This window comes from Haliotis asinina, chromosome 9 (genome assembly GCF_037392515.1).
Source record: "Haliotis asinina isolate JCU_RB_2024 chromosome 9, JCU_Hal_asi_v2, whole genome shotgun sequence".
Taxonomy (NCBI): Eukaryota; Metazoa; Mollusca; class Gastropoda; order Lepetellida; family Haliotidae; genus Haliotis; species Haliotis asinina.
Window position 1 is genome coordinate 12017737 of NC_090288.1, and position 72089 is coordinate 12089825.

The following is a 72089-nucleotide window of genomic DNA, read 5'->3' on the forward strand; positions in this document are numbered from 1 at the left end:
CAGAGATGAGCTTCACACATTGTACTTACCTGGGAGAAGATACTGACTGAAAAGCCTCAAGTTGACTTTGTGCTTCCTTATATTTGAGACAAACTAGGATATTGGTTTGACCGTGTAATAATGACGACGATAATCCTAATAAGAACAACAATGGTGCACGTGTATAGCATTATTACTCTTATGTTGCCAATATAAGCAAGAATCGTGATGATCATCTCCCAGTTCCCTAGGGCAGAAACGTGCTTTTTCTGTATCCACTTTCTGAACTAGATGATATACGATAAATAGCACATGGTAAGTCAAATCTTTGTGTTCAACGCCGTCACATTTTGAAGTTATCGCTTTGGGATAAATGTACTCTCACTCACCCACTCAACCACACACACACACACACACACACACACACACACACACACACACACACACACACACACACACACACGCAAAAACAACAACAAAAAACCACACACTTTCACTCACTGATTTGAGAACTTAGACATGTATGTGTGTAGCAGTATTGTGGTTTCCGTGTCTAAACTTGCTAGCGGAGACTAGACCTGGTCGAACTGGCAGTACTTGTACGTCTGATTATGTTCGTATCTAAACACCACCTGACTTTCTTGATCAGGTATTGCAGCCTATATGTATCCTGGAAGTAAAGGGTACCAATCCTGTTCAAGTATCATCCAAGTCACTAATTATTATGTCTATTAATTGCCTGGATTGAAAATGAGCAGTCAACGAGGAACAAATCCCCTCTTCAGTCTCACAGCGTGTATAAACACCCACAGGACAAGGGGACGGTTAAACAGCTGACTGCACAATGGGAGACCACTCTCAGTTATTTACGTCGTGTGTAAGGTATAGTAAGTGAAGTGATCGTAAAATATCCAGTCTTCCGAAACCATTTTTGTAGTCATGACTACACGCGATTACAGACTGTGATTTCCATCATAGGAAACGTGTAAAACACTCGACTAGAAGACAGGAACACAGCGGGATAGAGCAAATGACCCCTCAACATCTTCCTTTGTAATTAGTTAACTCTTATAGTAACTTCCAGATGTCTCATAAATACATTTACTTCAGCCTCCTCTCCAGCTGTGTTGCTGTCTCCTAGCAAAGAACTGACCCAAAGAAGGAAGGAAAACAGACTCATGTGTATACCATTCAGTGTTATTTATTATTTACATAGAATCAGGAAATAGAATGGCAAGTGCTGAAAAGAAGTCTCCAAATCGAGGCCAAAAGGGAAGCTCAGTCGTCTTATTAGAAGTGAAATAATCTTAGAAATGTCAGCCAAAAGGTATGCCAAAACATGCAAGATCGAAACGGGTGTGTCCAAAACTAAATCACAAGGGTGTAGCCAAAAGAGACCCAAAATGGGAAATGGTATACTAGACGAGCACCACAACACATCATCTCACACAACACACTCACACCCGATCATACATGCAAAACACACCATCATAAACCATTCACACTCACACGAAATAGTACACGGAACAAATTCTTATCCCAGCCTCTCTTTCTTTCTCACTCTTTCCTTTTCACTCTCTCTCATTCTCTCTCTCTCTTTCTCTCTCTTTCTCTCTGTCAAACACACACACACTCGTACATACACGCATCAATAACACACACCGTAGCACATAAAACCACTGTCTGTCTCATCTGCATGCAAATACACTAACATGCACACCCACTCACACATCGTGTACTCTTGCACTTATACACACACACATCCAGTCACATATACACGTTCACCCTATGCACGCACACACACAGACACACATACACGCACGCACGCTGGATGAGGAATCTACGAGAATACTCTCCTAAAGAAGGCAGCCACTCTCTTCAGCGCCTTCCTCACGGGATGAATATCCTCCACGAAGCTGTCGTCGTCCTCGTCCTCGTACACCCAGTAGTCACTGTCGTCGTCACTTGGGACAGGGTAATAGTCGGCATAGGTGATGGTAACCGGGGCAGGGAGTGTCTCACCGTGGTCAGGGCGGGCCCAGAACGGGGTGAAAACACGCGGGGGGTCGGGAGAGGGACTCGGGGACGAAGCCAAGGGACGCTACATCGGTGAGTGGGGAGGGTGGGAGAAAGGAGGGTCATTGGGTGAGGTTGATAGGAGATTTTTAACGAAACAATATTAAGAAATGTCTGAGTGCATTGCCCCTGGTCATACATTCTATGAGGTACTATCCAATGGCAAACATGCTGATAGATTGTCAGAAAGAAATGCTAATGTGTGAATGGGAGAGGGGTAGCCGGGGACAGACTTTCAGCACACCATAACAGAGTAAGTAATATATAACGTCCCTGGTGTACATGAGCCAGCTTCGACAAGGACTAGAGGAGCCAACATTTCGCCCCAATCTGAAGGTCATGTAGATAAAATACATACACAGTCGGATTCCTCATCCTGCGACGGCCATAGACTAGCAGCAGGAGTGTCGTGATACCGGATCATGTCTTCCCGTGCTGAAAATAACACAAACAACGCATTTACTGACAGGCCAAATATACGTACAGTGGAACTAAGGTGTTTGGGGGGGCCGAGGAAACGATAGCGAGAAAACAGAGAGTGTTTTGGGGACACATATAGGCCACGGATACGCTTTAGAAGCATTAAAATGGGCATTATAATCAGTTTTCATATATAATCCATCTAGTAGTGTAGCGATTATGCTCCGCATATTGGAAAGGAATGCTTTAAGAAAAAATTGCACCTAATCCACGCCTTAGATCTACTAGAACGTCTATTATCATTTAACAACATCCACCATCGTATGTAAAAACAAAAAAGTCCCCATTTCACTGATAGAATAGACATTAAAAACATCAATATTTCTAAATTTCTCTCAAATTGCAAATGGCGGCTACTGGCAAACACCCCCCTACCGTCAAACTACGGCCGCTTGCAGTAATAATGTACGCTTTTAACACTTTAAAATACAACAAAGGCCTCCTCGAATACCTTGAATATGCAGCCGTGTAAACATCTTGTCAGTAGATGATCTCAAAACGATGCTGTACTCAACGAAATGCAGAGCGGTAGCGAGCAAGAGTCAAAGTGAATCTGTTGGAAACAGAGGGGACCGTTGGCAACGACAACGGTAACTACATGGATACCAAGTCAGAACGAGGCGTCATCGAATGTGTTCGGCAACGTCAAAGAGCCAGCAATAGTTGCATCTCATGGGGTCAAATATCTGGCGAGTTTAAGGTTTTAAATCAATGAGTATATGTTGAAATGCTACATGTACCATAGTTCACTGAAACGCCGTACGTGTTAGATGTTGAAAACACTCTATCAGCTCGGTGAAATTCATGTAAAGATTAGTATGAAGAAGGAAGGTAAAGTATTCGTTGTCAGTCAGAAAAATACAAGTCCTCCTATTCCCTTTTCGCTAATTCACATGTTTCTATCTCCGACAGAGAAGTTGAAGTCTGCACGCCTGTAGTGCCAGTAATAATATAGTAATGGTCACATGTACTTCACGATGAAAGACATCTGCGCAAAGGTGAAATACGGAGGACCTAATTTCTTGACTGGGACCATGTCTTGTCGTGGACACTGGATTTATTGACGGCTGAAGGCAAACGAAAGGAGAAAAGGAAGCAGATCCTGCTTTGAAGGCCGTTGTCATGGTTCCCGTCGGTGATAAAAAGAAGTGCATGTTGTGTTTATTGGGACCCCGAGTATTAACTGGCAAAGTGGTGAATGTCGGTAGTTGCTGACAATGTATAGTCATCTGACGTGGGGAGCGTCTTGTGGTGTGCAGTTCATGGTGTATGTTTCAACATGGTGGTAGCTGCACTAATTGCTGCGGAAAGACAAGCGCCGCACTTCGCCTCGGACATAGCTGGCCGATAAATGCGCGCTAATAAGGTGACAAGAGTGGTCTCCCTTTATGCATTGGCCGCAAGCAAGCTGGGTACGAGAGACTGGTCCACTCATACCTCCCAAAATACACAATAAATGAAATCAATGAACCTGCTTGTACGGTTACATAGTTTATTGAATACCCGATTCCATTAAGTAATGAACGCTACCTCTACAAAATATTTCCCCCAATATCCCCGTTCACGTGAAAGCCAAGGCAAGGTCCGTTCGTCTAATTGTAAGCCAAAGTGTTAGCTGCACTGCTCGTAAAGATGGAAATGTTCTGACAGTCACCACGGGTTGTCTGTGCATGTATTTGTTCAGTGAACCTGATCTGCTTTCTGGCCAAGGCCTGATGAAATCGCCATGGTCACCACACACGAAGACAATGAGTGAGTTAGTGAGTTTAGTTTTACGCCGCTTTTAGCACTATTCCAGTAATATCAAAGCGGGGGACTCCAGAGATGAGCTTCACACATTGTACTTACCTGGGAGAAGATACTGACTGAAAAGCCTCAAGTTGACTTTGTGCTTCCTTATATTTGAGACAAACTAGGATATTGGTTTGACCGTGTAATAATGACGACGATAATCCTAATAAGAACAACAATGGTGCACGTGTATAGCATTATTACTCTTATGTTGCCAATATAAGCAAGAATCGTGATGATCATCTCCCAGTTCCCTAGGGCAGAAACGTGCTTTTTCTGTATCCACTTTCTGAACTAGATGATATACGATAAATAGCACATGGTAAGTCAAATCTTTGTGTTCAACGCCGTCACATTTTGAAGTTATCGCTTTGGGATAAATGTACTCTCACTCACCCACTCAACACACACACACACACACACACACACACACACACACACACACACACACACACACACACACACACGCAAAAACAACAACAAAAAACCACACACTTTCACTCACTGATTTGAGAACTTAGACATGTATGTGTGTAGCAGTATTGTGGTTTCCGTGTCTAAACTTGCTAGCGGAGACTAGACCTGGTCGAACTGGCAGTACTTGTACGTCTGATTATGTTCGTATCTAAACACCACCTGACTTTCTTGATCAGGTATTGCAGCCTATATGTATCCTGGAAGTAAAGGGTACCAATCCTGTTCAAGTATCATCCAAGTCACTAATTATTATGTCTATTAATTGCCTGGATTGAAAATGAGCAGTCAACGAGGAACAAATCCCCTCTTCAGTCTCACAGCGTGTATAAACACCCACAGGACAAGGGGACGGTTAAACAGCTGACTGCACAATGGGAGACCACTCTCAGTTATTTACGTCGTGTGTAAGGTATAGTAAGTGAAGTGATCGTAAAATATCCAGTCTTCCGAAACCATTTTTGTAGTCATGACTACACGCGATTACAGACTGTGATTTCCATCATAGGAAACGTGTAAAACACTCGACTAGAAGACAGGAACACAGCGGGATAGAGCAAATGACCCCTCAACATCTTCCTTTGTAATTAGTTAACTCTTATAGTAACTTCCAGATGTCTCATAAATACATTTACTTCAGCCTCCTCTCCAGCTGTGTTGCTGTCTCCTAGCAAAGAACTGACCCAAAGAAGGAAGGAAAACAGACTCATGTGTATACCATTCAGTGTTATTTATTATTTACATAGAATCAGGAAATAGAATGGCAAGTGCTGAAAAGAAGTCTCCAAATCGAGGCCAAAAGGGAAGCTCAGTCGTCTTATTAGAAGTGAAATAATCTTAGAAATGTCAGCCAAAAGGTATGCCAAAACATGCAAGATCGAAACGGGTGTGTCCAAAACTAAATCACAAGGGTGTAGCCAAAAGAGACCCAAAATGGGAAATGGTATACTAGACGAGCACCACAACACATCATCTCACACAACACACTCACACCCGATCAAACATGCAAAACACACCATCATAAACCATTCACACTCACACGAAATAGTACACGGAACAAATTCTTATCCCAGCCTCTCTTTCTTTCTCCCTCTTTCCTTTTCACTCTCTCTCATTCTCTCTCTCTCTTTCTCTCTCTTTCTCTCTGTCAAACACACACACACTCGTACATACACGCATCAATAACACACACCGTAGCACATAAAACCACTGTCTGTCTCATCTGCATGCAAATACACTAACATGCACACCCACTCACACATCGTGTACTCTTGCACTTATACACACACACATCCAGTCACATATACACGTTCACCCTATGCACGCACACACACAGACACACATACACGCACGCACGCTGGATGAGGAATCTACGAGAATACTCTCCTAAAGAAGGCAGCCACTCTCTTCAGCGCCTTCCTCACGGGATGAATATCCTCCACGAAGCTGTCGTCGTCCTCGTCCTCGTACACCCAGTAGTCACTGTCGTCGTCACTTGGGACAGGGTAATAGTCGGCATAGGTGATGGTAACCGGGGCAGGGAGTGTCTCACCGTGGTCAGGGCGGGCCCAGAACGGGGTGAAAACACGCAGGGGGTCGGGAGAGGGACTCGGGGACGAAGCCAAGGGACGCTACATCGGTGAGTGGGCAAGGTGGGAGAAAGGAGGGTCATTGGGTGAGGTTGATAGGAGATTTTTAACGAAACAATATTAAGAAATGTCTGAGTGCATTGCCCCTGATCACACATTCTATGAGGTACTATCCAATGGCAAACATGCTGATAGATTGTCAGAAAGAAATGCTAATGTGTGAATGGGAGAGGGGTAGCCGGGGACAGACTTTCAGCACACCATAACAGAGTAAGTAATATATAACGTCCCGGGTGTGCATGAGACAGCTTCGACAAGGACTAGAGGAGCCAACGTTTCGCCCCAATCTGAAGGTCATGTAGATAAAATACATACACAGTCGAATTCCTCATCCAGCGACGGCCATAGACTAGCAGCAGGAGTGACGTGATACCGGATCATGTCTTCCCGTGCTGAAAATAACACAAACAACGCATTTACTGACAGGCCAAATATACGTACAGTGGAACTAAGGTGTTTGGGGGGGCCGAGGAAACGATAGCGAGAAAACAGAGAGTGTTTTGGGGACACATATAGGCCACGGATACGCTTTAGAAGCATTAAAATGGGCATTATAATCAGTTTTCATATATAATCCATCTAGTAGTGTAGCGATTATGCTCCGCATATTGGAAAGGAATGCTTTAAGAAAAAATTGCACCTAATCCACGCCTTAGATCTACTAGAACGTCTATTATCATTTAACAACATCCACCATCGTATGTAAAAACAAAAAAGTCCCCATTTCACTGATAGAATAGACATTAAAAACATCAATATTTCTAAATTTCTCCCAAATTGCAAATGGCGGCTACTGGCAAACACCCCCCTACCGTCAAACTACGGCCGCTTGCAGTAATAATGTACGCTTTTAACACTTTAAAATACAACAAAGGCCTCCTCAAATACCTTGAATATGCAGCCGTGTAAACATCTTGTCAGTAGATGATCTGAAAACGATGCTGTACTCAACGAAATGCAGAGCGGTAGCGAGCAAGAGTCAAAGTGAATCTGTTGGAAACAGAGGGGACCGTTGGCAACGACAACGGTAACTACATGGATACCAAGTCAGAACGAGGCGTCATCGAATGTGTTCGGCAACGTCAAAGAGCCAGCAATAGTTGCATCTCATGGGGTCAAATATCTGGCGAGTTTAAGGTTTTAAATCAATGAGTATATGTTGAAATGCTACATGTACCATAGTTCACTGAAACGCCGTACGTGTTAGATGTTGAAAACACTCTATCAGCTCGGTGAAATTCATGTAAAGATTAGTATGAAGAAGGAAGGTAAAGTATTCGTTGTCAGTCAGAAAAATACAAGTCCTCCTATTCCCTTTTCGCTAATTCACATGTTTCTATCTCCGACAGAGAAGTTGAAGTCTGCACGCCTGTAGTGCCAGTAATAATATAGTAATGGTCACATGTACTTCACGATGAAAGACATCTGCGCAAAGGTGAAATACGGAGGACCTAATTTCTTGACTGGGACCATGTCTTGTCGTGGACACTGGATTTATTGACGGCTGAAGGCAAACGAAAGGAGAAAAGGAAGCAGATCCTGCTTTGAAGGCCGTTGTCATGGTTCCCGTCGGTGATAAAAAGAAGTGCATGTTGTGTTTATTGGGACCCCGAGTATTAACTGGCAAAGTGGTGAATGTCGGTAGTTGCTGACAATGTATAGTCATCTGACGTGGGGAGCGTCTTGTGGTGTGCAGTTCATGGTGTATGTTTCAACATGGTGGTAGCTGCACTAATTGCTGCGGAAAGACAAGCGCCGCACTTCGCCTCGGACATAGCTGGCCGATAAATGCGCGCTAATAAGGTGACAAGAGTGGTCTCCCTTTATGCATTGGCCGCAAGCAAGCTGGGTACGAGAGACTGGTCCACTCATACCTCCCAAAATACACAATAAATGAAATCAATGAACCTGCTTGCACGGTTACATAGTTTATTGAATACCCGATTCCATTAAGTAATGAACGCTACCTCTACAAAATATTTCCCCCAATATCCCCGTTCACGTGAAAGCCAAGGCAAGGTCCGTTCGTCTAATTGTAAGCCAAAGTGTTAGCTGCACTGCTCGTAAAGATGGAAATGTTCTGACAGTCACCACGGGTTGTCTGTGCATGTATTTGTTCAGTGAACCTGATCTGCTTTCTGGCCAAGGCCTGATGAAATCGCCATGGTCACCACACACGAAGACAATGAGTGAGTTAGTGAGTTTAGTTTTACGCCGCTTTTAGCACTATTCCAGTAATATCAAAGCGGGGGACTCCAGAGATGAGCTTCACACATTGTACTTACCTGGGAGAAGATACTGACTGAAAAGCCTCAAGTTGACTTTGTGCTTCCTTATATTTGAGACAAACTAGGATATTGGTTTGACCGTGTAATAATGACGACGATAATCCTAATAAGAACAACAATGGTGCACGTGTATAGCATTATTACTCTTATGTTGCCAATATAAGCAAGAATCGTGATGATCATCTCCCAGTTCCCTAGGGCAGAAACGTGCTTTTTCTGTATCCACTTTCTGAACTAGATGATATACGATAAATAGCACATGGTAAGTCAAATCTTTGTGTTCAACGCCGTCATCGCTTTGGGATAAATGTACTCTCACTCACTCACTTAACCACACACACACACACACACACACACACACACACACACACACACACACACACACACACACACACACACACACACGAAAAAACAACAACAAAAAAACACACACTATCACTCACTGATTTGAGAACTTAGACATGTATGTGTGTAGCAGTATTGTGGTTTCCGTGTCTAAACTTGCTAGCGGAGACTAGACCTGGTCGAACTGGCAGTACTTGTACGTCTGATTATGTTCGTATCTAAACACCACCTGACTTTCTTGATCAGGTTTTGCAGCCTATATGTATCCTGGAAGTAAAGGGTACCAATCCTGTTCAAGTATCATCCAAGTCACTAATTATTATGTCTATTAATTGCCTGGATTGAAAATGAGCAGTCAACGAGGAACAAATCCCCTCTTCAGTCTCACAGCGTGTATAAACACCCACAGGACAAGGGGACGGTTAAACAGCTGACTGCACAATGGGAGACCACTCTCAGTTATTTACGTCGTGTGTAAGGTATAGTAAGTGAAGTGATCGTAAAATATCCAGTCTTCCGAAACCATTTTTGTAGTCATGACTACACGCGATTACAGACTGTGATTTCCATCATAGGAAACGTGTAAAACACTCCACTAGAAGACAGGAACACAGCGGGATAGAGCAAATGACCCCTCAACATCTTCCTTTGTAATTAGTTAACTCTTATAGTAACTTCCAGATGTCTCATAAATACATTTACTTCAGCCTCCTCTCCAGCTGTGTTGCTGTCTCCTAGCAAAGAATTGACCCAAAGAAGGAAGGAAAACAGACTCATGTGTATACCATTCAGTCTTATTTATTATTTCCATATAATCAGGAAATAGAATGGCAAGTGCTGAAAGGGAGTCTCCAAATCGAGGCCAAAAGGGAAGCTCAGTCGTCTTATTAGAAGTGAAATACTCTTAGAAATGTCAGCCAAAAGGTATGCCAAAACATACAAGATCGAAAGGGGTGTGTCCAAAACTAAATCACAAGGGTGTAGCCAAAAGAGACCCAAAATGGGAAATGGTATACTGGACGAGCATCACAACACATCATCTCACACAACACACTCACACCCGATCAAACATGCAAAACACACCATCATAAACCATTCACACTCACACGAAATAATACACGAAACAAATTCTTCTCCCAGCCTCTCTTTCTTTCTCACTCTTTCTTTTTCACTCTCTCTCTCTCTCTCTCATTCTCTCTCTCTCTCTCTGTCAAACACACACACACACAAACACACTCGTACATACACACATCAATAACACACACCGTAGCACATAAAACCACTGTCTGTCTCATCTGCATGCAAATACACTAACATGCACACCCACTCACACATCGTGTACTCTTGCACTTATACACACACACATCCAGTCACATATACACGTTCACCCTATGCACGCACACACACAGACACACATACACGCACGCACGCTGGATGAGGAATCTACGAGAATACTCTCCTAAAGAAGGCAGCCACTCTCTTCAGCGCCTTCCTCACGGGATGAATATCCTCCACGAAGCTGTCGTCGTCCTCGTCCTCGTACACCCAGTAGTCACTGTCGTCGTCACTTGGGACAGGGTAATAGTCGGCATAGGTGATGGTAACCGGGGCAGGGAGTGTCTCACCGTGGTCAGGGCGGGCCCAGAACGGGGTGAAAACACGCAGGGGGTCGGGAGAGGGACTCGGGGACGAAGCCAAGGGACGCTACATCGGTGAGTGGGCAAGGTGGGAGAAAGGAGGGTCATTGGGTGAGGTTGATAGGAGATTTTTAACGAAACAATATTAAGAAATGTCTGAGTGCATTGCCCCTGATCACACATTCTATGAGGTACTATCCAATGGCAAACATGCTGATAGATTGTCAGAAAGAAATGCTAATGTGTGAATGGGAGAGGGGTAGCCGGGGACAGACTTTCAGCACACCATAACAGAGTAAGTAATATATAACGTCCCGGGTGTGCATGAGACAGCTTCGACAAGGACTAGAGGAGCCAACGTTTCGCCCCAATCTGAAGGTCATGTAGATAAAATACATACACAGTCGAATTCCTCATCCAGCGACGGCCATAGACTAGCAGCAGGAGTGACGTGATACCGGATCATGTCTTCCCGTGCTGAAAATAACACAAACAACGCATTTACTGACAGGCCAAATATACGTACAGTGGAACTAAGGTGTTTGGGGGGGCCGAGGAAACGATAGCGAGAAAACAGAGAGTGTTTTGGGGACACATATAGGCCACGGATACGCTTTAGAAGCATTAAAATGGGCATTATAATCAGTTTTCATATATAATCCATCTAGTAGTGTAGCGATTATGCTCCGCATATTGGAAAGGAATGCTTTAAGAAAAAATTGCACCTAATCCACGCCTTAGATCTACTAGAACGTCTATTATCATTTAACAACATCCACCATCGTATGTAAAAACAAAAAAGTCCCCATTTCACTGATAGAATAGACATTAAAAACATCAATATTTCTAAATTTCTCCCAAATTGCAAATGGCGGCTACTGGCAAACACCCCCCTACCGTCAAACTACGGCCGCTTGCAGTAATAATGTACGCTTTTAACACTTTAAAATACAACAAAGGCCTCCTCAAATACCTTGAATATGCAGCCGTGTAAACATCTTGTCAGTAGATGATCTCAAAACGATGCTGTACTCAACGAAATGCAGAGCGGTAGCGAGCAAGAGTCAAAGTGAATCTGTTGGAAACAGAGGGGACCGTTGGCAACGACAACGGTAACTACATGGATACCAAGTCAGAACGAGGCGTCATCGAATGTGTTCGGCAACGTCAAAGAGCCAGCAATAGTTGCATCTCATGGGGTCAAATATCTGGCGAGTTTAAGGTTTTAAATCAATGAGTATATGTTGAAATGCTACATGTACCATAGTTCACTGAAACGCCGTACGTGTTAGATGTTGAAAACACTCTATCAGCTCGGTGAAATTCATGTAAAGATTAGTATGAAGAAGGAAGGTAAAGTATTCGTTGTCAGTCAGAAAAATACAAGTCCTCCTATTCCCTTTTCGCTAATTCACATGTTTCTATCTCCGACAGAGAAGTTGAAGTCTGCACGCCTGTAGTGCCAGTAATAATATAGTAATGGTCACATGTACTTCACGATGAAAGACATCTGCGCAAAGGTGAAATACGGAGGACCTAATTTCTTGACTGGGACCATGTCTTGTCGTGGACACTGGATTTATTGACGGCTGAAGGCAAACGAAAGGAGAAAAGGAAGCAGATCCTGCTTTGAAGGCCGTTGTCATGGTTCCCGTCGGTGATAAAAAGAAGTGCATGTTGTGTTTATTGGGACCCCGAGTATTAACTGGCAAAGTGGTGAATGTCGGTAGTTGCTGACAATGTATAGTCATCTGACGTGGGGAGCGTCTTGTGGTGTGCAGTTCATGGTGTATGTTTCAACATGGTGGTAGCTGCACTAATTGCTGCGGAAAGACAAGCGCCGCACTTCGCCTCGGACATAGCTGGCCGATAAATGCGCGCTAATAAGGTGACAAGAGTGGTCTCCCTTTATGCATTGGCCGCAAGCAAGCTGGGTACGAGAGACTGGTCCACTCATACCTCCCAAAATACACAATAAATGAAATCAATGAACCTGCTTGCACGGTTACATAGTTTATTGAATACCCGATTCCATTAAGTAATGAACGCTACCTCTACAAAATATTTCCCCCAATATCCCCGTTCACGTGAAAGCCAAGGCAAGGTCCGTTCGTCTAATTGTAAGCCAAAGTGTTAGCTGCACTGCTCGTAAAGATGGAAATGTTCTGACAGTCACCACGGGTTGTCTGTGCATGTATTTGTTCAGTGAACCTGATCTGCTTTCTGGCCAAGGCCTGATGAAATCGCCATGGTCACCACACACGAAGACAATGAGTGAGTTAGTGAGTTTAGTTTTACGCCGCTTTTAGCACTATTCCAGTAATATCAAAGCGGGGGACTCCAGAGATGAGCTTCACACATTGTACTTACCTGGGAGAAGATACTGACTGAAAAGCCTCAAGTTGACTTTGTGCTTCCTTATATTTGAGACAAACTAGGATATTGGTTTGACCGTGTAATAATGACGACGATAATCCTAATAAGAACAACAATGGTGCACGTGTATAGCATTATTACTCTTATGTTGCCAATATAAGCAAGAATCGTGATGATCATCTTCCAGTTCCCTAGGGCAGAAACGTGCTTTTTCTGTATCCACTTTCTGAACTAGATGATATACGATAAATAGCACATGGTAAGTCAAATCTTTGTGTTCAACGCCGTCATCGCTTTGGGATAAATGTACTCTCACTCACTCACTTAACCACACACACACACACACACACACACACACACACACACGAAAAAACAACAACAAAAAAACACACACTATCACTCACTGATTTGAGAACTTAGACATGCATGTGTGTAGCAGTATTGTGGTTTCCGTGTCTAAACTTGCTAGCGGAGACTAGACCTGGTCGAACTGGCAGTACTTGTACGTCTGATTATGTTCGTATCTAAACACCACCTGACTTTCTTGATCAGGTTTTGCAGCCTATATGTATCCTGGAAGTAAAGGGTACCAATCCTGTTCAAGTATCATCCAAGTCACTAATTATTATGTCTATTAATTGCCTGGATTGAAAATGAGCAGTCAACGAGGAACAAATCCCCTCTTCAGTCTCACAGCGTGTATAAACACCCACAGGACAAGGGGACGCTTAAACAGCTGACTGCACAATGGGAGACCACTCTCAGTTATTCACGTCGTGTGTAAGGTATAGTAAGTGAAGTGATCGTAAAATATCCAGTCTTCCGAAACCATTTTTGTAGTCATGACTACACGCGATTACAGACTGTGATTTCCATCATAGGAAACGTGTAAAACACTCCACTAGAAGAGAGGAACACAGCGGGATAGAGCAAATGACCCCTCAACATCTTCCTTTGTAATTAGTTAACTCTTATAGTAACTTCCAGATGTCTCATAAATACATTTACTTCAGCCTCCTCTCCAGCTGTGTTGCTGTCTCCTAGCAAAGAATTGACCCAAAGAAGGAAGGAAAACAGACTCATGTGTATACCATTCAGTCTTATTTATTATTTCCATATAATCAGGAAATAGAATGGCAAGTGCTGAAAGGGAGTCTCCAAATCGAGGCCAAAAGGGAAGCTCAGTCGTCTTATTAGAAGTGAAATACTCTTAGAAATGTCAGCCAAAAGGTATGCCAAAACATACAAGATCGAAAGGGGTGTGTCCAAAACTAAATCACAAGGGTGTAGCCAAAAGAGACCCAAAATGGGAAATGGTATACTGGACGAGCACCACAACACATCATCTCACACAACACACTCACACCCGATCAAACATGCAAAACACACCATCATAAACCATTCACACTCACACGAAATAATACACGAAACAAATTCTTCTCCCAGCCTCTCTTTCTTTCTCACTCTTTCTTTTTCACTCTCTCTCTCATTCTCTCTCTCTCTCTCTGTCAAACACACACACACACAAACACACTCGTACATACACACATCAATAACACACACCGTAGCACATAAAACCACTGTCTGTCTCATCTGCATGCAAATACACTAACATGCACACCCACTCACACATCGTGTACTCTTGCACTTATACACACACACATCCAGTCACATAAACACGTTCACCCTATGCACGCACACACACAGACACACATACACGCACGCACGCTGGATGAGGAATCTACGAGAATACTCTCCTAAAGAAGGCAGCCACTCTCTTCAGCGCCTTCCTCACGGGATGAATATCCTCCACGAAGCTGTCATCGTCCTCGTCCTCGTACACCCAGTAGTCACTGTCGTCGTCACTTGGGACAGGGTAATAGTCGGCATAGGTGATGGTAACCGGGGCAGGGAGTGTCTCACCGTGGTCAGGGCGGGCCCAGAACGGGGTGAAAACACGCAGGGGGTCGGGAGAGGGACTCGGGGACGAAGCCAAGGGACGCTACATCGGTGAGTGGGCAAGGTGGGAGAAAGGAGGGTCATTGGGTGAGGTTGATAGGAGATTTTTAACGAAACAATATTAAGAAATGTCTGAGTGCATTGCCCCTGATCACACATTCTATGAGGTACTATCCAATGGCAAACATGCTGATAGATTGTCAGAAAGAAATGCTAATGTGTGAATGGGAGAGGGGTAGCCGGGGACAGACTTTCAGCACACCATAACAGAGTAAGTAATATATAACGTCCCGGGTGTGCATGAGACAGCTTCGACAAGGACTAGAGGAGCCAACGTTTCGCCCCAATCTGAAGGTCATGTAGATAAAATACATACACAGTCGAATTCCTCATCCAGCGACGGCCATAGACTAGCAGCAGGAGTGACGTGATACCGGATCATGTCTTCCCGTGCTGAAAATAACACAAACAACGCATTTACTGACAGGCCAAATATACATACAGTGGAACTAAGGTGTTTGGGGGGGCCGAGGAAACGATAGCGAGAAAACAGAGAGTGTTTTGGGGACACATATAGGCCACGGATACGCTTTAGAAGCATTAAAATGGGCATTATAATCAGTTTTCATATATAATCCATCTAGTAGTGTAGCGATTATGCTCCGCATATTGGAAAGGAATGCTTTAAGAAAAAATTGCACCTAATCCACGCCTTAGATCTACTAGAACGTCTATTATCATTCAACAACATCCACCATCGTATGTAAAAACAAAAAAGTCCCCATTTCACTGATAGAATAGACATTAAAAACATCAATATTTCTAAATTTCTCCCAAATTGCAAATGGCGGCTACTGGCAAACACCCCCCTACCGTCAAACTACGGCCGCTTGCAGTAATAATGTACGCTTTTAACACTTTAAAATACAACAAAGGCCTCCTCAAATACCTTGAATATGCAGCCGTGTAAACATCTTGTCAGTAGATGATCTCAAAACGATGCTGTACTCAACGAAATGCAGAGCGGTAGCGAGCAAGAGTCAAAGTGAATCTGTTGGAAACAGAGGGGACCGTTGGCAACGACAACGGTAACTACATGGATACCAAGTCAGAACGAGGCGTCATCGAATGTGTTCGGCAACGTCAAAGAGCCAGCAATAGTTGCATCTCATGGGGTCAAATATCTGGCGAGTTTAAGGTTTTAAATCAATGAGTATATGTTGAAATGCTACATGTACCATAGTTCACTGAAACGCCGTACGTGTTAGATGTTGAAAACACTCTATCAGCTCGGTGAAATTCATGTAAAGATTAGTATGAAGAAGGAAGGTAAAGTATTCGTTGTCAGTCAGAAAAATACAAGTCCTCCTATTCCCTTTTCGCTAATTCACATGTTTCTATCTCCGACAGAGAAGTTGAAGTCTGCACGCCTGTAGTGCCAGTAATAATATAGTAATGGTCACATGTACTTCACGATGAAAGACATCTGCGCAAAGGTGAAATACGGAGGACCTAATTTCTTGACTGGGACCATGTCTTGTCGTGGACACTGGATTTATTGACGGCTGAAGGCAAACGAAAGGAGAAAAGGAAGCAGATCCTGCTTTGAAGGCCGTTGTCATGGTTCCCGTCGGTGATAAAAAGAAGTGCATGTTGTGTTTATTGGGACCCCGAGTATTAAGTGGCAAACTGGTGAATGTCGGTAGTTGCTGACAATGTATAGTCATCTGACGTGGGGAGCGTCTTGTGGTGTGCAGTTCATGGTGTATGTTTCAGCATGGTGGTAGCTGCACTAACTGCTGCGGAAAGACAAGCGCCGCACTTCGCCTCGGACATAGCTGGCCGATAAATGCGCGCTAATAAGGTGACAAGAGTGGTCTCCCTTTATGCATATAGGCCGCAAGCAAGCTGGGTACGAGAGACTGGTCCACTCATACCTCCCAAAATACACAATAAATGAAATCAATGAACCTGCTTGTACGGTTACATAGTCTATTGAGTACCCGATTCCATTAAGAAATTAACGCTACCTCTACAAAATATTTCCCCCAATATCCCCGTTCACGTGAAAGCCAAGGCAAGGTCCGTTCGTCTAATTGTAAGCCAAAGTGTTAGCTGCACTGCTCGTAAAGATGGAAATGTTCTGACAGTCACCACGGGTTGTCTGTGCATGTATTTGTTCAGTGAACCTGATCTGCTTTCTGGCCAAGGCCTGATGAAATCGCCAGGGTCACCACACACGAGGACAATGAGTGAGTTAGTGAGTTTAGTTTTACGCCGCTTTTAGCACTATTCCAGTAATATCAAGTCGGGGGACTCCAGAGATGAGCTTCTCACATTGTACTTACCTGGGGGAAGTTACTGAAAAGCCTCAAGTTGACTTTGTGCTTCCTTATATTTGAGACAAACTAGGATATAGGTTGACCGTGTAATAATGACGACGATAATCATAATAAGAACAACAATGGTGCACGTGTATAGCATTATAACTCTTGTGTTGCTAATATAAGCAAGAATCGTGATGACCATCTCCCAGTTCCCTAGGGCAGAAACGTGGTTTTTCTGTATCCACTTTCTGAACTAGATGATATACGATAAATAGCACATGTTAAGTCAAATCTTTGTGTTCAACGCCGTGACATTTTGAAGTTATCGCTTTGGGATAAATGTAGTTTCACTCACTCACTCATCCTCACACATACACACACACTATCACTCACTGATTTGAGAACTTAGACATGTATGTGTGTAGCAGTACTATTGTGGTTTCCGTGTCTAAACTTGCTAGCGGAGACTAGACCTGGTCGAACTGGCAGTACTTGTACGTCTGATTATGTTCGTATCTAAACACCACCTGGCTTTCTTGATCAGGTATTGCAGCCTATTTTTATCCTGGAAGTAAAGGGTACCAATCCTGATCAAGTATCATGCAAGTCACTAATTATTATGTCTATAGCCTGGATTGAAAATGAGCAGTCAACGAGGAGCAAATCCCCTCTTCCAGTCTCATAGCGTGTATAAACACCCACAGGACAAGGGGACGCTTAAACAGCTGACTGCACAATGGGAGACCACTCTCAGTTATTCACGTCGTGTGTAAGGTATAGTAAGTGAAGTGATCGTAAAATATCCAGTCATCCGAAACCATTTTTGTAGTCATGACTACACGCGATTACAGACTGTGATTTCCATCATAGGAAACGTGTAAAACACTCCACTAGAAGACAGGAACACAGCGGGATAGAGCAAATGACCCCTCAATATCTTCCTTTGTAATTAGTTAACTCTTATAGTAACTTCCAGATGTCTCATAAATACATTTACTTCAGCCTCCTCTCCAGCTGTGTTGCTGTCTCCTAGCAAAGAATTGACCCAAAGAAGGAAGGAAAACAGACTCATGTGTATACCATTCAGTCTTATTTATTATTTCCATATAATCAGGAAATAGAATGGCAAGTGCTGAAAGGGAGTCTCCAAATCGAGGCCAAAAGGGAAGCTCAGTCGTCTTATTAGAAGTGAAATACTCTCAGAAATGTCAGCCAAAAGGTATGCCAAAACATACAAGATCGAAAGGGGTGTGTCCAAAACTAAATCACAAGGGTGTAGCCAAAAGAGACCCAAAATGGGAAATGGTATACTGGACGAGCACCACAACACATCATCTCACACAACACACTCACACCCGATCAAACATGCAAAACACACCATCATAAACCATTCACACTCACACGAAATAATACACGAAACAAATTCTTCTCCCAGCCTCTCTTTCTTTCTCACTCTTTCCTTTTCACTCTCTCTCTCTCTCTCTCATTCTCTCTCTCTCTCTGTCAAACACACACACACACAAACACACTCGTACATACACACATCAATAACACACACCGTAGCACATAAAACCACTGTCTGTCTCATCTGCATGCAAATACACTAACATGCACACCCACTCACACATCGTGTACTCTTGCACTTATACACACACACATCCAGTCACATATACACGTTCACCCTATGCACGCACACACACAGACACACATACACGCACGCACGCTGGATGAGGAATCTACGAGAATACTCTCCTAAAGAAGGCAGCCACTCTCTTCAGCGCCTTCCTCACGGGATGAATATCCTCCACGAAGCTGTCGTCGTCCTCGTCCTCGTACACCCAGTAGTCACTGTCGTCGTCACTTGGGACAGGGTAATAGTCGGCATAGGTGATGGTAACCGGGGCAGGGAGTGTCTCACCGTGGTCAGGGCGGGCCCAGAAGGGGGTGAAAACACGCAGGGGGTCGGGAGAGGGACTCGGGGACGAAGCCAAGGGACGCTACATCGGTGAGTGGGCAAGGTGGGAGAAAGGAGGGTCATTGGGTGAGGTTGATAGGAGATTTTTAACGAAACAATATTAAGAAATGTCTGAGTGCATTGCCCCTGATCACACATTCTACTATCCAATGGCAAACATGCTGATAGATTGTCAGAAAGAAATGCTAATGTGTGAATGGGAGAGGGGTAGCCGGGGACAGACTTTCAGCACACCATAACAGAGTAAGTAATATATAACGTCCCGGGTGTGCATGAGACAGCTTCGACAAGGACTAGAGGAGCCAACGTTTCGCCCCAATCTGAAGGTCATGTAGATAAAATACATACACAGTCGAATTCCTCATCCAGCGACGGCCATAGACTAGCAGCAGGAGTGACGTGATACCGGATCATGTCTTCCCGTGCTGAAAATAACACAAACAACGCATTTACTGACACGACAAATATACGTACAGTGGAACTAAGGTGTTTTGGGGGCCGAGGAAACGATAGCGAGAAAACAGAGAGTGTTTGGGGGACACATATAGGCCACGGATACGCTTTAGAAGCATTAAAATGGGCATTATAATCAGTTTTCATATATAATCCATCTAGTAGTGTAGCGATTATGCTCCGCATATTGGAAAGGAATGCTTTAAGAAAAAAATGTACCTAATCCACGCCTTCGATCTACTAAAACGTCTATTTTCATTTAACAACATCCACCATCGTATGTAAAAACAAAAAAGCCCCCATTTCACTGATGGAAAAGACATTAAAAACATCAATATTTCTAAATTTCTCCCAAATTGCAAATGGCGGCTACTGGCAACCACATCCTTACCGTCAAACTACGGCCGCTTGCAGTAATAATGTACGCTTTTAACACTTTAAAATACAACAAAAGCCTCCTTAAATACCTTGAATATGCAGCCGTGTAAACATCTTGTCAGTAGATGATCTCAAAACGATGCTGTACTCAACGAAATGCAGAGCGGTAGCGAGCAAGAGCCAAAGTAGATCTGTTGGAAACAGAGGGGACCGTTGGCAACGACAACGGTAACTACATGGATACCAAGTCAGAACGAGGCGTCATCGAATGTGTACGGCAACGTCAAAGAGCCAGCAATAGTTGCATCTCATGGGGTCAAATATCTGGCGAGTTTAAGGTTTTAAATCAATGAGTATATGTTGAAATGCTAGATGTATCATAGTTCACTGAAACGCCGTACGTGTTAGATGTTGAAAACACTCTATCAGCTCGGTGAAATTCATGTAAAGATTAGTATGAAGAAGGAAGGTAAAGTATTCGTTGTCAGTCAGAAAAATACAAGTCCTCCTATTCCCTTTTCGCTAATTCACATGTTTCTATCTCCGACAGAGAAGTTGAAGTCTGCACGCCTGTAGTGCCAGTAATAATATAGTAATGGTCACATGTACTTCACGATGAAAGACATCTGCGCAAAGCTGAAATACGGAGGACCTAATTTCTTGACTGGGACCATTTCTTGTCGTGGACACTGGATTTATTGACGGCTGAAGGCAAACGAAAGGAGAAAAGGAAGCAGATCCTGCTTTGAAGGCCGTTGTCATGGTTCCCGTCGGTGATAAAAAGAAGTGCATGTTGTGTTTATTGGGACCCCGAGTATTAAGTGGCAAACTGGTGAATGTCGGTAGTTGCTGACAATGTATAGTCATCTGACGTGGGGAGCGTCTTGTGGTGTGCAGTTCATGGTGTATGTTTCAGCATGGTGGTAGCTGCACTAACTGCTGCGGAAAGACAAGCGCCGCACTTCGCCTCGGACATAGCTGGCCGATAAATGCGCGCTAATAAGGTGACAAGAGTGGTCTCCCTTTATGCATATAGGCCGCAAGCAAGCTGGGTACGAGAGACTGGTCCACTCATACCTCCCAAAATACACAATAAATGAAATCAATGAACCTGCTTGTACGGTTACATAGTCTATTGAGTACCCGATTCCATTAAGAAATTAACGCTACCTCTACAAAATATTTCCCCCAATATCCCCGTTCACGTGAAAGCCAAGGCAAGGTCCGTTCGTCTAATTGTAAGCCAAAGTGTTAGCTGCACTGCTCGTAAAGATGGAAATGTTCTGACAGTCACCACGGGTTGTCTGTGCATGTATTTGTTCAGTGAACCTGATCTGCTTTCTGGCCAAGGCCTGATGAAATCGCCAGGGTCACCACACACGAGGACAATGAGTGAGTTAGTGAGTTTAGTTTTACGCCGCTTTTAGCACTATTTCAGTAATATCAAGTCGGGGGACTCCAGAGATGAGCTTCTCACATTGTACTTACCTGGGGGAAGTTACTGAAAAGCCTCAAGTTGACTTTGTGCTTCCTTATATTTGAGACAAACTAGGATATAGGTTGACCGTGTAATAATGACGACGATAATCATAATAAGAACAACAATGGTGCACTTGTATAGCATTATAACTCTTATGTTGCTAATATAAGCAAGAATCGTGATGACCATCTCCCAGTTCCCTAGGGCAGAAACGTGGTTTTTCTGTATCCACTTTCTGAACTAGATGATATACGATAAATAGCACATGTTAAGTCAAATCTTTGTGTTCAACGCCGTGACATTTTGAAGTTATCGCTTTGGGATAAATGTAGTTTCACTCACTCACTCATCCTCACACATACACACACACTATCACTCACTGATTTGAGAACTTAGACATGTATGTGTGTAGCAGTACTATTGTGGTTTCCGTGTCTAAACTTGCTAGCGGAGACTAGACCTGGTCGAACTGGCAGTACTTGTACGTCTGATTATGTTCGTATCTAAACACCACCTGGCTTTCTTGATCAGGTATTGCAGCCTATTTTTATCCTGGAAGTAAAGGGTACCAATCCTGATCAAGTATCATGCAAGTCACTAATTATTATGTCTATAGCCTGGATTGAAAATGAGCAGTCAACGAGGAGCAAATCCCCTCTTCCAGTCTCATAGCGTGTATAAACACCCACAGGACAAGGGGACGCTTAAACAGCTGACTGCACAATGGGAGACCACTCTCAGTTATTCACGTCGTGTGTAAGGTATAGTAAGTGAAGTGATCGTAAAATATCCAGTCATCCGAAACCATTTTTGTAGTCATGACTACACGCGATTACAGACTGTGATTTCCATCATAGGAAACGTGTAAAACACTCCACTAGAAGACAGGAACACAGCGGGATAGAGCAAATGACCCCTCAATATCTTCCTTTGTAATTAGTTAACTCTTATAGTAACTTCCAGATGTCTCATAAATACATTTACTTCTGCCTCCTCTCCAGCTGTGTTGCTGTCTCCTAGCAAAGAATTGACCCAAAGAAGGAAGGAAAACAGACTCATGTGTATACCATTCAGTCTTATTTATTATTTCCATATAATCAGGAAATAGAATGGCAAGTGCTGAAAGGGAGTCTCCAAATCGAGGCCAAAAGGGAAGCTCAGTCGTCTTATTAGAAGTGAAATACTCTTAGAAATGTCAGCCAAAAGGTATGCCAAAACATACAAGATCGAAAGGGGTGTGTCCAAAACTAAATCACAAGGGTGTAGCCAAAAGAGACCCAAAATGGGAAATGGTATACTGGACGAGCACCACAACACATCATCTCACACAACACACTCACACCCGATCAAACATGCAAAACACACCATCATAAACCATTCACACTCACACGAAATAATACACGAAACAAATTCTTCTCCCAGCCTCTCTTTCTTTCTCACTCTTTCCTTTTCACTCTCTCTCTCTCTCATTCTCTCTCTCTCTCTCTGTCAAACACACACACACACAAACACACTCGTACATACACACATCAATAACACACACCGTAGCACATAAAACCACTGTCTGTCTCATCTGCATGCAAATACACTAACATGCACACCCACTCACACATCGTGTACTCTTGCACTTATACACACACACATCCAGTCACATATACACGTTCACCCTATGCACGCACACACACAGACACACATACACGCACGCACGCTGGATGAGGAATCTACGAGAATACTCTCCTAAAGAAGGCAGCCACTCTCTTCAGCGCCTTCCTCACGGGATGAATATCCTCCACGAAGCTGTCGTCGTCCTCGTCCTCGTACACCCAGTAGTCACTGTCGTCGTCACTTGGGACAGGGTAATAGTCGGCATAGGTGATGGTAACCGGGGCAGGGAGTGTCTCACCGTGGTCAGGGCGGGCCCAGAACGGGGTGAAAACACGCAGGGGGTCGGGAGAGGGACTCGGGGACGAAGCCAAGGGACGCTACATCGGTGAGTGGGCAAGGTGGGAGAAAGGAGGGTCATTGGGTGAGGTTGATAGGAGATTTTTAACGAAACAATATTAAGAAATGTCTGAGTGCATTGCCCCTGATCACACATTCTATGAGGTACTATCCAATGGCAAACATGCTGATAGATTGTCAGAAAGAAATGCTAATGTGTGAATGGGAGAGGGGTAGCCGGGGACAGACTTTCAGCACACCATAACAGAGTAAGTAATATATAACGTCCCGGGTGTGCATGAGACAGCTTCGACAAGGACTAGAGGAGCCAACGTTTCGCCCCAATCTGAAGGTCATGTAGATAAAATACATACACAGTCGAATTCCTCATCCAGCGACGGCCATAGACTAGCAGCAGGAGTGACGTGATACCGGATCATGTCTTCCCGTGCTGAAAATAACACAAACAACGCATTTACTGACACGACAAATATACGTACAGTGGAACTAAGGTGTTTTGGGGGCCGAGGAAACGATAGCGAGAAAACAGAGAGTGTTTGGGGGACACATATAGGCCACGGATACGCTTTAGAAGCATTAAAATGGGCATTATAATCAGTTTTCATATATAATCCATCTAGTAGTGTAGCGATTATGCTCCGCATATTGGAAAGGAATGCTTTAAGAAAAAAATGTACCTAATCCACGCCTTCGATCTACTAAAACGTCTATTTTCATTTAACAACATCCACCATCGTATGTAAAAACAAAAAAGCCCCCATTTCACTGATGGAAAAGACATTAAAAACATCAATATTTCTAAATTTCTCCCAAATTGCAAATGGCGGCTACTGGCAACCACATCCTTACCGTCAAACTACGGCCGCTTGCAGTAATAATGTACGCTTTTAACACTTTAAAATACAACAAAAGCCTCCTTAAATACCTTGAATATGCAGCCGTGTAAACATCTTGTCAGTAGATGATCTCAAAACGATGCTGTACTCAACGAAATGCAGAGCGGTAGCGAGCAAGAGCCAAAGTAGATCTGTTGGAAACAGAGGGGACCGTTGGCAACGACAACGGTAACTACATGGATACCAAGTCAGAACGAGGCGTCATCGAATGTGTACGGCAACGTCAAAGAGCCAGCAATAGTTGCATCTCATGGGGTCAAATATCTGGCGAGTTTAAGGTTTTAAATCAATGAGTGTATGTTGAAATGCTAGATGTATCATAGTTCACTGAAACGCCGTACGTGTTAGATGTTGAAAACACTCTATCAGCTCGGTGAAATTCATGTAAAGATTAGTATGAAGAAGGAAGGTAAAGTATTCGTTGTCAGTCAGAAAAATACAAGTCCTCCTATTCCCTTTTCGCTAATTCACATGTTTCTATCTCCGACAGAGAAGTTGAAGTCTGCACGCCTGTAGTGCCAGTAATAATATAGTAATGGTCACATGTACTTCACGATGAAAGACATCTGCGCAAAGCTGAAATACGGAGGACCTAATTTCTTGACTGGGACCATGTCTTGTCGTGGACACTGGATTTATTGACGGCTGAAGGCAAACGAAAGGAGAAAAGGAAGCAGATCCTGCTTTGAAGGCCGTTGTCATGGTTCCCGTCGGTGATAAAAAGAAGTGCATGTTGTGTTTATTGGGACCCCGAGTATTAAGTGGCAAACTGGTGAATGTCGGTAGTTGCTGACAATGTATAGTCATCTGACGTGGGGAGCGTCTTGTGGTGTGCAGTTCATGGTGTATGTTTCAGCATGGTGGTAGCTGCACTAACTGCTGCGGAAAGACAAGCGCCGCACTTCGCCTCGGACATAGCTGGCCGATAAATGCGCGCTAATAAGGTGACAAGAGTGGTCTCCCTTTATGCATATAGGCCGCAAGCAAGCTGGGTACGAGAGACTGGTCCACTCATACCTCCCAAAATACACAATAAATGAAATCAATGAACCTGCTTGTACGGTTACATAGTCTATTGAGTACCCGATTCCATTAAGAAATTAACGCTACCTCTACAAAATATTTCCCCCAATATCCCCGTTCACGTGAAAGCCAAGGCAAGGTCCGTTCGTCTAATTGTAAGCCAAAGTGTTAGCTGCACTGCTCGTAAAGATGGAAATGTTCTGACAGTCACCACGGGTTGTCTGTGCATGTATTTGTTCAGTGAACCTGATCTGCTTTCTGGCCAAGGCCTGATGAAATCGCCAGGGTCACCACACACGAGGACAATGAGTGAGTTAGTGAGTTTAGTTTTACGCCGCTTTTAGCACTATTCCAGTAATATCAAGTCGGGGGACTCCAGAGATGAGCTTCTCACATTGTACTTACCTGGGGGAAGTTACTGAAAAGCCTCAAGTTGACTTTGTGCTTCCTTATATTTGAGACAAACTAGGATATAGGTTGACCGTGTAATAATGACGACGATAATCATAATAAGAACAACAATGGTGCACGTGTATAGCATTATAACTCTTATGTTGCTAATATAAGCAAGAATCGTGATGACCATCTCCCAGTTCCCTAGGGCAGAAACGTGGTTTTTCTGTATCCACTTTCTGAACTAGATGATATACGATAAATAGCACATGTTAAGTCAAATCTTTGTGTTCAACGCCGTGACATTTTGAAGTTATCGCTTTGGGATAAATGTAGTTTCACTCACTCACTCATCCTCACACATACACACACACTATCACTCACTGATTTGAGAACTTAGACATGTATGTGTGTAGCAGTACTATTGTGGTTTCCGTGTCTAAACTTGCTAGCGGAGACTAGACCTGGTCGAACTGGCAGTACTTGTACCTCTGATTATGTTCGTATCTAAACACCACCTGGCTTTCTTGATCAGGTATTGCAGCCTATATTTATCCTGGAAGTAAAGGGTACCAATCCTGATCAAGTATCATGCAAGTCACTAATTATTATGTCTATAGCCTGGATTGAAAATGAGCAGTCAACGAGGAACAAATCCCCTCTTCCAGTCCCATAGCGTGTATAAACACCCACAGGACAAGGGGACGCTTAAACAGCTGACTGCACAATGGGAGACCACTCTCAGTTATTCACGTCGTGTGTAAGGTATAGTAAGTGAAGAGATCGTAAAATATCCAGTCATCCGAAACCCTTTTTGTAGTCATGACTACACGCGATTACAGACTGTGATTTCCATCATAGGAAACGTGTAAAACACTCGACTAGAAGACAGGAACACAGCGGGATAGAGCAAATGACCCCTCAATATCTTCCTTAATTGTAATTAGTTAACTCTTATAGTAACTTCCAGATGTCTCATAAATACATTTACTTCAGCCTCCTCTCCAGCTGTGTTGCTGTCTCCTAGCAAAGAATTGACCCAAAGAAGGAAGGAAAACAGACTCATGTGTATACCATTCAGTCTTATTTATTTCCATATAATCAGGAAATAGAATGGCAAGTCCTGAAAGGGAGTCTCCAAATCGAGGCCAAAAGGGAAGCTCAGTCGTCTTATTAGAAGTGAAATAATCTTAGAAATGTCGGCCAAAAGGTATGCCAAAACATACAAGATCGAAAGGGGTGTGTCCAAAACTAAATCACAAGGGTGTAGCCAAAAGAGACCCAAAATGGGAAATGGTATACTGGACGAGCACCACAACACATCATCTCACACAACACACTCACACCCGATCAAACATGCAAAACACACCATCATAAACCATTCACACTCACACGAAATAATACACGAAACAAATTCTTCTCCCAGCCTCTCTTTCTTTCTCGCTCTTTCCTTTTCACTCTCTCTCTCTCATTCTCTCTCTCTCCCTCTGTCAAACACACACACACACACACACACTCGTACATACACACATCAATAACACACACCGTCACACATATTATCACTATCTGTCTCATCTGCATGCAAATACACTAACATGCACACCCACTCACACATCGTGTAGTCTTGCACTTATACACACATTCATCCAGTCACATATACACGTTTACCCTATGCACGCACACACACAGACACACACACGAGCGCGCACACATACACGCACGCACCCTGGATGAGGAATCTACGAGAATACTCTCCTAAAGAAGGCAGCCACTGTCCTCAGCGCCTTCCTCACGGGATGAATATCCTCCACGAAGCTGTCGTCGTCCTCGTCCTCGTACACCCAGTAGTCACTGTCGTCGTCACTTGGGACAGGGTAATAGTCGGCATAGGTGATGGTAACCGGGGCAGGGAGTGTCTCACCGTGGTCAGGGCGGGCCCAGAACGGGGTGAAAACACGCAGGGGGTCGGGAGAGGGACTCGGGGACGAAGCCAAGAGACGCTACATCGGTGAGTGGGCAGGGTGGGAGAAAGGAGGGTCATTGGGTGAGGTTGATAGGAGATTTTTAACGAAACAATGTTAAGAAATGTCTGAGTGCATTGCCCCTGGTCACACATTCTATGAGGTACTATCCAATGGCAAACATGCTGATAGATTGTCAGAAAGAAATGCTAATGTGTGAATGGGAGAGGGGTAGCCGGGGACAGACTTTCAGCACACCATAACAGAGTAAGTAATATATAACGTCCCTGGTGTGCATGAGACAACTTCGACAAGGACTAGAGGAGCCAACTTTTCGCCCCAATCTGAAGGTCATCAGTGTAGATAAAATACATACACAGTCGGATTCCTCATCCAGCGACGGCCATAGACTAGCAGCAGGAGTGACGTGATACCGGATCATGTCTTCCCGTGCTGAAAATAACACAAACAACGCATTTACTGGCACGCCAAATATACGTACAGTGGAACTAAGGTGTTTTGGGGGCCGAGGAAACGATAGCGAGAAAACAGAGAGTGTTTAGGGACACGTATAGGCCACGGATACGCTTTAGAAGCATTAAAATGGGCATTATAATCAGTTTTCATATATAATCCGTCTAGTAGTGTAGCGATTATGCTCCGCATATTGGAAAGGAATGCGTTAAGAAAAAAATGCACCTAATCCACGCCTTAGATCTACTAAAACGTCTATTATCATTTAACAACATCCACCATCGTATGTTAAAACAAAACAGCCCCCATTTCACTGATAGAAAAGACATTAAAAACATCAATATTTCTAAATTTCTCCCAAATTGCAAATGGCGGCTACTGGCAACCACACCCTTACCGTCAAACTACGGCCGCTTGCCGTAATAATGTACGCTTTTAACACTTTAAAATACAACAAAAGCCTCCTTAAATACCTTGAATATGCAGCCGTGTAAACATCTTGTCAGTAAATGATCTCAAAACGATGCTGTACTCAACGAAATGCAGAGCGGTAGCGAGCAAGAGCCAAAGTGGATCTGTTGGAAACAGAGGGGACCGTTGGCAACGACAACGGTAACTACATGGATACCAAGTCAGAACGAGGCGTCATCGAATGTGTTCGGCAACGTCAAAGAGCCAGCAATAGTTGCATCTCAAGGGGTCAATTATCTGGCGAGTTTAAGGTTTTAAATCAATGAGTATATGTTGAAATGCTAGATGTAGCATAGTTCACTGAAACGCCGTACGTGTTAGATGTTGAAAACACTCTATCAGCTCGGTGAAATTCATGTAAAGATTAGTATGAAGAAGGAAGGTAAAGTATTCGTTGTCAGTCAGAAAAATACAAGTCCTCCTATTCCCTTTTCGCTAATTCACATGTTTCTATCTCCGACAGAGAAGCTGAAGTCTGCACGCCTGTAGTGCCAGTAATAATATAGTAATGGTCACATGTACTTCACGATGAAAGACATCTGCGCAAAGGTGAAATACGGAGGACCTAATTTCTTGACTGGGACCATTTCTTGTCGTGGACAGTGGATTTATTGACGGCTGAAGGCAAACGACAGAAGAAAAGGAAGCAGATCCTGCTTTGAAGGCTGTTGTCATGGTTCCCGTCGGTGATAAAAAGAAGTGCATGTTGTGTTTATTTGGACCCCGAGTATTAACTGGCAAACTGGTGAATGTCGGTAGTTGCTGACAATGTATAGTCATCTGACGTGGGGAGCGTCTTGTGGTGTGCAGTTCATGGTGTATGTTTCAGCATGGTGGTAGCTGCACTAACTGCTGCGGAAAGACAAGCGCCGCACTTCGCCTCGGACATAGCTGGCCGATAAATGCGCGCTAATAAGGTTACAAGAGTGGTCTCCCTTTAAGCATAGGCCGCAAGCAAGCTGGGTACGAGAGACTGGTCCACTCATACCTCCCAAAATACACAATAAATGGAATCAATGGACCTGCTTGTACGGTTACATAGTCTATTGAGTACCCGAATCCATTGAGAAATTAACGCTACCTCTACAAAATATTCCCCCAATATCCCCGTTCATGTGAAAGCCGAGGCAAGGTCCGTTCGTCTAATTGTAAGCCAAAGTGTTATCTGCACTGCTCGTAAAGACCGAAATGTTCTGACAGTCACCACGGGTTGTCTGTGCATGTATTTGTTCAGTGAACCTGATCTGCTTTCTGGCCAAGGCCTGATGAAATCGCCAGGGTCACCACACACGAAGACAATGAGTGAGTTAGTGAGTTTAGTTTTACGCCGCTTTTAGCACTATTCCAGTAATATCAAGTCGTGGGACTCCAGAGATGAGCTTCACACATTGTACTTACCTGGGGGAAGATACTGAAAAGCCTCAAGTTGACTTTGTGCTTCCTTATATTTGAGACAAACTAGGATATAGGTTGGCCGTGTAATAATGACGACGATAATCATAATGATAAGAACAACAATGGTGCACGTGTATAGCATGATAACTCTTATGTTGCTAATATAAGCAAGAATCGTGATGACCATCTCCCAGTTCCCTAGGGCAGAAACGTGCTTTTTCTGTATCCACTTTCTGAACTAGATGATATACGATAAATAGCACATGGTAAGTCAAATCTTTGTGTTCAACGCCGTGACATTTTGAAGTTATCGCTTTGGGATAAATGTACTTTCACTCACTCACTCATCCTCACACACACACACACACACTATCACTCACTGATTTGAGAACTTAGACATGTATGTGTGTAGCAGTACTATTGTGGTTTCCGTGTCTAAACTTGCTAGCGGAGACTAGACCTGGTCGAACTGGCAGTACTTGTACCTCTGATTATGTTCGTATCTAAACACCACCTGGCTTTCTTGATCAGGTATTGCAGCCTATATTTATCCTGGAAGTAAAGGGTACCAATCCTGATCAAGTATCATGCAAGTCACTAATTATTATGTCTATAGCCTGGATTGAAAATGAGCAGTCAACGTGGAACAAATCCCCTCTTCCAGTCCCATAGCGTGTATAAACACCCACAGGACAAGGGGACGCTTAAACAGCTGACTGCACAATGGGAGACCACTCTCAGTTATTCACGTCGTGTGTAAGGTATAGTAAGTGAAGAGATCGTAAAATATCCAGTCATCCGAAACCATTTTTGTAGTCATGACTACACGCGATTACAGACTGTGATTTCCATCATAGGAAACGTGTAAAACACTCGACTAGAAGACAGGAACACAGCGGGATAGAGCAAATGACCCCTCAATATCTTCCTTAATTGTAATTAGTTAACTCTTATAGTAACTTCCAGATGTCTCATAAATACATTTACTTCAGCCTCCTCTCCAGCTGTGTTGCTGTCTCCTAGCAAAGAACTGAGCCAAAGAAGGAAGGAAAACAGACTCATGTGTATACCATTCAGTCTTATTTATTTCCATATAATCAGGAAATAGAATGGCAAGTCCTGAAAGGGAGTCTCCAAATCGAGGCCAAAAGGGAAGCTCAGTCGTCTTATTAGAAGCGAAATAATCTTAGAAATGTCGGCCAAAAGGTATGCCAAAACATACAAGATCGAAAGGGGTGTGTCCAAAACTAAATCACAAGGGTGTAGCCAAAAGAGACCCAAAATGGGAAATGGTATACTGGACGAGCACCACAACACATCATCTCACACAACACACTCACACCCGATCAAACATGCAAAACACACCATCATAAACCATTCACACTCACACGAAATAATACACGAAACAAATTCTTCTCCCAGCCTCTCTTTCTTTCTCGCTCTTTCCTTTTCACTCTCTCTCTCTCTCATTCTCTCTCTCTCCCTCTGTCAAACACACACACACACACACACACACACACTCGTACATACACACATCAATAACACACACCGTCACACATAAAATCACTATCTGTCTCATCTGCATGCAAATACACTAACATGCACACCCACTCACACATCGTGTAGTCTTGCACTTATACACACATTCATCCAGTCACATATACACGTTTACCCTATGCACGCACACACACAGACACACACACGAGCGCGCACACATACACGCACGCACCCTGGATTAGGAATCTACGAGAATACTCTCCTAAAGAAGGCAGCCACTGTCCTCAGCGCCTTCCTCACGGGATGAATATCCTCCACGAAGCTGTCGTCGTCCTCGTCCTCGTACACCCAGTAGTCACTGTCGTCGTCACTTGGGACAGGGTAATAGTCGGCATAGGTGATGGTAACCGGGGCAGGGAGTGTCTCACCGTGGTCAGGGCGGGCCCAGAACGGGGTGAAAACACGCAGGGGGTCGGGAGAGGGACTCGGGGACGAAGCCAAGGGACGCTACATCGGTGAGTGGGCAGGGTGGGAGAAAGGAGGGTCATTGGGTGAGGTTGATAGGAGATTTTTAACGAAACAATGTTAAGAAATGTCTGAGTGCATTGCCCCTGGTCACACATTCTATGAGGTACTATCCAATGGCAAACATGCTGATAGATTGTCAGAAAGAAATGCTAATGTGTGAATGGGAGAGGGGTAGCCGGGGACAGACTTTCAGCACACCATAACAGAGTAAGTAATATATAACGTCCCTGGTGTGCATGAGACAACTTCGACAAGGACTAGAGGAGCCAACTTTTCGCCCCAATCTGAAGGTCATCAGTGTAGATAAAATACATACACAGTCGGATTCCTCATCCAGCGACGGCCATAGACTAGCAGCAGGAGTGACGTGATACCGGATCATGTCTTCCCGTGCTGAAAATAACACAAACAACGCATTTACTGGCACGCCAAATATACGTACAGTGGAACTAAGGTGTTTTGGGGGCCGAGGAAACGATAGCGAGAAAACAGAGAGTGTTTAGGGACACGTATAGGCCACGGATACGCTTTAGAAGCATTAAAATGGGCATTATAATCAGTTTTCATATATAATCCGTCTAGTAGTGTAGCGATTATGCTCCGCATATTGGAAAGGAATGCTTTAAGAAAAAAATGCACCTAATCCACGCCTTAGATCTACTAGAACGTCTATTATCATTTAACAACATCCACCATCGTATGTAAAAACAAAAAAGCCCCATTTCACTGATGGAAAAGACATTAAAAACATCAATATTTCTAAATTTCTCCCAAATTGCAAATGGCGGCTACTGGCAACCACACCCTTACCGTCAAACTACGGCCGCTTGCCGTAATAATGTACGCTTTTAACACTTTAAAATACAACAAAAGCCTCCTTAAATACCTTGAATATGCAGCCGTGTAAACATCTTGTCAGTAAATGATCTCAAAACGATGCTGTACTCAACGAAATGCAGAGCGGTAGCGAGCAAGAGCCAAAGTGGATCTGTTGGAAACAGAGGGGACCGTTGGCAACGACAACGGTAACTACATGGATACCAAGTCAGAACGAGGCGTCATCGAATGTGTTCGGCAACGTCAAAGAGCCAGCAATAGTTGCATCTCAAGGGGTCAATTATCTGGCGAGTTTAAGGTTTTAAATCAATGAGTATATGTTGAAATGCTAGATGTAGCATAGTTCACTGAAACGCCGTACGTGTTAGATGTTGAAAACACTCTATCAGCTCGGTGAAATTCATGTAAAGATTAGTATGAAGAAGGAAGGTAAAGTATTCGTTGTCAGTCAGAAAAATACAAGTCCTCCTATTCCCTTTTCGCTAATTCACATGTTTCTATCTCCGACAGAGAAGCTGAAGTCTGCACGCCTGTAGTGCCAGTAATAATATAGTAATGGTCACATGTACTTCACGATGAAAGACATCTGCGCAAAGGTGAAATACGGAGGACCTAATTTCTTGACTGGGACCATTTCTTGTCGTGGACAGTGGATTTATTGACGGCTGAAGGCAAACGACAGAAGAAAAGGAAGCAGATCCTGCTTTGAAGGCCGTTGTCATGGTTCCCGTCGGTGATAAAAAGAAGTGCATGTTGTGTTTATTTGGACCCCGAGTATTAACTGGCAAACTGGTGAATGTCGGTAGTTGCTGACAATGTATAGTCATCTGACGTGGGGAGCGTCTTGTGGTGTGCAGTTCATGGTGTATGTTTCAGCATGGTGGTAGCTGCACTAACTGCTGCGGAAAGACAAGCGCCGCACTTCGCCTCGGACATAGCTGGCCGATAAATGCGCGCTAATAAGGTTACAAGAGTGGTCTCCCTTTAAGCATAGGCCGCAAGCAAGCTGGGTACGAGAGACTGGTCCACTCATACCTCCCAAAATACACAATAAATGGAATCAATGGACCTGCTTGTACGGTTACATAGTCTATTGAGTACCCGAATCCATTGAGAAATTAACGCTACCTCTACAAAATATTCCCCCAATATCCCCGTTCATGTGAAAGCCAAGGCAAGGTCCGTTCGTCTAATTGTAAGCCAAAGTGTTAGCTGCACTGCTCGTAAAGATGGAAATGTTCTGACAGTCACCACGGGTTGTCTGTGCATGTATTTGTTCAGTGAACCTGATCTGCTTTCTGGCCAAGGCCTGATGAAATCTCCAGGGTCACCACACACGAAGACAATGAGTGAGTTAGTGAGTTTAGTTTTACGCCGCTTTTAGCACTATTCCAGTAATATCAAGTCGTGGGACTCCAGAGATGAGCTTCACACATTGTACTTACCTGGGGGAAGATACTGAAAAGCCTCAAGTTGACTTTGTGCTTCCTTATATTTGAGACAAACTAGGATATAGGTTGACCGTGTAATAATGACGACGATAATCATAATGATAAGAACAACAATGGTGCACGTGTATAGCATGATAACTCTTATGTTGCTAATATAAGCAAGAATCGTGATGACCATCTCCCAGTTCCCTAGGGCAGAAACGTGCTTTTTCTGTATCCACTTTCTGAACTAGATGATAAACGATAAATAGCACATGGTAAGTCAAATCTTTGTGTTCAACGCCGTGACATTTTGAAGTTATCGCTTTGGGATAAATGTACTTTCACTCACTCACTCATCCTCACACACACACACACACTATCACTCACTGATTTGAGAACTTAGACATGTATGTGTGTAGCAGTACTATTGTGGTTTCCGTGTCTAAACTTGCTAGCGGAGACTAGACCTGGTCGAACTGGCAGTACTTGTACGTCTGATTATGTTCGTATCTAAACACCACCTGACTTTCTTGATCAGGTATTGCAGCCTATATTTATCCTGGAAGTAAAGGGTACCAATCCTGTTCAAGTATCATGCAAGTCACTAATTATTATGTCTATTGCCTGGATTGAAAATGAGCAGTCAACAAGGAACAAATCCCCTCTTCCAGTCTCATAGCGTGTATAAACACCCACAGGACAAGGGGACGCTTAAACAGCTGACTGCACAATGGGAGACCACTCTCAGTTATTCACGTCGTGTGTATGGTACAGTAAGTGAAGTGATCGTAAAATATCCAGTCTTCCGAAACCATTTTTGTAGTCATGACTACACGCGATTACAGACTGTGATTTCCATCATAGGAAACGTGTAAAACACTCGACTAGAAGACAGGAACACAGCGGGATAGAGCAAATGACCCCTCAAAATCTTCCTTTGTAATTAGTTAACTCTTATAGTAACTTCCAGATGTCTCATAAATACATTTACTTCAGCCTCCTCTCCAGCTGTGTTGCTGTCTCCTAGCAAAGAACTGAGCCAAAGAAGGAAGGAAAACAGACTCATGTGTATACCATTCAGTCTTATTTATTATTTCCATATAATCAGGAAATAGAATGGCAAGTGCTGAAAAGAAGTCTCCAAATCGAGGCCAAAAGGGAAGCTCAGTCGTCTTATTAGAAGTGAAATAATCTTAGAAATGTCAGCCAAAAGGTATGCCAAAACATACAAGATCGAAACGGGTGTGTCCAAAACTAAATCACAAGGGTGTAGCCAAAAGAGACCCAAAATGGGAAATGGTATACTAGACGAGCACCACAACACATCATCTCACACAACACACTCACACCCGATCATACATGCAAAACACACCATCATAAACCATTCACACACACACGAAATAGTACACGGAACAAATTCTTATCCCAGCCTCTCTTTCTTTCTCGCTCTTTCCTTTTCACTCTCTCTCTCTCTCTCATTCTCTCTCTCTCTCTCTTTCTCTCTGTCAAACACACACACACTCGTACATACACACATCAATAACACACACCGTCACACAAAAAACCACTGTCTGTCTCATCTGCATGCAAATACACTAACATGCACACCCACTCACACATCGTGTACTCTTGCATTTATGCACACACACATCCAGTCACATATACACGTTCACCCTATGCACGCACACACACAGACACACATACACGCACGCACGCTGGATGAGGAATCTACGAGAATACTCTCCTAAAGAAGGCAGCCACTCTCTTCAGCGCCTTCCTCACGGGATGAATATCCTCCACGAAGCTGTCGTCGTCCTCGTCCTCGTACACCCAGTAGTCACTGTCGTCGTCACTTGGGACAGGGTAATAGTCGGCATAGGTGATGGTAACCGGGGCAGGGAGTGTCTCAATGTGGTCAGGGCGGGCCCAGAACGGGGTGAAAACACGCAGGGGGTCGGGAGAGGGACTCGGGGACGAAGCCAAGGGACGCTACATCGGTGAGTGGGCAGGGTGGGAGAAAGGAGGGTCATTGGGTGAGGTTGATAGGAGATTTTTAACGAAACAATATTAAGAAATGTCTGAGTGCATTGCCCCTGGCCATACATTCTATGAGGTACTATCCAATGGCAAACATGCTGATAGATTGTCAGAAAGAAATGCTAATGTGTGAATGGGAGAGGGGTAGCCGGGGACAGACTTTCAGCACACCATAACAGAGTAAGTAATATATAACGTCCCGGGTGTACATGAGACAGCTTCGACAAGGACTAGAGGAGCCAACGTTTCGCCCCAATCTGAAGGTCATGTAGATAAAATACATACACAGTCGGATTCCTCATCCAGCGACGGCCATAGACTAGCAGCAGGAGTGACGTGATACCGGATCATGTCTTCCCGTGCTGAAAATAACACAAACAACGCATTTACTGACACGCCAAATATACGTACAGTGGAACTAAGGTGTTTTGGGGGCCGAGGAAACGATAGCGAGAAAACAGAGAGTGTTTGGGGGACACATATAGGCCACGGATACGCTTTAGAAGCATTAAAATGGGCATTATAATCAGTTTTCATATATAATCCATCTCGTAGTGTAGCGATTATGCTCCGCATATTGGAAAGGAATGCGTTAAGAAAAAAATGCACCTAATCCACGCCTTAGATCTACTAAAACGTCTATTATCATTTAACAACATCCACCATCGTATGTAAAAACAAAAAAAGCCCCATTTCACTGATGGAAAAGACATTAAAAACATCAATATTTCTAAATTTCTCCCAAATTGCAAATGGCGGCTACTGGCAACCACACCCTTACCGTCAAACTACGGCCGCTTGCCGTAATAATGTACGCTTTTAACACTTTAAAATACAACAAAAGCCTCCTTAAATACCTTGAATATGCAGCCGTGTAAACATCTTGTCAGTAGATGATCTCAAAACGATGCTGTACTCAACGAAATGCAGAGCGGTAGCGAGCAAGAGCCAAAGTGAATCTGTTGGAAACAGAGGGGACCGTTGGCAACGACAACGGTAACTACATGGATACCAAGTCAGAACGAGGCGTCATCAAATGTGTTCGGCAACGTCAAAGAGCCAGCAATAGTTGCATCTCATGGGGTCAAATATCTGGCGAGTTTAAGGTTTTAAATCAATGAATATATGTTGAAATGCTAGATGTACCATAGTTCACTGAAACGCCGTACGTGTTAGATGTTGAAAACACTCTATCAGCTCGGTGAAATTCATGGAAAGATTAGTATGAAGAAGGAAGGTAAAGTATTCGTTGTCAGTCAGAAAAATACAAGTCCTCCTATTCCCTTTTCGCTAATTCACATGTTTCTATCTCCGACAGAGAAGTTGAAGTCTGCACGCCTGTAGTGCCAGTAATAATATAGTAATGGTCACGTATACTTCACGATGAAAGACATCTGCGCAAAGGTGAAATACGGAGGACCTAATTCCTTGACTGGGACCATTTCTTGTCGTGGACAGTGGATTTATTGACGGCTGAAGGCAAACGACAGAAGAAAAGGAAGCAGATCCTGCTTTGAAGGCCGTTGTCATGGTTCCCGTCGGTGATAAAAAGAAGTGCATGTTGTGTTTATTTGGACCCCGAGTATTAACTGGCAAACTGGTGAATGTCGGTAGTTGCTGACAATGTATAGTCATCTGACGTGGGGAGCGTCTTGTGGTGTGCAGTTCATGGTGTATGTTTCAGCATGGTGGTAGCTGCACTAACTGCTGCGGAAAGACAAGCGCCGCACTTCGCCTCGGACATAGCTGGCCGATAAATGCGCGCTAATAAGGTTACAAGAGTGGTCTCCCTTTAAGCATAGGCCGCAAGCAAGCTGGGTACGAGAGACTGGTCCACTCATACCTCCCAAAATACACAATAAATGGAATCAATGGACCTGCTTGTACGGTTACATAGTCTATTGAGTACCCGAATCCATTGAGAAATTAACGCTACCTCTACAAAATATTCCCCCAATATCCCCGTTCATGTGAAAGCCGAGGCAAGGTCCGTTCGTCTAATTGTAAGCCAAAGTGTTATCTGCACTGCTCGTAAAGACCGAAATGTTCTGACAGTCACCACGGGTTGTCTGTGCATGTATTTGTTCAGTGAACCTGATCTGCTTTCTGGCCAAGGCCTGATGAAATCGCCAGGGTCACCACACACGAAGACAATGAGTGAGTTAGTGAGTTTAGTTTTACGCCGCTTTTAGCACTATTCCAGTAATATCAAGTCGTGGGACTCCAGAGATGAGCTTCACACATTGTACTTACCTGGGGGAAGATACTGAAAAGCCTCAAGTTGACTTTGTGCTTCCTTATATTTGAGACAAACTAGGATATAGGTTGACCGTGTAATAATGACGACGATAATCATAATGATAAGAACAACAATGGTGCACGTGTATAGCATGATAACTCTTATGTTGCTAATATAAGCAAGAATCGTGATGACCATCTCCCAGTTCCCTAGGGCAGAAACGTGCTTTTTCTGTATCCACTTTCTGAACTAGATGATATACGATAAATAGCACATGGTAAGTCAAATCTTTGTGTTCAACGCCGTGACATTTTGAAGTTATCGCTTTGGGATAAATGTACTTTCACTCACTCACTCATCCTCACACACACACACACTATCACTCACTGATTTGAGAACTTAGACATGTATGTGTGTAGCAGTACTATTGTGGTTTCCGTGTCTAAACTTGCTAGCGGAGACTAGACCTGGTCGAACTGGCAGTACTTGTACGTCTGATTATGTTCGTATCTAAACACCAGCTGACTTTCTTGATCAGGTATTGCAGCCTATATTTATCCTGGAAGTAAAGGGTACCAATCCTGTTCAAGTATCATGCAAGTCACTAATTATTATGTCTATTGCCTGGATTGAAAATGAGCAGTCAACGAGGAACAAATCCCCTCTTCCAGTCTCATAGCGTGTATAAACACCCACAGGACAAGGGGACGCTTAAACAGCTGACTGCACAATGGGAGACCACTCTCAGTTATTCACGTCGTGTGTAAGGTATAGTAAGTGAAGTGATCGTAAAATATCCAGTCTTCCGAAACCATTTTTGTAGTCATGACTACACGCGATTACAGACTGTGATTTCCATCATAGGAAACGTGTAAAACACTCGACTAGAAGACAGGAACACAGCGGGATAGAGCAAATGACCCCTCAAAATCTTCCTTTGTAATTAGTTAACTCTTATAGTAACTTCCAGATGTCTCATAAATACATTTACTTCAGCCTCCTCTCCAGCTGTGTTGCTGTCTCCTAGCAAAGAACTGAGCCAAAGAAGGAAGGAAAACAGACTCATGTGTATACCATTCAGTCTTATTTATTATTTCCATATAATCAGGAAATAGAATGGCAAGTGCTGAAAAGAAGTCTCCAAATCGAGGCCAAAAGGGAAGCTCAGTCGTCTTATTAGAAGTGAAATAATCTTAGAAATGTCAGCCAAAAGGTATGCCAAAACATACAAGATCGAAACGGGTGTGTCCAAAACTAAATCACAAGGGTGTAGCCAAAAGAGACCCAAAATGGGAAATGGTATACTAGACGAGCACCACAACACATCATCTCACACAACACACTCACACCCGATCATACATGCAAAACACACCATCATAAACCATTCACACACACACGAAATAGTACACGGAACAAATTCTTATCCCAGCCTCTCTTTCTTTCTCGCTCTTTCCTTTTCACTCTCTCTCTCTCTCTCATTCTCTCTCTCTCTCTCTCTTTCTCTCTGTCAAACACACACACACTCGTACATACACACATCAATAACACACACCGTCACACAAAAAACCACTGTCTGTCTCATCTGCATGCAAATACACTAACATGCACACCCACTCACACATCGTGTACTCTTGCATTTATGCACACACACATCCAGTCACATATACACGTTCACCCTATGCACGCACACACACAGACACACATACACGCACGCACGCTGGATGAGGAATCTACGAGAATACTCTCCTAAAGAAGGCAGCCACTCTCTTCAGCGCCTTCCTCACGGGATGAATATCCTCCACGAAGCTGTCGTCGTCCTCGTCCTCGTACACCCAGTAGTCACTGTCGTCGTCACTTGGGACAGGGTAATAGTCGGCATAGGTGATGGTAACCGGGGCAGGGAGTGTCTCAATGTGGTCAGGGCGGGCCCAGAACGGGGTGAAAACACGCAGGGGGTCGGGAGAGGGACTCGGGGACGAAGCCAAGGGACGCTACATCGGTGAGTGGGCAGGGTGGGAGAAAGGAGGGTCATTGGGTGAGGTTGATAGGAGATTTTTAACGAAACAATATTAAGAAATGTCTGAGTGCATTGCCCCTGGCCATACATTCTATGAGGTACTATCCAATGGCAAACATGCTGATAGATTGTCAGAAAGAAATGCTAATGTGTGAATGGGAGAGGGGTAGCCGGGGACAGACTTTCAGCACACCATAACAGAGTAAGTAATATATAACGTCCCGGGTGTACATGAGACAGCTTCGACAAGGACTAGAGGAGCCAACGTTTCGCCCCAATCTGAAGGTCATGTAGATAAAATACATACACAGTCGGATTCCTCATCCAGCGACGGCCATAGACTAGCAGCAGGAGTGACGTGATACCGGATCATGTCTTCCCGTGCTGAAAATAACACAAACAACGCATTTACTGACACGACAAATATACGTACAGTGGAACTAAGGTGTTTTGGGGGCCGAGGAAACGATAGCGAGAAAACAGAGAGTGTTTGGGGGACACATATAGGCCACGGATACGCTTTAGAAGCATTAAAATGGGCATTATAATCAGTTTTCATATATAATCCATCTCGTAGTGTAGCGATTATGCTCCGCATATTGGAAAGGAATGCTTTAAGAAAAAAATGCACCTAATCCACGCCTTAGATCTACTAGAACGTCTATTATCATTTAACAACATCCACCATCGTATGTAAAAACAAAAAAGCCCCATTTCACTGATGGAAAAGACATTAAAAACATCAATATTTCTAAATTTCTCCCAAATTGCAAATGGCGGCTACTGGCAACCACACCCTTACCGTCAAACTACGGCCGCTTGCCGTAATAATGTACGCTTTTAACACTTTAAAATACAACAAAAGCCTCCTTAAATACCTTGAATATGCAGCCGTGTAAACATCTTGTCAGTAGATGATCTCAAAACGATGCTGTACTCAACGAAATGCAGAGCGGTAGCGAGCAAGAGCCAAAGTGAATCTGTTGGAAACAGAGGGGACCGTTGGCAACGACAACGGTAACTACATGGATACCAAGTCAGAACGAGGCGTCATCAAATGTGTTCGGCAACGTCAAAGAGCCAGCAATAGTTGCATCTCATGGGGTCAAATATCTGGCGAGTTTAAGGTTTTAAATCAATGAATATATGTTGAAATGCTAGATGTACCATAGTTCACTGAAACGCCGTACGTGTTAGATGTTGAAAACACTCTATCAGCTCGGTGAAATTCATGGAAAGATTAGTATGAAGAAGGAAGGTAAAGTATTCGTTGTCAGTCAGAAAAAGACAAGTCCTCCTATTCCCTTTTCGCTAATTCACATGTTTCTATCTCCGACAGAGAAGTTGAAGTCTGCACGCCTGTAGTGCCAGTAATAATATAGTAATGGTCACGTATACTTCACGATGAAAGACATCTGCGCAAAGGTGAAATACGGAGGACCTAATTCCTTGACTGGGACCATTTCTTGTCGTGGACAGTGGATTTATTGACGGCTGAAGGCAAACGACAGAAGAAAAGGAAGCAGATCCTGCTTTGAAGGCCGTTGTCATGGTTCCCGTCGGTGATAAAAAGAAGTGCATGTTGTGTTTATTTGGACCCCGAGTATTAACTGGCAAACTGGTGAATGTCGGTAGTTGCTGACAATGTATAGTCATCTGACGTGGGGAGCGTCTTGTGGTGTGCAGTTCATGGTGTATGTTTCAGCATGGTGGTAGCTGCACTAACTGCTGCGGAAAGACAAGCGCCGCACTTCGCCTCGGACATAGCTGGCCGATAAATGCGCGCTAATAAGGTTACAAGAGTGGTCTCCCTTTAAGCATAGGCCGCAAGCAAGCTGGGTACGAGAGACTGGTCCACTCATACCTCCCAAAATACACAATAAATGGAATCAATGGACCTGCTTGTACGGTTACATAGTCTATTGAGTACCCGAATCCATTGAGAAATTAACGCTACCTCTACAAAATATTCCCCCAATATCCCCGTTCATGTGAAAGCCGAGGCAAGGTCCGTTCGTCTAATTGTAAGCCAAAGTGTTATCTGCACTGCTCGTAAAGACCGAAATGTTCTGACAGTCACCACGGGTTGTCTGTGCATGTATTTGTTCAGTGAACCTGATCTGCTTTCTGGCCAAGGCCTGATGAAATCGCCAGGGTCACCACACACGAAGACAATGAGTGAGTTAGTGAGTTTAGTTTTACGCCGCTTTTAGCACTATTCCAGTAATATCAAGTCGTGGGACTCCAGAGATGAGCTTCACACATTGTACTTACCTGGGGGAAGATACTGAAAAGCCTCAAGTTGACTTTGTGCTTCCTTATATTTGAGACAAACTAGGATATAGGTTGACCGTGTAATAATGACGACGATAATCATAATGATAAGAACAACAATGGTGCACGTGTATAGCATGATAACTCTTATGTTGCTAATATAAGCAAGAATCGTGATGACCATCTCCCAGTTCCCTAGGGCAGAAACGTGCTTTTTCTGTATCCACTTTCTGAACTAGATGATATACGATAAATAGCACATGGTAAGTCAAATCTTTGTGTTCAACGCCGTGACATTTTGAAGTTATCGCTTTGGGATAAATGTACTTTCACTCACTCACTCATCCTCACACACACACACACACTATCACTCACTGATTTGAGAACTTAGACATGTATGTGTGTAGCAGTACTATTGTGGTTTCCGTGTCTAAACTTGCTAGCGGAGACTAGACCTGGTCGAACTGGCAGTACTTGTACGTCTGATTATGTTCGTATCTAAACACCAGCTGACTTTCTTGATCAGGTATTGCAGCCTATATTTATCCTGGAAGTAAAGGGTACCAATCCTGTTCAAGTATCATGCAAGTCACTAATTATTATGTCTATTGCCTGGATTGAAAATGAGCAGTCAACGAGGAACAAATCCCCTCTTCCAGTCTCATAGCGTGTATAAACACCCACAGGACAAGGGGACGCTTAAACAGCTGACTGCACAATGGGAGACCACTCTCAGTTATTCACGTCGTGTGTAAGGTATAGTAAGTGAAGTGATCGTAAAATATCCAGTCTTCCGAAACCATTTTTGTAGTCATGACTACACGCGATTACAGACTGTGATTTCCATCATAGGAAACGTGTAAAACACTCGACTAGAAGACAGGAACACAGCGGGATAGAGCAAATGACCCCTCAAAATCTTCCTTTGTAATTAGTTAACTCTTATAGTAACTTCCAGATGTCTCATAAATACATTTACTTCAGCCTCCTCTCCAGCTGTGTTGCTGTCTCCTAGCAAAGAACTGAGCCAAAGAAGGAAGGAAAACAGACTCATGTGTATACCATTCAGTCTTATTTATTATTTCCATATAATCAGGAAATAGAATGGCAAGTGCTGAAAAGAAGTCTCCAAATCGAGGCCAAAAGGGAAGCTCAGTCGTCTTATTAGAAGTGAAATAATCTTAGAAATGTCAGCCAAAAGGTATGCCAAAACATACAAGATCGAAACGGGTGTGTCCAAAACTAAATCACAAGGGTGTAGCCAAAAGAGACCCAAAATGGGAAATGGTATACTAGACGAGCACCACAACACATCATCTCACACAACACACTCACACCCGATCATACATGCAAAACACACCATCATAAACCATTCACACACACACGAAATAGTACACGGAACAAATTCTTATCCCAGCCTCTCTTTCTTTCTCGCTCTTTCCTTTTCACTCTCTCTCTCATTCTCTCTCTCTCTCTCTCTCTTTCTCTCTGTCAAACACACACACACTCGTACATACACACATCAATAACACACACCGTCACACAAAAAACCACTGTCTGTCTCATCTGCATGCAAATACACTAACATGCACACCCACTCACACATCGTGTACTCTTGCATTTATGCACACACACATCCAGTCACATATACACGTTCACCCTATGCACGCACACACACAGACACACATACACGCACGCACGCTGGATGAGGAATCTACGAGAATACTCTCCTAAAGAAGGCAGCCACTCTCTTCAGCGCCTTCCTCACGGGATGAATATCCTCCACGAAGCTGTCGTCGTCCTCGTCCTCGTACACCCAGTAGTCACTGTCGTCGTCACTTGGGACAGGGTAATAGTCGGCATAGGTGATGGTAACCGGGGCAGGGAGTGTCTCAATGTGGTCAGGGCGGGCCCAGAACGGGGTGAAAACACGCAGGGGGTCGGGAGAGGGACTCGGGGACGAAGCCAAGGGACGCTACATCGGTGAGTGGGCAGGGTGGGAGAAAGGAGGGTCATTGGGTGAGGTTGATAGGAGATTTTTAACGAAACAATATTAAGAAATGTCTGAGTGCATTGCCCCTGGCCATACATTCTATGAGGTACTATCCAATGGCAAACATGCTGATAGATTGTCAGAAAGAAATGCTAATGTGTGAATGGGAGAGGGGTAGCCGGGGACAGACTTTCAGCACACCATAACAGAGTAAGTAATATATAACGTCCCGGGTGTACATGAGACAGCTTCGACAAGGACTAGAGGAGCCAACGTTTCGCCCCAATCTGAAGGTCATGTAGATAAAATACATACACAGTCGGATTCCTCATCCAGCGACGGCCATAGACTAGCAGCAGGAGTGACGTGATACCGGATCATGTCTTCCCGTGCTGAAAATAACACAAACAACGCATTTACTGACACGACAAATATACGTACAGTGGAACTAAGGTGTTTTGGGGGCCGAGGAAACGATAGCGAGAAAACAGAGAGTGTTTGGGGGACACATATAGGCCACGGATACGCTTTAGAAGCATTAAAATGGGCATTATAATCAGTTTTCATATATAATCCATCTCGTAGTGTAGCGATTATGCTCCGCATATTGGAAAGGAATGCTTTAAGAAAAAAATGCACCTAATCCACGCCTTAGATCTACTAGAACGTCTATTATCATTTAACAACATCCACCATCGTATGTAAAAACAAAAAAGCCCCATTTCACTGATGGAAAAGACATTAAAAACATCAATATTTCTAAATTTCTCCCAAATTGCAAATGGCGGCTACTGGCAACCACACCCTTACCGTCAAACTACGGCCGCTTGCCGTAATAATGTACGCTTTTAACACTTTAAAATACAACAAAAGCCTCCTTAAATACCTTGAATATGCAGCCGTGTAAACATCTTGTCAGTAGATGATCTCAAAACGATGCTGTACTCAACGAAATGCAGAGCGGTAGCGAGCAAGAGCCAAAGTGAATCTGTTGGAAACAGAGGGGACCGTTGGCAACGACAACGGTAACTACATGGATACCAAGTCAGAACGAGGCGTCATCAAATGTGTTCGGCAACGTCAAAGAGCCAGCAATAGTTGCATCTCATGGGGTCAAATATCTGGCGAGTTTAAGGTTTTAAATCAATGAATATATGTTGAAATGCTAGATGTACCATAGTTCACTGAAACGCCGTACGTGTTAGATGTTGAAAACACTCTATCAGCTCGGTGAAATTCATGGAAAGATTAGTATGAAGAAGGAAGGTAAAGTATTCGTTGTCAGTCAGAAAAAGACAAGTCCTCCTATTCCCTTTTCGCTAATTCACATGTTTCTATCTCCGACAGAGAAGTTGAAGTCTGCACGCCTGTAGTGCCAGTAATAATATAGTAATGGTCACGTATACTTCACGATGAAAGACATCTGCGCAAAGGTGAAATACGGAGGACCTAATTCCTTGACTGGGACCATTTCTTGTCGTGGACAGTGGATTTATTGACGGCTGAAGGCAAACGACAGAAGAAAAGGAAGCAGATCCTGCTTTGAAGGCCGTTGTCATGGTTCCCGTCGGTGATAAAAAGAAGTGCATGTTGTGTTTATTTGGACCCCGAGTATTAACTGGCAAACTGGTGAATGTCGGTAGTTGCTGACAATGTATAGTCATCTGACGTGGGGAGCGTCTTGTGGTGTGCAGTTCATGGTGTATGTTTCAGCATGGTGGTAGCTGCACTAACTGCTGCGGAAAGACAAGCGCCGCACTTCGCCTCGGACATAGCTGGCCGATAAATGCGCGCTAATAAGGTTACAAGAGTGGTCTCCCTTTAAGCATAGGCCGCAAGCAAGCTGGGTACGAGAGACTGGTCCACTCATACCTCCCAAAATACACAATAAATGGAATCAATGGACCTGCTTGTACGGTTACATAGTCTATTGAGTACCCGAATCCATTGAGAAATTAACGCTACCTCTACAAAATATTCCCCCAATATCCCCGTTCATGTGAAAGCCAAGGCAAGGTCCGTTCGTCTAATTGTAAGCCAAAGTGTTAGCTGCACTGCTCGTAAAGATGGAAATGTTCTGACAGTCACCACGGGTTGTCTGTGCATGTATTTGTTCAGTGAACCTGATCTGCTTTCTGGCCAAGGCCTGATGAAATCTCCAGGGTCACCACACACGAAGACAATGAGTGAGTTAGTGAGTTTAGTTTTACGCCGCTTTTAGCACTATTCCAGTAATATCAAGTCGTGGGACTCCAGAGATGAGCTTCACACATTGTACTTACCTGGGGGAAGATACTGAAAAGCCTCAAGTTGACTTTGTGCTTCCTTATATTTGAGACAAACTAGGATATAGGTTGACCGTGTAATAATGACGACGATAATCATAATGATAAGAACAACAATGGTGCACGTGTATAGCATGATAACTCTTATGTTGCTAATATAAGCAAGAATCGTGATGACCATCTCCCAGTTCCCTAGGGCAGAAACGTGCTTTTTCTGTATCCACTTTCTGAACTAGATGATATACGATAAATAGCACATGGTAAGTCAAATCTTTGTGTTCAACGCCGTGACATTTTGAAGTTATCGCTTTGGGATAAATGTACTTTCACTCACTCACTCATCCTCACACACACACACACACTATCACTCACTGATTTGAGAACTTAGACATGTATGTGTGTAGCAGTACTATTGTGGTTTCCGTGTCTAAACTTGCTAGCGGAGACTAGACCTGGTCGAACTGGCAGTACTTGTACGTCTGATTATGTTCGTATCTAAACACCAGCTGACTTTCTTGATCAGGTATTGCAGCCTATATTTATCCTGGAAGTAAAGGGTACCAATCCTGTTCAAGTATCATGCAAGTCACTAATTATTATGTCTATTGCCTGGATTGAAAATGAGCAGTCAACGAGGAACAAATCCCCTCTTCCAGTCTCATAGCGTGTATAAACACCCACAGGACAAGGGGACGCTTAAACAGCTGACTGCACAATGGGAGACCACTCTCAGTTATTCACGTCGTGTGTAAGGTATAGTAAGTGAAGTGATCGTAAAATATCCAGTCTTCCGAAACCATTTTTGTAGTCATGACTACACGCGATTACAGACTGTGATTTCCATCATAGGAAACGTGTAAAACACTCGACTAGAAGACAGGAACACAGCGGGATAGAGCAAATGACCCCTCAAAATCTTCCTTTGTAATTAGTTAACTCTTATAGTAACTTCCAGATGTCTCATAAATACATTTACTTCAGCCTCCTCTCCAGCTGTGTTGCTGTCTCCTAGCAAAGAACTGAGCCAAAGAAGGAAGGAAAACAGACTCATGTGTATACCATTCAGTCTTATTTATTATTTCCATATAATCAGGAAATAGAATGGCAAGTGCTGAAAAGAAGTCTCCAAATCGAGGCCAAAAGGGAAGCTCAGTCGTCTTATTAGAAGTGAAATAATCTTAGAAATGTCAGCCAAAAGGTATGCCAAAACATACAAGATCGAAACGGGTGTGTCCAAAACTAAATCACAAGGGTGTAGCCAAAAGAGACCCAAAATGGGAAATGGTATACTAGACGAGCACCACAACACATCATCTCACACAACACACTCACACCCGATCATACATGCAAAACACACCATCATAAACCATTCACACACACACGAAATAGTACACGGAACAAATTCTTATCCCAGCCTCTCTTTCTTTCTCGCTCTTTCCTTTTCACTCTCTCTCTCATTCTCTCTCTCTCTCTCTCTTTCTCTCTGTCAAACACACACACACTCGTACATACACACATCAATAACACACACCGTCACACAAAAAACCACTGTCTGTCTCATCTGCATGCAAATACACTAACATGCACACCCACTCACACATCGTGTACTCTTGCATTTATGCACACACACATACAGTCACATATACACGTTCACCCTATGCACGCACACACACAGACACACATACACGCACGCACGCTGGATGAGGAATCTACGAGAATACTCTCCTAAAGAAGGCAGCCACTCTCTTCAGCGCCTTCCTCACGGGATGAATATCCTCCACGAAGCTGTCGTCGTCCTCGTCCTCGTACACCCAGTAGTCACTGTCGTCGTCACTTGGGACAGGGTAATAGTCGGCATAGGTGATGGTAACCGGGGCAGGGAGTGTCTCAATGTGGTCAGGGCGGGCCCAGAACGGGGTGAAAACACGCAGGGGGTCGGGAGAGGGACTCGGGGACGAAGCCAAGGGACGCTACATCGGTGAGTGGGCAGGGTGGGAGAAAGGAGGGTCATTGGGTGAGGTTGATAGGAGATTTTTAACGAAACAATATTAAGAAATGTCTGAGTGCATTGCCCCTGGCCATACATTCTATGAGGTACTATCCAATGGCAAACATGCTGATAGATTGTCAGAAAGAAATGCTAATGTGTGAATGGGAGAGGGGTAGCCGGGGACAGACTTTCAGCACACCATAACAGAGTAAGTAATATATAACGTCCCGGGTGTACATGAGACAGCTTCGACAAGGACTAGAGGAGCCAACGTTTCGCCCCAATCTGAAGGTCATGTAGATAAAATACATACACAGTCGGATTCCTCATCCAGCGACGGCCATAGACTAGCAGCAGGAGTGACGTGATACCGGATCATGTCTTCCCGTGCTGAAAATAACACAAACAACGCATTTACTGACACGACAAATATACGTACAGTGGAACTAAGGTGTTTTGGGGGCCGAGGAAACGATAGCGAGAAAACAGAGAGTGTTTGGGGGACACATATAGGCCACGGATACGCTTTAGAAGCATTAAAATGGGCATTATAATCAGTTTTCATATATAATCCATCTCGTAGTGTAGCGATTATGCTCCGCATATTGGAAAGGAATGCTTTAAGAAAAAAATGCACCTAATCCACGCCTTAGATCTACTAGAACGTCTATTATCATTTAACAACATCCACCATCGTATGTAAAAACAAAAAAGCCCCATTTCACTGATGGAAAAGACATTAAAAACATCAATATTTCTAAATTTCTCCCAAATTGCAAATGGCGGCTACTGGCAACCACACCCTTACCGTCAAACTACGGCCGCTTGCCGTAATAATGTACGCTTTTAACACTTTAAAATACAACAAAAGCCTCCTTAAATACCTTGAATATGCAGCCGTGTAAACATCTTGTCAGTAGATGATCTCAAAACGATGCTGTACTCAACGAAATGCAGAGCGGTAGCGAGCAAGAGCCAAAGTGAATCTGTTGGAAACAGAGGGGACCGTTGGCAACGACAACGGTAACTACATGGATACCAAGTCAGAACGAGGCGTCATCAAATGTGTTCGGCAACGTCAAAGAGCCAGCAATAGTTGCATCTCATGGGGTCAAATATCTGGCGAGTTTAAGGTTTTAAATCAATGAATATATGTTGAAATGCTAGATGTACCATAGTTCACTGAAACGCCGTACGTGTTAGATGTTGAAAACACTCTATCAGCTCGGTGAAATTCATGGAAAGATTAGTATGAAGAAGGAAGGTAAAGTATTCGTTGTCAGTCAGAAAAAGACAAGTCCTCCTATTCCCTTTTCGCTGATTCACATGTTTCTATCTCCGACAGAGAAGTTGAAGTCTGCACGCCTGTAGTGCCAGTAATAATATAGTAATGGTCACGTATACTTCACGATGAAAGACATCTGCGCAAAGGTGAAATACGGAGGACCTAATTCCTTGACTGGGACCATTTCTTGTCGTGGACAGTGGATTTATTGACGGCTGAAGGCAAACGACAGAAGAAAAGGAAGCAGATCCTGCTTTGAAGGCCGTTGTCATGGTTCCCGTCGGTGATAAAAAGAAGTGCATGTTGTGTTTATTTGGACCCCGAGTATTAACTGGCAAACTGGTGAATGTCGGTAGTTGCTGACAATGTATAGTCATCTGACGTGGGGAGCGTCTTGTGGTGTGCAGTTCATGGTGTATGTTTCAGCATGGTGGTAGCTGCACTAACTGCTGCGGAAAGACAAGCGCCGCACTTCGCCTCGGACATAGCTGGCCGATAAATGCGCGCTAATAAGGTTACAAGAGTGGTCTCCCTTTAAGCATAGGCCGCAAGCAAGCTGGGTACGAGAGACTGGTCCACTCATACCTCCCAAAATACACAATAAATGGAATCAATGGACCTGCTTGTACGGTTACATAGTCTATCGAGTACCCGAATCCATTGAGAAATTAACGCTACCTCTACAAAATATTCCCCCAATATCCCCGTTCATGTGAAAGCCAAGGCAAGGTCCGTTCGTCTAATTGTAAGCCAAAGTGTTATCTGCACTGCTCGTAAAGACCGAAATGTTCTGACAGTCACCACGGGTTGTCTGTGCATGTATTTGTTCAGTGAACCTGATCTGCTTTCTGGCCAAGGCCTGGTGAAATCGCCAGGGTCACCACACACGAAGACAATGAGTGAGTTAGTGAGTTTAGTTTTACGCCGCTTTTAGCACTATTCCAGTAATATCAAGTCGTGGGACTCCAGAGATGAGCTTCACACATTGTACTTACCTGGGGGAAGATACTGAAAAGCCTCAAGTTGACTTTGTGCTTCCTTATATTTGAGACAAACTAGGATATAGGTTGACCGTGTAATAATGACGACGATAATCATAATGATAAGAACAACAATGGTGCACGTGTATAGCATGATAACTCTTATGTTGCTAATATAAGCAAGAATCGTGATGACCATCTCCCAGTTCCCTAGGGCAGAAACGTGCTTTTTCTGTTTTCACTTTCTGAACTAGATGATATACGATAAATAGCACATGGTAAGTCAAATCTTTGTGTTCAACGCCGTGACATTTTGAAGTTATCGCTTTGGGATAAATGTACTTTCACTCACTCACTCATCCTCACACACACACACACTATCACTCACTGATTTGAGAACTTAGACATGTATGTGTGTAGCAGTACTATTGTGGTTTCCGTGTCTAAACTTGCTAGCGGAGACTAGACCTGGTCGAACTGGCAGTACTTGTACGTCTGATTATGTTCGTATCTAAACACCAGCTGACTTTCTTGATCAGGTATTGCAGCCTATATTTATCCTGGAAGTAAAGGGTACCAATCCTGTTCAAGTATCATGCAAGTCACTAATTATTATGTCTATTGCCTGGATTGAAAATGAGCAGTCAACGAGGAACAAATCCCCTCTTCCAGTCTCATAGCGTGTATAAACACCCACAGGACAAGGGGACGCTTAAACAGCTGACTGCACAATGGGAGACCACTCTCAGTTATTCACGTCGTGTGTAAGGTATAGTAAGTGAAGTGATCGTAAAATATCCAGTCTTCCGAAACCATTTTTGTAGTCATGACTACACGCGATTACAGACTGTGATTTCCATCATAGGAAACGTGTAAAACACTCGACTAGAAGACAGGAACACAGCGGGATAGAGCAAATGACCCCTCAAAATCTTCCTTTGTAATTAGTTAACTCTTATAGTAACTTCCAGATGTCTCATAAATACATTTACTTCAGCCTCCTCTCCAGCTGTGTTGCTGTCTCCTAGCAAAGAACTGAGCCAAAGAAGGAAGGAAAACAGACTCATGTGTATACCATTCAGTCTTATTTATTATTTCCATATAATCAGGAAATAGAATGGCAAGTGCTGAAAAGAAGTCTCCAAATCGAGGCCAAATGGGAAGCTCAGTCGTCTTATTAGAAGTGAAATAATCTTAGAAATGTCAGCCAAAAGGTATGCCAAAACATACAAGATCGAAACGGGTGTGTCCAAAACTAAATCACAAGGGTGTAGCCAAAAGAGACCCAAAATGGGAAATGGTATACTAGACGAGCACCACAACACATCATCTCACACAACACACTCACACCCGATCATACATGCAAAACACACCATCATAAACCATTCACACACACACGAAATAGTACACGGAACAAATTCTTATCCCAGCCTCTCTTTCTTTCTCGCTCTTTCCTTTTCACTCTCTCTCTCATTCTCTCTCTCTCTCTCTTTCTCTCTGTCAAACACACACACACTCGTACATACACACATCAATAACACACACCGTCACACAAAAAACCACTGTCTGTCTCATCTGCATGCAAATACACTAACATGCACACCCACTCACACATCGTGTACTCTTGCATTTATGCACACACACATCCAGTCACATATACACGTTCACCCTATGCACGCACACACACAGACACACATACACGCACGCACGCTGGATGAGGAATCTACGAGAATACTCTCCTAAAGAAGGCAGCCACTCTCTTCAGCGCCTTCCTCACGGGATGAATATCCTCCACGAAGCTGTCGTCGTCCTCGTCCTCGTACACCCAGTAGTCACTGTCGTCGTCACTTGGGACAGGGTAATAGTCGGCATAGGTGATGGTAACCGGGGCAGGGAGTGTCTCAATGTGGTCAGGGCGGGCCCAGAACGGGGTGAAAACACGCAGGGGGTCGGGAGAGGGACTCGGGGACGAAGCCAAGGGACGCTACATCGGTGAGTGGGCAGGGTGGGAGAAAGGAGGGTCATTGGGTGAGGTTGATAGGAGATTTTTAACGAAACAATGTTAAGAAATGTCTGAGTGCATTGCCCCTGGCCATACATTCTATGAGGTACTATCCAATGGCAAACATGCTGATAGATTGTCAGAAAGAAATGCTAATGTGTGAATGGGAGAGGGGTAGCCGGGGACAGACTTTCAGCACACCATAACAGAGTAAGTAATATATAACGTCCCGGGTGTACATGAGACAGCTTCGACAAGGACTAGAGGAGCCAACGTTTCGCCCCAATCTGAAGGTCATGTAGATAAAATACATACACAGTCGGATTCCTCATCCAGCGACGGCCATAGACTAGCAGCAGGAGTGACGTGATACCGGATCATGTCTTCCCGTGCTGAAAATAACACAAACAACGCATTTACTGACACGCCAAATATACGTACAGTGGAACTAAGGTGTTTTGGGGGCCGAGGAAACGATAGCGAGAAAACAGAGAGTGTTTGGGGGACACATATAGGCCACGGATACGCTTTAGAAGCATTAAAATGGGCATTATAATCAGTTTTCATATATAATCCATCTCGTAGTGTAGCGATTATGCTCCGCATATTGGAAAGGAATGCTTTAAGAAAAAAATGCACCTAATCCACGCCTTAGATCTACTAGAACGTCTATTATCATTTAACAACATCCACCATCGTATGTAAAAACAAAAAAGCCCCATTTCACTGATGGAAAAGACATTAAAAACATCAATATTTCTAAATTTCTCCCAAATTGCAAATGGCGGCTACTGGCAACCACACCCTTACCGTCAAACTACGGCCGCTTGCCGTAATAATGTACGCTTTTAACACTTTAAAATACAACAAAAGCCTCCTTAAATACCTTGAATATGCAGCCGTGTAAACATCTTGTCAGTAGATGATCTCAAAACGATGCTGTACTCAACGAAATGCAGAGCGGTAGCGAGCAAGAGCCAAAGTGAATCTGTTGGAAACAGAGGGGACCGTTGGCAACGACAACGGTAACTACATGGATACCAAGTCAGAACGAGGCGTCATCAAATGTGTTCGGCAACGTCAAAGAGCCAGCAATAGTTGCATCTCATGGGGTCAAATATCTGGCGAGTTTAAGGTTTTAAATCAATGAATATATGTTGAAATGCTAGATGTACCATAGTTCACTGAAACGCCGTACGTGTTAGATGTTGAAAACACTCTATCAGCTCGGTGAAATTCATGGAAAGATTAGTATGAAGAAGGAAGGTAAAGTATTCGTTGTCAGTCAGAAAAATACAAGTCCTCCTATTCCCTTTTCGCTAATTCACATGTTTCTATCTCCGACAGAGAAGTTGAAGTCTGCACGCCTGTAGTGCCAGTAATAATATAGTAATGGTCACGTATACTTCACGATGAAAGACATCTGCGCAAAGGTGAAATACGGAGGACCTAATTCCTTGACTGGGACCATTTCTTGTCGTGGACAGTGGATTTATTGACGGCTGAAGGGAAACGACAGAAGAAAAGGAAGCAGATCCTGCTTTGAAGGCCGTTGTCATGGTTCCCGTCGGTGATAAAAAGAAGTGCATGTTGTGTTTATTTGGACCCCGAGTATTAACTGGCAAACTGGTGAATGTCGGTAGTTGCTGACAATGTATAGTCATCTGACGTGGGGAGCGTCTTGTGGTGTGCAGTTCATGGTGTATGTTTCAGCATGGTGGTAGCTGCACTAACTGCTGCGGAAAGACAAGCGCCGCACTTCGCCTCGGACATAGCTGGCCGATAAATGCGCGCTAATAAGGTTACAAGAGTGGTCTCCCTTTAAGCATAGGCCGCAAGCAAGCTGGGTACGAGAGACTGGTCCACTCATACCTCCCAAAATACACAATAAATGGAATCAATGGACCTGCTTGTACGGTTACATAGTCTATTGAGTACCCGAATCCATTGAGAAATTAACGCTACCTCTACAAAATATTCCCCCAATATCCCCGTTCATGTGAAAGCCGAGGCAAGGTCCGTTCGTCTAATTGTAAGCCAAAGTGTTATCTGCACTGCTCGTAAAGACCGAAATGTTCTGACAGTCACCACGGGTTGTCTGTGCATGTATTTGTTCAGTGAACCTGATCTGCTTTCTGGCCAAGGCCTGATGAAATCGCCAGGGTCACCACACACGAAGACAATGAGTGAGTTAGTGAGTTTAGTTTTACGCCGCTTTTAGCACTATTCCAGTAATATCAAGTCGTGGGACTCCAGAGATGAGCTTCACACATTGTACTTACCTGGGGGAAGATACTGAAAAGCCTCAAGTTGACTTTGTGCTACCTTATATTTGAGACAAACTAGGATATAGGTTGACCGTGTAATAATGACGACGATAATCATAATGATAAGAACAACAATGGTGCACGTGTATAGCATGATAACTCTTATGTTGCTAATATAAGCAAGAATCGTGATGACCATCTCCCAGTTCCCTAGGGCAGAAACGTGCTTTTTCTGTATCCACTTTCTGAACTAGATGATATACGATAAATAGCACATGGTAAGTCAAATCTTTGTGTTCAACGCCGTGACATTTTGAAGTTATCGCTTTGGGATAAATGTACTTTCACTCACTCACTCATCCTCACACACACACACACTATCACTCACTGATTTGAGAACTTAGACATGTATGTGTGTAGCAGTACTATTGTGGTTTCCGTGTCTAAACTTGCTAGCGGAGACTAGACCTGGTCGAACTGGCAGTACTTGTACGTCTGATTATGTTCGTATCTAAACACCAGCTGACTTTCTTGATCAGGTATTGCAGCCTATATTTATCCTGGAAGTAAAGGGTACCAATCCTGTTCAAGTATCATGCAAGTCACTAATTATTATGTCTATTGCCTGGATTGAAAATGAGCAGTCAACGAGGAACAAATCCCCTCTTCCAGTCTCATAGCGTGTATAAACACCCACAGGACAAGGGGACGCTTAAACAGCTGACTGCACAATGGGAGACCACTCTCAGTTATTCACGTCGTGTGTAAGGTATAGTAAGTGAAGTGATCGTAAAATATCCAGTCTTCCTAAACCATTTTTGTAGTCATGACTACACGCGATTACAGACTGTGATTTCCATCATAGGAAACGTGTAAAACACTCGACTAGAAGACAGGAACACAGCGGGATAGAGCAAATGACCCCTCAAAATCTTCCTTTGTAATTAGTTAACTCTTATAGTAACTTCCAGATGTCTCATAAATACATTTACTTCAGCCTCCTCTCCAGCTGTGTTGCTGTCTCCTAGCAAAGAACTGAGCCAAAGAAGGAAGGAAAACAGACTCATGTGTATACCATTCAGTCTTATTTATTATTTCCATATAATCAGGAAATAGAATGGCAAGTGCTGAAAAGAAGTCTCCAAATCGAGGCCAAAAGGGAAGCTCAGTCGTCTTATTAGAAGTGAAATAATCTTAGAAATGTCAGCCAAAAGGTATGCCAAAACATACAAGATCGAAACGGGTGTGTCCAAAACTAAATCACAAGGGTGTAGCCAAAAGAGACCCAAAATGGGAAATGGTATACTAGACGAGCACCACAACACATCATCTCACACAACACACTCACACCCGATCATACATGCAAAACACACCATCATAAACCATTCACACACACACGAAATAGTACACGGAACAAATTCTTATCCCAGCCTCTCTTTCTTTCTCGCTCTTTCCTTTTCACTCTCTCTCTCATTCTCTCTCTCTCTCTCTCTTTCTCTCTGTCAAACACACACACACTCGTACATACACACATCAATAACACACACCGTCACACAAAAAACCACTGTCTGTCTCATCTGCATGCAAATACACTAACATGCACATCCACTCACACATCGTGTACTCTTGCATTTATGCACACACACATCCAGTCACATATACACGTTCACCCTATGCACGCACACACACAGACACACATACACGCACGCACGCTGGATGAGGAATCTACGAGAATACTCTCCTAAAGAAGGCAGCCACTCTCTTCAGCGCCTTCCTCACGGGATGAATATCCTCCACGAAGCTGTCGTCGTCCTCGTCCTCGTACACCCAGTAGTCACTGTCGTCGTCACTTGGGACAGGGTAATAGTCGGCATAGGTGATGGTAACCGGGGCAGGGAGTGTCTCAATGTGGTCAGGGCGGGCCCAGAACGGGGTGAAAACACGCAGGGGGTCGGGAGAGGGACTCGGGGACGAAGCCAAGGGACGCTACATCGGTGAGTGGGCAGGGTGGGAGAAAGGAGGGTCATTGGGTGAGGTTGATAGGAGATTTTTAACGAAACAATATTAAGAAATGTCTGAGTGCATTGCCCCTGGCCATACATTCTATGAGGTACTATCCAATGGCAAACATGCTGATAGATTGTCAGAAAGAAATGCTAATGTGTGAATGGGAGAGGGGTAGCCGGGGACAGACTTTCAGCACACCATAACAGAGTAAGTAATATATAACGTCCCGGGTGTACATGAGACAGCTTCGACAAGGACTAGAGGAGCCAACGTTTCGCCCCAATCTGAAGGTCATGTAGATAAAATACATACACAGTCGGATTCCTCATCCAGCGACGGCCATAGACTAGCAGCAGGAGTGACGTGATACCGGATCATGTCTTCCCGTGCTGAAAATAACACAAACAACGCATTTACTGACACGACAAATATACGTACAGTGGAACTAAGGTGTTTTGGGGGCCGAGGAAACGATAGCGAGAAAACAGAGAGTGTTTGGGGGACACATATAGGCCACGGATACGCTTTAGAAGCATTAAAATGGGCATTATAATCAGTTTTCATATATAATCCATCTCGTAGTGTAGCGATTATGCTCCGCATATTGGAAAGGAATGCTTTAAGAAAAAAATGCACCTAATCCACGCCATAGATCTACTAGAACGTCTATTATCATTTAACAACATCCACCATCGTATGTAAAAACAAAAAAGCCCCATTTCACTGATAGAAAAGACATTAAAAACATCAATATTTCTAAATTTCTCCCAAATTGCAAATGGCGGCTACTGGCAACCACACCCTTACCGTCAAACTACGGCCGCTTGCCGTAATAATGTACGCTTTTAACACTTTAAAATACAACAAAAGCCTCCTTAAATACCTTGAATATGCAGCCGTGTAAACATCTTGTCAGTAGATGATCTCAAAACGATGCTGTACTCAACGAAATGCAGAGCGGTAGCGAGCAAGAGCCAAAGTGAATCTGTTGGAAACAGAGGGGACCGTTGGCAACGACAACGGTAACTACATGGATACCAAGTCAGAACGAGGCGTCATCAAATGTGTTCGGCAACGTCAAAGAGCCAGCAATAGTTGCATCTCATGGGGTCAAATATCTGGCGAGTTTAAGGTTTTAAATCAATGAATATATGTTGAAATGCTAGATGTACCATAGTTCACTGAAACGCCGTACGTGTTAGATGTTGAAAACACTCTATCAGCTCGGTGAAATTCATGTAAAGATTAGTATGAAGAAGGAAGGTAAAGTATTCGTTGTCAGTCAGAAAAATACAAGTCCTCCTATTCCCTTTTCGCTAATTCACATGTTTCTATCTCCGACAGAGAAGTTGAAGTCTGCACGCCTGTAGTGCCAGTAATAATATAGTAATGGTCACGTATACTTCACGATGAAAGACATCTGCGCAAAGGTGAAATACGGAGGACCTAATTCCTTGACTGGGACCATTTCTTGTCGTGGACAGTGGATTTATTGACGGCTGAAGGCAAACGACAGAAGAAAAGGAAGCAGATCCTGCTTTGAAGGCCGTTGTCATGGTTCCCGTCGGTGATAAAAAGAAGTGCATGTTGTGTTTATTTGGACCCCGAGTATTAACTGGCAAACTGGTGAATGTCGGTAGTTGCTGACAATGTATAGTCATCTGACGTGGGGAGCGTCTTGTGGTGTGCAGTTCATGGTGTATGTTTCAGCATGGTGGTAGCTGCACTAACTGCTGCGGAAAGACAAGCGCCGCACTTCGCCTCGGACATAGCTGGCCGATAAATGCGCGCTAATAAGGTTACAAGAGTGGTCTCCCTTTAAGCATAGGCCGCAAGCAAGCTGGGTACGAGAGACTGGTCCACTCATACCTCCCAAAATACACAATAAATGGAATCAATGGACCTGCTTGTACGGTTACATAGTCTATTGAGTACCCGAATCCATTGAGAAATTAACGCTACCTCTACAAAATATTCCCCCAATATCCCCGTTCATGTGAAAGCCAAGGCAAGGTCCGTTCGTCTAATTGTAAGCCAAAGTGTTAGCTGCACTGCTCGTAAAGATGGAAATGTTCTGACAGTCACCACGGGTTGTCTGTGCATGTATTTGTTCAGTGAACCTGATCTGCTTTCTGGCCAAGGCCTGATGAAATCTCCAGGGTCACCACACACGAAGACAATGAGTGAGTTAGTGAGTTTAGTTTTACGCCGCTTTTAGCACTATTCCAGTAATATCAAGTCGTGGGACTCCAGAGATGAGCTTCACACATTGTACTTACCTGGGGGAAGATACTGAAAAGCCTCAAGTTGACTTTGTGCTTCCTTATATTTGAGACAAACTAGGATATAGGTTGACCGTGTAATAATGACGACGATAATCATAATGATAAGAACAACAATGGTGCACGTGTATAGCATGATAACTCTTATGTTGCTAATATAAGCAAGAATCGTGATGACCATCTCCCAGTTCCCTAGGGCAGAAACGTGCTTTTTCTGTATCCACTTTCTGAACTAGATGATATACGATAAATAGCACATGGTAAGTCAAATCTTTGTGTTCAACGCCGTGACATTTTGAAGTTATCGCTTTGGGATAAATGTACTTTCACTCACTCACTCATCCTCACACACACACACACTATCACTCACTGATTTGAGAACTTAGACATGTATGTGTGTAGCAGTACTATTGTGGTTTCCGTGTCTAAACTTGCTAGCGGAGACTAGACCTGGTCGAACTGGCAGTACTTGTACGTCTGATTATGTTCGTATCTAAACACCAGCTGACTTTCTTGATCAGGTATTGCAGCCTATATTTATCCTGGAAGTAAAGGGTACCAATCCTGTTCAAGTATCATGCAAGTCACTAATTATTATGTCTATTGCCTGGATTGAAAATGAGCAGTCAACGAGGAACAAATCCCCTCTTCCAGTCTCATAGCGTGTATAAACACCCACAGGACAAGGGGACGCTTAAACAGCTGACTGCACAATGGGAGACCACTCTCAGTTATTCACGTCGTGTGTAAGGTATAGTAAGTGAAGTGATCGTAAAATATCCAGTCTTCCTAAACCATTTTTGTAGTCATGACTACACGCGATTACAGACTGTGATTTCCATCATAGGAAACGTGTAAAACACTCGACTAGAAGACAGGAACACAGCGGGATAGAGCAAATGACCCCTCAAAATCTTCCTTTGTAATTAGTTAACTCTTATAGTAACTTCCAGATGTCTCATAAATACATTTACTTCAGCCTCCTCTCCAGCTGTGTTGCTGTCTCCTAGCAAAGAACTGAGCCAAAGAAGGAAGGAAAACAGACTCATGTGTATACCATTCAGTCTTATTTATTATTTCCATATAATCAGGAAATAGAATGGCAAGTGCTGAAAAGAAGTCTCCAAATCGAGGCCAAAAGGGAAGCTCAGTCGTCTTATTAGAAGTGAAATAATCTTAGAAATGTCAGCCAAAAGGTATGCCAAAACATACAAGATCGAAACGGGTGTGTCCAAAACTAAATCACAAGGGTGTAGCCAAAAGAGACCCAAAATGGGAAATGGTATACTAGACGAGCACCACAACACATCATCTCACACAACACACTCACACCCGATCATACATGCAAAACACACCATCATAAACCATTCACACACACACGAAATAGTACACGGAACAAATTCTTATCCCAGCCTCTCTTTCTTTCTCGCTCTTTCCTTTTCACTCTCTCTCTCATTCTCTCTCTCTCTCTCTCTTTCTCTCTGTCAAACACACACACACTCGTACATACACACATCAATAACACACACCGTCACACAAAAAACCACTGTCTGTCTCATCTGCATGCAAATACACTAACATGCACACCCACTCACACATCGTGTACTCTTGCATTTATGCACACACACATCCAGTCACATATACACGTTCACCCTATGCACGCACACACACAGACACACATACACGCACGCACGCTGGATGAGGAATCTACGAGAATACTCTCCTAAAGAAGGCAGCCACTCTCTTCAGCGCCTTCCTCACGGGATGAATATCCTCCACGAAGCTGTCGTCGTCCTCGTCCTCGTACACCCAGTAGTCACTGTCGTCGTCACTTGGGACAGGGTAATAGTCGGCATAGGTGATGGTAACCGGGGCAGGGAGTGTCTCAATGTGGTCAGGGCGGGCCCAGAACGGGGTGAAAACACGCAGGGGGTCGGGAGAGGGACTCGGGGACGAAGCCAAGGGACGCTACATCGGTGAGTGGGCAGGGTGGGAGAAAGGAGGGTCATTGGGTGAGGTTGATAGGAGATTTTTAACGAAACAATATTAAGAAATGTCTGAGTGCATTGCCCCTGGCCATACATTCTATGAGGTACTATCCAATGGCAAACATGCTGATAGATTGTCAGAAAGAAATGCTAATGTGTGAATGGGAGAGGGGTAGCCGGGGACAGACTTTCAGCACACCATAACAGAGTAAGTAATATATAACGTCCCGGGTGTACATGAGACAGCTTCGACAAGGACTAGAGGAGCCAGCGTTTCGCCCCAATCTGAAGGTCATGTAGATAAAATACATACACAGTCGGATTCCTCATCCAGCGACGGCCATAGACTAGCAGCAGGAGTGACGTGATACCGGATCATGTCTTCCCGTGCTGAAAATAACACAAACAACGCATTTACTGACACGACAAATATACGTACAGTGGAACTAAGGTGTTTTGGGGGCCGAGGAAACGATAGCGAGAAAACAGAGAGTGTTTGGGGGACACATATAGGCCACGGATACGCTTTAGAAGCATTAAAATGGGCATTATAATCAGTTTTCATATATAATCCATCTCGTAGTGTAGCGATTATGCTCCGCATATTGGAAAGGAATGCTTTAAGAAAAAAATGCACCTAATCCACGCCATAGATCTACTAGAACGTCTATTATCATTTAACAACATCCACCATCGTATGTAAAAACAAAAAAGCCCCATTTCACTGATAGAAAAGACATTAAAAACATCAATATTTCTAAATTTCTCCCAAATTGCAAATGGCGGCTACTGGCAACCACACCCTTACCGTCAAACTACGGCCGCTTGCCGTAATAATGTACGCTTTTAACACTTTAAAATACAACAAAAGCCTCCTTAAATACCTTGAATATGCAGCCGTGTAAACATCTTGTCAGTAGATGATCTCAAAACGATGCTGTACTCAACGAAATGCAGAGCGGTAGCGAGCAAGAGCCAAAGTGAATCTGTTGGAAACAGAGGGGACCGTTGGCAACGACAACGGTAACTACATGGATACCAAGTCAGAACGAGGCGTCATCAAATGTGTTCGGCAACGTCAAAGAGCCAGCAATAGTTGCATCTCATGGGGTCAAATATCTGGCGAGTTTAAGGTTTTAAATCAATGAATATATGTTGAAATGCTAGATGTACCATAGTTCACTGAAACGCCGTACGTGTTAGATGTTGAAAACACTCTATCAGCTCGGTGAAATTCATGTAAAGATTAGTATGAAGAAGGAAGGTAAAGTATTCGTTGTCAGTCAGAAAAATACAAGTCCTCCTATTCCCTTTTCGCTAATTCACATGTTTCTATCTCCGACAGAGAAGTTGAAGTCTGCACGCCTGTAGTGCCAGTAATAATATAGTAATGGTCACGTATACTTCACGATGAAAGACATCTGCGCAAAGGTGAAATACGGAGGACCTAATTCCTTGACTGGGACCATTTCTTGTCGTGGACAGTGGATTTATTGACGGCTGAAGGCAAACGACAGAAGAAAAGGAAGCAGATCCTGCTTTGAAGGCCGTTGTCATGGTTCCCGTCGGTGATAAAAAGAAGTGCATGTTGTGTTTATTTGGACCCCGAGTATTAACTGGCAAACTGGTGAATGTCGGTAGTTGCTGACAATGTATAGTCATCTGACGTGGGGAGCGTCTTGTGGTGTGCAGTTCATGGTGTATGTTTCAGCATGGTGGTAGCTGCACTAACTGCTGCGGAAAGACAAGCGCCGCACTTCGCCTCGGACATAGCTGGCCGATAAATGCGCGCTAATAAGGTTACAAGAGTGGTCTCCCTTTATGCATAGGCCGCAAGCAAGCTGGGTACGAGAGACTGGTCCACTCATACCTCCCAAAATACACAATAAATGGAATCAATGGACCTGCTTGTACGGTTACATAGTCTATTGAGTACCCGAATCCATTGAGAAATTAACGCTACCTCTACAAAATATTCCCCCAATATCCCCGTTCATGTGAAAGCCAAGGCAAGGTCCGTTCGTCTAATTGTAAGCCAAAGTGTTAGCTGCACTGCTCGTAAAGATGGAAATGTTCTGACAGTCACCACGGGTTGTCTGTGCATGTATTTGTTCAGTGAACCTGATCTGCTTTCTGGCCAAGGCCTGATGAAATCTCCAGGGTCACCACACACGAAGACAATGAGTGAGTTAGTGAGTTTAGTTTTACGCCGCTTTTAGCACTATTCCAGTAATATCAAGTCGTGGGACTCCAGAGATGAGCTTCACACATTGTACTTACCTGGGGGAAGATACTGAAAAGCCTCAAGTTGACTTTGTGCTTCCTTATATTTGAGACAAACTAGGATATAGGTTGACCGTGTAATAATGACGACGATAATCATAATGATAAGAACAACAATGGTGCACGTGTATAGCATTATTATTCTTATGTTGCCAATATATGCAAGAATCGTGATGATCATTTAGATCTCCCAGTTCCCTAGGGCAGAAACGTGCTTTTTCTGTATCCACTTTCTGAACTAGATGATAGGTCTATACGATAAATAGCGCATGCTAAGTGAAATCTTTGTGTTCAACGCCGTCACATTTTGAAGTTATCGCTTTGGGATAAATGTACTCTCACTCACTCACTCACTCACTCAACCACACACACACACACACACACACACACACACACACACACACACACACACACACACACACACACACACACACACTCACTCTATCACTCACTGATTTGTATGTGTGTAGCAGTATTGTGGTTTCCGTGTCTGAACTTGCTAGCGGAGATTAGATCTGGTCGAACTGGCTGTACGTGTACGTCTGATTATGTCCGTAGCTAAACACTATCTGGCTTTCTTCACTGTAAAAAATCCTTAAAAATTACAGTTGTTTTTACCCGGTTTTCACCGTTGTTTCACTCATCTGGCCACCGTTATTGACCTTACGGCTGATTTGCTGTTAGTATTACAGATCGTCTTGCGGGTTACGGTAGAAGTAACGTAAAGGTGACGTTTCGCATGCCATTATGGGATAGCATCCGGGTAACTTCTACCGACGTGACAGGACGTTATTTGCAGCGTGGACCTTTGAAAAAATATCAAAATCGGTTGCATCATCTCTTGCAAAATACAGGTACCGACTTTAATCCATGGAATATAATAGAGAGATACGAAAATGTTATGCTCAATGGTTCATTTTCTTGCCATAGTGTCAGTTGTGTCAGTGTTTAGCGATTTTGCTCAAATGGATGTACACAGTTTTCGTTGCAAACAGTGTTGGTTTTCAACAGTTTCTTTGAAGAAGTACACGGATCATTACGTTGTTCACAAGAATGTTGCCAATATTTCATTTCCATGCGGGATTGATAACTGTTTCCGTTCCCTTTCCACATATACGTCCTTTAAATCACACATAATTAGAGATCACAAAAATCAAGATTTAAGACCCTCAGCAATTCACATCCCAGTATTTAAGTATCGCCAATGCAATGTCTGTATGTGTGATGTTGTCCTTGATTGTGAAACAGATCTTATAGCCCACTTGAAGTCGCACATTCGCCAGAAAGAGAAAGTGAACTGTCCTATTGATGTGTGTAATTCCCAATATTGTAAATGTATCCTCATTTTCTTCCCACTTGTCAAGAAAACACAAATATTCATGTGTGCAGACACGAATTACGGATGAGGCTGTTAACATAGACAAAAACATTAGTGAGGACTGTAAATCAAATGAAATGGGAGACAGTCAAAATCCTGATGGCAGCATTGATGATCATAGGAAAGCATCTAACTTTAGGTGCCAGTGAAAACCTTGAACATGATACTGAAACTGCATCACAATCCCAACGATCGCTTGCAGTGTTTTACATGAAACTTGAAAATATTTGTTACTACAATCTGTCATCGAGGACATTATATCATAGTTTCAGGATCTTCACAGTTTTAGTCAGTGTGTATCAGAGAGTAAAATGGGGGATATATTAAAGACATACTCCACTTCAGAGGAAGTCATTGATGACATTAAGGAAGAATTTTACAAATCAGATTTATTTTCTGCCTGTAACCAGGGGCCACTTAGGAATAAATACACGAGAAAAAACTTTGCTTATGTCCCACCTAGAGATAGGTACTTGGGATATGACCTTAAAGGCATAAGACATTCATTTCAGTATGTCCCAATAAAGGAAATTTTAAGAATGATGTACAGTCATTATCCTTCATTCTTTAACTTTCCTCAGGCACGATATCAGGACATGTCAAACAAAGTATACAGTGATGTTCATCAGGGATATGTTTATCAGAAAATGTTCTCTTCCAAAACAGTGATCACACTTTTCAAATTGTTTTGTACTAAGATGAATTGGAGGTTGTGAACCCACTTGGTTCAGGCAAAAAGAAACATAAACTTCTTTGTATGTATTTCACACTTGCAAATTTTGAGCCACATCTTAGATCCAGTATTGATCACATGCAGTTGGTATTCACAAGACTGCATATTTGCATATTTGCTCCACTCATATCAGGCTTAGATCTTGAAATAAAGGGGATGGATTTCCCCAATGGGAAGAAAATAACAGGTAGTTTGTTCTGCATTGTCGGAGACAATCTGGGATCCCATACGGTAAGAGGTTTCATTGAAAGTTTTTCTGGCTCACATTATTGTCGATACTGTTTGGCTTCAAAAGAACAGATACAAGCCTCTGAGGTTCCTCTTAGAGGCCTTCAAAGGACAGTAGAAATGCATAAAGAGCATGTTGGGCAGTTATCTATAGCATCTGATGATGATGTTACTGTGGCAAGACATGATCTTGGCGTGCAGACAGAATCTGTGTTTAACAGTTTCAGATACTATCATGTCTGTTCACCTGGTCTTCTGCCCTGTTTAGGACATGATTTGTTTGAGGGTGTTGTCGCATTTGATATGAAACTCATGATAAATTATTCTGTGCAGAACAAAAAGTGGTTTTCATTTGATCAAATGAACAAATGCATAGAAAAGTTTCAAGTGTTCAAGGAAATTACAAAATTACAACACATTTGTGAACAGAAATTACAATTTGAACAGAAATTGTTCAAACCTTTGTCTGTCACAGACAAGCAAGAGGAAATTGTCAGGTTCAGACACTGATCATAGTGAAGGAACTTTAACTGATGACAAACAGAAGAATTGTCCAAGAGATGCTTATGGATGTGCAAACTGGTCATCTCCAATAACAGATGTTACATCTGCTGAAAGTGCTAGAGATGATCTGAAACGTATTCACAAAGAGGACCTTGGCAGTTGGTCTTGGGATACCATCGAAGGCCTTATCCTCAAATCATATCCATTACAGCGAACAACTATCAATGATGCAAAGCCTGTAATACAGTTAATGGAGATGTGGCCCTTTCTCTTCGATGTCAGAGGCATGTTAATTAATGTCAATGAGCTTTTAGGAATCAACGTTAATGATGCAGCCAACAATGCCCTTTTGGATAAAGCTCCTAGTTGTTTTTTCTGGAGTGCATTATCGTCAGTCAAGGACAAAGCAGAGCAAGAAAGACAATGAAACCATGGCTTGTTTCTGTTATTCTGTGTGTGGGGCACTATTGTGGAATAGAAGAAACTGTACTCTTTCAAGTATATGATGTAAGTTTGGTGTTAACTATATCAGCAATATCATGATGGTATCATTTGATAAGGGTTTGTGCTAAAATATAAACAAAATAGAACAAAAATTGAAAGATCATTCTAATGTCAGACAGACTATATTAGTATGAGTGTTCCACTGTAAAGTGCTGAAAGCATACACAAGAGTCATTTTACTTCTAACCTTATTACAAGACATGCAAGATAACATGCTAATATGAAAGGGTGATATTGTATTGATGATGTATACATGACATACTGCCTTCTTACTACAGGAAACTGCTAACAAGAAGGAAACTGAAGCAGCTTGCCGGAAGGATTATCCACATCTTGCTGTTTGTGGTAAACATTTTTATGATCAGGTTAACAGCAATTGCACATAAGGTGGTATGGAGTTTTGAAATGAATGTGGAGATTACATTTTTGTAGGAAAGTATGTCTCAAAAGAGTGTGCAGCACAGTGCATAGTGTAACAAGATGCATCAAGTAAGTGGAAAAGACAATCTATCCTGCCTTTTTAGAAATGAAAACAAATTATGGTATATCGCTAAAGAATAATGAGGACTGTGTGCTTTTATAGGTCCAACTATTCTTGCTTCTACAAGCTATTCTCTCATCATGGATGGGAGTGTTGTGACAGATCGGATACCTGGTTTTGGCTTGGCTCTGGCTACATTATTTTCTTCCTAGTATATCTTCAACATAGAGTGCCCAGCTGAAGCGGGACCATTACTGGAATTCATTCAGAAGTATGTTGAAGAGGTTGGATACCTTGTTTGTGTGCACACAGTATACGACGGAATGTGACAGTAGAAGTGCGTACACTTGCTTCTAATCATCCTTTGTGATAGTTTGGCCACATAAGCATTTATCCTGAGGTAAACCTGGGCATAAGTTGTCTCCTTGTATCGGATTTAATCTAGATATGCAGTTTCATTTGGAGATAATGTAGATACCCTCAAGCAGCATATCTGTTTGTATTTAGGAATATTAATCTGGCGTGATTTACCATACAGAAAGTCGTTTTATTCAAAAATCCTTTGATTAATAAAAATCATCTATTTTTTCATTGATGAATCATTACTGTTTTTCAATTCCTGATTTTTTAACAATTAATAATTGTGTCAAATCCTTCATGCTGCCTTGAAAATTGATTTTCCAGCATTAGTTTATATCACCACAGAAATATCTTTACAAAACACACAATGAATAATAACAGTAAACAATTTACTTTCAACAGAACATATGTGACATATTATTACTTTTTACAGATGGTGTAGCAATGGGGTGCCACTTGTCAAAAAAGTGTCCGATGACTTGCTATTTTTATTGCGTAATAAGATTTGGGACACATTTTTCTACAAAATGACACATTTAGCAGTTTCTTGACATTTTGATGTCAGTGGTTTTGTACCCAACCTCCAACATCCTTAAAGGTAGTACCGTTAAGTTACAGAGATATATCTCAATAACCAACAACAATTGACTACCCCAGAAGATGTGTATGATAACAGATGTTAACATTATATTTTCTCTTACAAACAATGTACTGTGCAGCAGAAGCTTTATATCCTGAGTTTCATTGAACAGTACTAAAAGGCAAATGTAGCATTAAGTTGTTTAGGAATTACGATGACACAGAAATTGTTATTTTTTCACATTTTAACCAGGTCATACTTAAACAATGTGTTTAATGAAAATATACTGTATATAACATTACTTAAATTTCAGATGCTTTGTTGGAATTAATCCAGACCGAGGTTGCAAAACAAAAAGGAGAAAGCGCACATCAGGTGTCAGTGCCAAAGTATTGAAGCTGATAAATGATGTCGCAGTTTGAATGGACATTTCACAAACTTTGTATGAAACTAGTCATATTTTCCTTAACCAGGGTATGTCATTTGAAGATGTTGAACTTCTGATTTTTCAGTTTAATGTTTTAGTAGCCGTGTTCCTTGTGTTTAGAATGGTTTGAATGTCCCATTATTTCAGTTTTGTCGCTTGCTAACAGACTTCAAGCAAAATGAAAGGCATGTCATGTTAGATTGTGTTACAAACATCTAGGTCATACAAAAATCTTACAGTGGTATTGATTGATCTTTTCATTTATTTTCTAAGAAATTCTGAAAACAGTGTCATGATATGATGAATGTCTGTAAGAGTCAGTTATGATGTACTTTGAAAATTAGGCGATATTCTTAACCATGGTGTTTGAAGATGTTGAACTTCTGATTTTTCAGTTTAATGTTTTAGAGGCAGTGTTTCCTTGTGTTTAGAATGGTTTGAATGTCCCATTATTTCAGTTTTGTCGCTTGCTAACAGACTTAAAGCAAAATGGAAGGCATGCCATGTTAGATTGTGTTACAAACATCTAGGTCATACAAAAATCTTACAGTGGTATTGATTGATCTTTTCATTTATTTTCTAAGAAATTCTGAAAACAGTGTCATGATATGATGAATGTCTTTAAGAGTCAGTTTTGATGTACTTTGGAAATTAGGCGATATTCCAAATAATGTTTTAGGGACATGATCACCATATATTTCAAAACAACTTTTAATTTGACCTATTGAATATTTCAGAATTATAGACTGTTAATGATTAAGTTTAGCTTCAAGCTGATATCGTCAAATCACTGATGAAAACATTTTAGTCATGATGGAAAATATTAGTGAAATCAGTTAAAAGTGAATGGTTTTATGTTTTTAGTTTAGTTTCTGGTCAGGATCAACAACATTAATAATCTTCCACAAATGAGACAGTGTAATATGTAGGACATTTATCAATAAAGGATAAATACATTAAATGTTATTATATTTGGTTGTATTTGCTCTTATTACTAATGGAATATGCAGCCATCTGCTTCACTTTATCTCCCATTAGTGTTTTAACCTACAAAGTCCAAGATCATCAGCACATGAATGACAAGAACCAGTTTCTTACATGTGCACCCACTGGCATATTTTGTATATGCTCCATTGCCGCCATTTAACAGCCGTGGTTTGGATACCAGTCCTTTACTGTTATTTCAACGACTACCTGTAATCAAACGATTTTACAGATCTGAATAAGGTACAGTGTAAAAAACAGCAGTAAATGCCTGGCAACCCTGGTGCCAGTACTTTTAATGTTGTTTGAACAGGAATTTGTTTTACAGTGTTGATCAGGTATTGAAGCCTATATTTATCCTGGAAGTAAAGGGTACTAATCCTCTTCAAGTATCATGCAAGTCACTAATTATTATGTCTATAGCCTCGATTGAAAATGAGCAGTCAACGAGGACCGAATCCCCTCTTCCAGTCTCACAGCGTGTATAAACACCCACAGGACAAGGGGACGGTTAAACAGCTGACTGCACAATGGGAGACCACTCTCAGTTATTCACGTCGTGTGTAAGGTATAGTAAGTGAAGTGATCGTAAAATATCCAGTCTTCCGAAACCATTTTTGTAGTCTTGACTACACGCGATTACAGACTGTGATTTCCATCATAGGAAACGTGTAAAACACTCGACTAGAAGACAGCAACACGGCGGGATAGAGCAAATGACCCCTCAATATCTTCCTTTGTAATTAGTTAACTCTTATAGTAACTTCCAGATGTCTCATAAATACATTTACTTCAGCCTCCTCTCCAGCTGTGTTGCTGTCTCCTAGCAAAGAATTGACCCAAAGAAGGAAGGAAAACAGACTCATGTGTATACCATTCAGTGTTATTTATTTACATATAATCAGGAAATAGAATGGCAAGTGCTGAAAAGAAGTCTCCAAATAGAGGCCAAAAGGGAAACTCCGTCGTCTTATTAGAAGTGAAATAATCTTAGAAATGTCAGCCAAAAGGTATGCCAAAACATACAAGATCGAAAGGGGCGTGTCCAAAAATAAATCACAAGGGTGTAGCCAAAAGAGACCCAAAATGGGAAATGGTATACTAGACGAGCACCACAACACATCATCTCACACAACACACTCACACCCGATCAAACATGCAAAACACACCATCATAAACCATTCACATTCACACGAAATAATACACGAAACAAATTCTTATCCCAGCCTCTCTTTCTTTCTCGCTCTTTCCTTTTCACTATCCTCTCTCTCATTCTCACTCACTTTCCCTCTGTCAAACACACACACACGTACATGCACACATCAATAACACACACCGTCACACATAAAACCACTGTCTGTCTCATCTGCATGCAAATACACTAACATACACACCCAGTTACACATCGGGTACTCTTGTACTTATACACACATACATCCAGTCA

General features: G+C 43.0%; 6 protein-coding genes across 6 annotated transcripts in view; all 6 read right to left on the bottom strand.

Moving 5' to 3' along the window:
- Nucleotides 1-3011, bottom strand: part of LOC137296982 (uncharacterized) — a 9891-nt gene extending 6880 nt beyond the window's left edge. The window contains exons 1-2 of the mRNA XM_067828915.1: nt 2987-3011; nt 2414-2490 (exon numbers count right to left, since the gene is read on the bottom strand). Of these exons, the coding sequence (XP_067685016.1) occupies nt 2414-2490; nt 2987-3011 (102 nt within the window). The remainder of the gene's footprint in view (nt 1-2413; nt 2491-2986) is intronic.
- A 16106-nt stretch (nt 3012-19117) lies between these two features.
- LOC137296983 (uncharacterized) lies at nt 19118-20301 on the bottom strand. The gene is made up of 3 exons (XM_067828916.1): nt 20277-20301; nt 19705-19781; nt 19118-19378 (listed from the first exon to the last, which is right to left on the bottom strand). The coding sequence occupies exons 1-3, from the start codon at nt 20299-20301 to the stop codon at nt 19118-19120; spliced, it is 363 nt and encodes a 120-aa protein (XP_067685017.1).
- Nucleotides 20302-31985: 11684 nt separating this feature from the next.
- LOC137296985 (uncharacterized) lies at nt 31986-33178 on the bottom strand. Its single transcript, XM_067828917.1, has 3 exons — nt 33154-33178; nt 32584-32660; nt 31986-32246 (listed from the first exon to the last, which is right to left on the bottom strand). The coding sequence occupies exons 1-3, from the start codon at nt 33176-33178 to the stop codon at nt 31986-31988; spliced, it is 363 nt and encodes a 120-aa protein (XP_067685018.1).
- A 7365-nt stretch (nt 33179-40543) lies between these two features.
- Nucleotides 40544-41733, bottom strand: LOC137296986 (uncharacterized). The gene is made up of 3 exons (XM_067828918.1): nt 41709-41733; nt 41138-41214; nt 40544-40804 (listed from the first exon to the last, which is right to left on the bottom strand). The coding sequence occupies exons 1-3, from the start codon at nt 41731-41733 to the stop codon at nt 40544-40546; spliced, it is 363 nt and encodes a 120-aa protein (XP_067685019.1).
- Nucleotides 41734-44818: 3085 nt separating this feature from the next.
- LOC137296987 (uncharacterized) lies at nt 44819-46008 on the bottom strand. The gene is made up of 3 exons (XM_067828919.1): nt 45984-46008; nt 45413-45489; nt 44819-45079 (listed from the first exon to the last, which is right to left on the bottom strand). The coding sequence occupies exons 1-3, from the start codon at nt 46006-46008 to the stop codon at nt 44819-44821; spliced, it is 363 nt and encodes a 120-aa protein (XP_067685020.1).
- A 7352-nt stretch (nt 46009-53360) lies between these two features.
- On the bottom strand, nt 53361-54550 carry LOC137296988 (uncharacterized). Its single transcript, XM_067828921.1, has 3 exons — nt 54526-54550; nt 53955-54031; nt 53361-53621 (listed from the first exon to the last, which is right to left on the bottom strand). Exons 1-3 carry the CDS (start codon nt 54548-54550, stop codon nt 53361-53363), a joined length of 363 nt encoding a protein of 120 aa, XP_067685022.1.
- Between the last annotated feature and the right edge of the window lie 17539 nt (nt 54551-72089).

Bases quoted from the DNA above. Each gene is read 5' to 3' on its own strand.
- LOC137296983 (XM_067828916.1), bottom strand. From the start codon at position 20,301: ATGTTTACACGGCTGCATATTCAAG. The intron at 19,782-20,276 runs GTATTTAAGGAG...TGTTATTTTCAG, and splicing joins TACACGGCTGCATATTCAAG to CACGGGAAGACATGATCCGG. The intron at 19,379-19,704 runs GTATGTATTTTA...TCACCGATGTAG, and splicing joins TGGATGAGGAATTCGACTGT to CGTCCCTTGGCTTCGTCCCC.
- LOC137296985 (XM_067828917.1), bottom strand. From the start codon at position 33,178: ATGTTTACACGGCTGCATATTCAAG. The intron at 32,661-33,153 runs GTATTTAAGGAG...TGTTATTTTCAG, and splicing joins TACACGGCTGCATATTCAAG to CACGGGAAGACATGATCCGG. The intron at 32,247-32,583 runs GTATGTATTTTA...TCACCGATGTAG, and splicing joins TGGATGAGGAATCCGACTGT to CGTCCCTTGGCTTCGTCCCC.
- LOC137296986 (XM_067828918.1), bottom strand. From the start codon at position 41,733: ATGTTTACACGGCTGCATATTCAAG. The intron at 41,215-41,708 runs GTATTTAAGGAG...TGTTATTTTCAG, and splicing joins TACACGGCTGCATATTCAAG to CACGGGAAGACATGATCCGG. The intron at 40,805-41,137 runs GTATGTATTTTA...TCACCGATGTAG, and splicing joins TGGATGAGGAATCCGACTGT to CGTCCCTTGGCTTCGTCCCC.
- LOC137296987 (XM_067828919.1), bottom strand. From the start codon at position 46,008: ATGTTTACACGGCTGCATATTCAAG. The intron at 45,490-45,983 runs GTATTTAAGGAG...TGTTATTTTCAG, and splicing joins TACACGGCTGCATATTCAAG to CACGGGAAGACATGATCCGG. The intron at 45,080-45,412 runs GTATGTATTTTA...TCACCGATGTAG, and splicing joins TGGATGAGGAATCCGACTGT to CGTCCCTTGGCTTCGTCCCC.
- LOC137296988 (XM_067828921.1), bottom strand. From the start codon at position 54,550: ATGTTTACACGGCTGCATATTCAAG. The intron at 54,032-54,525 runs GTATTTAAGGAG...TGTTATTTTCAG, and splicing joins TACACGGCTGCATATTCAAG to CACGGGAAGACATGATCCGG. The intron at 53,622-53,954 runs GTATGTATTTTA...TCACCGATGTAG, and splicing joins TGGATGAGGAATCCGACTGT to CGTCCCTTGGCTTCGTCCCC.